Source organism: Apus apus, chromosome 1 (genome assembly GCF_020740795.1).
Source record: "Apus apus isolate bApuApu2 chromosome 1, bApuApu2.pri.cur, whole genome shotgun sequence".
NCBI lineage: Eukaryota > Metazoa > Chordata > Aves > Apodiformes > Apodidae > Apus > Apus apus.
Window position 1 is genome coordinate 194,760,817 of NC_067282.1, and position 72,089 is coordinate 194,832,905.

The following is a 72,089-nucleotide window of genomic DNA, read 5'->3' on the forward strand; positions in this document are numbered from 1 at the left end:
AAACAAAAAGAATGAACCATCCACAGAGCGCCACAGGTGTTTCATGTCCGCAAGATGTGCGATGGCACTGCATGATAGTCACATTATCAATTGTGATTTCCGTGCCACTAGCCATTATCTTGTGCTACGCCTTGATCAAGTGGTACATCAAGAAGAAGAAAGAGGAGTGAGTTGTTGATTTTCCCCGCACTGCTCCCTTATGTGGCTCTTTGTGGCCATGAAGCATTTCTCATCAGGCTGCTGTGGAGTGGCGAGTTAGTGGCTGGACAAAAGGCTCTGCTGAGGGTTCTGCTGCTGCCAGGTGTTTGGACTGGCCTCTTAATTCCTGGGCCCTCTTCTTGGAAGACAGCTCTGACTGTAGCCAGTGTTGGCTCCAACTGTCCCTGCTTGGGATAGCAGTCTACTCCTGGGCAGAAGTAGACCCCAGCAGCAACAGGTGTAGGCAAAGTAAGGTCAGGAAGAGAAAGAGCAGGGGATGAGATTGCCCTTAGAAAGCAAGATGGGTGCTAGCACCAGCTCCTGAGCAGTGAACCTGCCCAGGGGAATCCCCCTGCTCAGGGGTGCCATGAGGTGCAGGTGTGCACCTCGGCCAAGGAGTGCCAGCAGCTCAGCCTGTGGTGGTGAGCCTTGCCAGCCCTGGGCTGTGCTGTGGAGGACAGTCCCTGTGTTCCACCCACAGCTGAGGGCCTCAGAACCCTTCTCTCTCCACAGGTCTGTTGCTGCAGTTTCAGCATCTCAGCTGGGAACTAGTGGCCAATCCACGGACATGAAGAAATCGATGAGTCAAGCCCAAACCTTTGCGCGGTTTATGCCATAACAGCAGCCAACTGCCCTGCCTGAAATGCCATTGTGCCCACCCTCCCTGCTCCCTTCAGCCTATGGATTACCACAATGTTGGCAGGCACCCTGGAGACCTGGACCCAAATTCAGAAGCCAACTGTCTGGCCTGAAACACCATTGCAACCACCCTCCCTAGGATCCCCATGACCCCAGCACCCCCCCCAGCCTGTCCCTGGCCACCCTGCAGTGCCAGCAGAGCCAGCTTATTACTGCCCTGCCCCAGCAGAGCCAGTGCAGCAACCCCCAGCCCCAGGCCCAGTCCCAACTGAATCTGTCACCACCCCTCCCCCTCTCCCCACACACATTTGAGGCTGAGGGTGGCCCGGGCAGGGCAGGGCAGGGGTTGAGGTGTGCTAGCAGAGCCCCAACCCACAGCTCCAGGATGAGCCATGAAGAGGGACAGAACTGTGGCAGTGACTGGGTGGTACCAACAGCAGAACCCCACCAGGCACCAGCATGGGCTGAGCTCCACGTCTGGGCACAGCTGTGGATGCCCACAGCATCAGCAGGCAGGGCCAGGCACGTGTTTCCTGATTAAAGTTCCTTCAAATTTACTCTGTGTCAATATATTTAATTTAGAGCACAACAAAATTACAAGGGAATGATCTTCACAATCACACAAAACCAAACCAGCATTCACCCCTGGCAGTGACACTGGCTGACTGCAGTGCCTGCTGCAAACCAGCTTCTGCTTCCCATGCGCTCCTGCTGCTCCTGGTGTTCCACCTGCCCATCCCAGCTCAGTTCCAGTACACATATCCCTACAGCAGCCTCTGCCAGGCTTTAAACTGATGAGGCTTGGGGGGAGGGAGCCTCCCTCACACCGATCAATTTCAATGTGATGCCAGCACCAGTAATAGATACACAGAGCCTGTAGAAGGGGTGCACCTTAGCAGGAAAGCACATAGAGTGCAGCATAATAAAAACTCAGCCCCTCCATCTGGTCACTTACCTTCACTGGAGGCCCAGCTTAAATGCCTCTATGCAAATGCACACAGCATGGGGAATAAACAGGAGGAGTTAGAGATGCGTATGTGGGGCTGCAGGGCTATGATCTTATTTGCCTCACAGAGACCTGGTGGGATGGTTCCTATGATTTGAGTGTCAGAAAGGATGGATATAAACTCTTTAGGAAGGACAGGCAGGGAAGCTGAGGTGCCCTCTATGTCAAAGACCAGCTGGATTGCACGGAGCTCTCCCTGGGGATGAATGAGGAGCCAATTTAGAGTTTATAGGTTAAGATTAAAGGGAAGACAGGCACAGGTGACATTACAGTGGGGTTCTGCTGCAGGCTGCCTGACCAGGAGTATAGATGAGGCACTCTACACACAGATAGGAGCTGCTTTGCATTCACAAGCCATGGAACTCATGTGTGACTTCAACCATCCTGATGTCAGTTGGAGGGACAACACTCAAAGCACAAAATATCCAGGAGGATCCTAGAGTGCATGGATGACAACTTCCTTTTCCAAGTAATTGAGGAACCAACAAGGAGAGGTGCTATGCTGGCCCTTGTTCTCACCAACAAGGAAAGGCTGGTAAGGGATGCTAAGCTCAAGGGTAGCCTAGTTTGTAGTGACCATGAAATGGTCGAGCTCAAGATCCTTACAGCAGCAAGGAGAGCTCACAGTAAGCTTACTACCCTTGACTTCAGGGGGGCAGATTTCAGCCTCTTCAGGGATCTGCTTGAGAGCGTGTCCTGGGATAACATCCTGGAGGGAAGACGGGCCTATGAAAGCTGGCTGATATTTAAGGATCACCTTCTCCCGGCCCAAGAGCAATGCATCCCAACTAAGAGGAAATAATGTAAAAACTCCAGGAGGCCAGTGTGGATGAGCAAGCAGTTTTTAGAAGAGCTCAAACTTAAGAAGGAAGCATACAGGGGTTGGAAGCTAGGGCTGGTATCCTGGGAGGATTACAGAGAGGTTGTCTGAGCAGCTAGGGATCAAATAAGGAGAGCCAAAGCCCAGATGAAATTAAATCTCACCAGGGACGTAAAGAGCAATAAGGAAAGCTTCTATAGGTATGTTGGGGATAAAAGGACAACCAACTAAAATGTACGCCCTCTCCTGAAGGAAATGGGAGACCTAGATATGCCGGATATTGAGAAGGCTGAGGTCCTCAATGACTTTGCTTCATTCTTCTCTGGCAAGTGCTCCAGTCTCATCGCAAAGGCCACAGCAGGTGAAGGCAGGGACTATGAGAACAAAACACCCCTGATTGTAGGAGAAGAACAGGTTCATGACCACCTAAAGGACCTGAAGGTGTGCAAGTCTATGGGACCTGATGGAGTCAATCCATGGGTCCTGAGGGAGCTGGCAGATGCAGTTGCTAAGCCTCTGTCCATCCTATTTGAGAGGTCATGGCAGTCTGGTGAGGTTCTTGCCAATTGGAACATAGACCCTGTTTTTAAAAAGAGGAACATGGAAGACCCAGGGAAGTACAGGCCAGTCAGTCTCACCTCTGTGCCTGGTAGGATAGTGGAACAGATCCTACTGGAAAATCTGCTCAGGCACATGGAAAATAAGGGGTGATAGGTGACAACCAACATGGCTTCACTAAGGGCAAATCACGCCAAACCAATTTGGTAGCCTTCTATGACAGGGCTACAGAGATGGTTGATAGTGGCAGAGCAACAGACACCATCTACCTGGATTTGTGCAAGGCATTTGACACTGTCCCATATGACATCCTGGTCTCCAAACTGACATGACATGGATTTGACAGATGGACCATTCAGTAGATAAGTAATTGGCTGGATGGCCACACCCAGAGAATTGTGGTCAATGGTTCAGTGTGCAAGTGGAGGCTAGTGATGAGTGGTGTTCATCATGGGTCAGTATTGAGACCAGTGCTGTTTTAACGTCTTTGTTGAAGACATTGACAGTGGGATTGAGTGTATCCTCAGCAAGTCTGGTGACAATACCAAGCTGTGTGGAGTAGTTGACACCCTAGAGGGAAGGGATGCCATTCACAGGGACCTTGACAGGCTAGAGAGGTGGGCTAGTGCCAACCTCATGAAGTTCAACAAGGCCAAGTGCAAGGTCCTGCACCTGGGTCGGTGCAACCCCAGGCACAAATACAGGCTGGGGGGAGAATGGCTCGAGAGCAGTCCTGAGGAAAAGGATTGGGGGGGTGTGGGGAATGGCTCATCTTCTGTACCCCCATATAAGACTAAACAAAATGCCTTTCAAGCCAGCAAAACAAGAGTGGTGTCCTTTTGCTGATTTAGCCAAGGATGGACTAGGAACAGGCCCCCTGTTCTACCAGATAAATCTAAAACAAGAAGAGAGCGTAAGGGTTATGATAACTGGCAGCAAAAGGTTTAAGACTGCCTCTGAAAGAGTGCGTACCTGGCCAATGCTAGCTGCCTAATTTGAACAGTGATACCTAATTTGAACGGTGATCTCTGGTCTACAAAAAGAGGGCAAGTTTTGCAGACTGCTGCAGCTCTCTGCCTGGGGAACGCCGTCCAGGAGGGAACCCTGCTGCAGTACCAGAAGCGGCCTGGAACGCCAGCATCGCTTCCCGGAGAAGCCGAGGGGGGGGCCGCCTGCACCCGCTCTGCGGGGAGCCAGCCCCGCTTCCCGAGGGATCTCCGCTCGTCGGAGCCTGCCCGGCTCGAGCCTGCCCGAGCTTACCCGCGGCTAAACCGGGGCCGGAGCCTCGCCCGCTCGCCCGCCCTCCTGCCCGCCGGGACGCCGCTGGGTCGCCCCCAAGCCGGGAAGCCAGCCCCCCCGCGGACCTGCTGCCGAGCCCTGCCAGCAGGAAAAGAAGCCACATCTCAGAACGCACGCGCCACTGGAGGGTAAACAAAGCCACACACACATTCTCTGCCTTAAATTCCCTGCCGGGCTCAGCTCCTACCTTTTTACTCCATTGATTCAACACCTCTCCCTCGGAGTGTACATTTAATAAGGGCGTAATACTTTTGAACTTTTGTGTGTATCCCTAGCCTACCTCTCCTGAACTTTGGTCCCCCAGTTTGTGTTAACCTTTAATAAACCTGTTAATTCGTAAACTAAATATTGGTCTCAGTAACACTTCGTGGGCTTGGTGAGGGCGGTATTTCTAGTCTCTGCTCCAAGATTCTGTCCAGCAGCAACTGATCCTCTGTGCGAGGCAAGTACCTTTGTACCCATGGTCCCTTTAAAAAGCCCTCTCTGTAAGAGAGAAAAGGAGGAACATCATGGAAGCATCCTGGCCTCCGGTGGTCCGTTACCAACACTGTCAGACCATGACAGGGTGTCAGTAGATGAGAAGCTTGACATGAGCCACCAGTGTGCACTCATAGCCCAGAGGGCCAACTTCAGCCTGGGCTGCATCAGAAGTGTGGCCAGCAGGGCCAGGGAGGTGATTCTGCCCCTCTGCTGGTGAGACCACACCTGTAGTACTGTGTACAGCTCTGGAGCCCTCATCACAGGAAAGGCCTGGAGCTGTTGGAGAGGGTCCAGAGAAGGGCCACAAAGATGATCAAAGGGCTGGAGCACCTCTGCTACGAAGACAGGCTGAGAGAGTTGGGGCTGTTCAGCCTGAAGAAGAGAAGGGTCTGGGGGGACCTCATAGTGGCCTTCCAGTATTTGAACGGGGCCTACAGGAAAGCTGGGGAGGGGCTTTTCACCAGAGAGGGTAATGATAGGACAAATGGCAATGGTTTTAAACTGACAGGAGATTTAGGTTAGGCAACAGGAAGAAATTCTTCTCCACGAGGGTAGTAAGGCACTGGAATACGTTGCCCCGGGAGGTTCTGGAAGACCCCTCCCTGGGGGTGTTTAAGGCCAGGTTGGATGAGGCTTTGTGCAGCCTGGTCTAGTGTGAGGTGTCCCTGCTTATGGCAGGGAGGTTGGAACCTGATGATCTTTAAGGTCCTTTCCAACCTCAACCATTCTATGATTCTATGATTCTATGATTCTATGAATTGTTCACTACTAATCCTGTAGATATGAGAAAGAATACATATTTGTATGTATGTGTATGTTAAGAACGTCATCCAAGGGACTGGATATTCTGTTTCTGCTTCATCCAAGTTTCTGCTTCCATGTTCAGTCTTTGTGTACTAACAAAAGTGGCACCCTACATTTAGAGTTTATTGCAAAGAAATGAGTAATGTACACATTTACCACTGATTTCAGTGTTGCTAGACAGCAGCTAAAACACAGTAATGATATCTACGCCACCATGAAGTCTCTTTTATTTCATATTATTATTTATAGACTGAAGTAAGTGCAGATGGTTCTTTAAAACACAGTGAGCTTTAGGCTATAACTTGGATAGTTTGCTGTCTAGCATGAGCCTCAGCTAGGCATTAGACAAAAACATGACAGTAGGGGTAGACAGGTTTATGTATAATAATGGGGTGGGTTAACTAAGCTGAAGAGAGTTGAAACATAGAAAATTTATAGAAAAGATAGTTATATTTAACATGGAAAAAGTAAGATATGCCCCCAGAAAGGTCAACAAAGTATAACATTTTCCAACTAAGAAGAAACACAGAGGATATTTAAATAGTGGAAGTGAAGTTTGGCCAGCATCATAATGCTTGCTTTTGAAGAACACAGCAAAGGGTACAGTGTTATTAAAAACCACACTTATTTCTCAAATTCAATACAGGTTCATTCACCCAAACTACATGAAAAGGATTTAGTATTTGCAAGCTTGCACTTTTGCTTTGCCTTGAGGTAAATAAAAGCCCACTATGAGATACTCCATGCAGCAAGAGCATTATCTGAAGTTCAGTGCCATTCTTTAAATACCCATTATCAATTCAGTGGGATCAAGGGTATAAATAAGATCTTTATATCCTTTCTGTTGAAAAGTACCACCATTTGGACAAAACCTTGCTTTTATCTCTGTATCTTTCAGTTTATTGTCACACGATGTCTATATTTTATGAGATTTTAGTATATTGTATTTGGAAAGGTCTTTATTAATAAATGAGTATACTAAACAAAATTAAAGAAGGAATGATTAATCTGTCAGAGTCTTGACTTTTTGTTGTCACCCAGTGCTTGATTGCTTTATGGCTTCTTTATATGTTTTTGGCAATGAACTGATTCAATACTCCTTTCATAATGAACACATTTCCTATGATCAAGGACCTGTCATTTTACAATTATGGACTGATATGCAGAGATGATGCACTGGTTTGGCTAAGGAGTTTTGCAGTATCATGGCTCTGTAAAAAGATGTATCTCTACTTACTTATGTTGTTTTCCCCAGCAGCCTAGCCATACAAGAGTGCAAGAGGAGAAAATTAGCTTGGAAGAACAGAAAGATGGTTTGGAAACAAGGCTTTTAACCACTAATGAGAAGGCTGACTTATTATTTATCTTTGCTGTTGTTTAATAGTAAGGCAGGCTCCATGGAAGAGTTAAAGCTTAAATCTTTGCATATTTACTGTGTTAAGAGATTGAAGCATTTTAGAATAATTCTCTACCTAACTAGGCTCTGGAAAAAAGCTCTGATAAAAGAACAGCCTCAAGAGACTAAGTAGTATCAACTTCAGGACAATCATGTTAGCAACAGGCAGCAATTGACAACTTCAGTTATAAAAACATATTTTATTAAACATCACTTTTTTATTATTCAATATCATGTTGAATAAAATTTAATTTTCACTCTTCTCAGTCTTTTGTATACTTGTTCCACAGACAGACATCATACATTTCAGCAAAAGAAGTACTAACCAGAACTAGCTAACCTCAAAGCAGTAAAGACTGCAATAGAGGCCTTTTGTTTAATTATTTTTTTTTATTTAGCATTGAAAAAATGCTTCAATTCATCCCTGTAATTAATTTAATACATATTAAAAGCAGGAACCTATGGGCAGATATTGAAATCCTGTTTTTAACATAACTTATGATTCAGTTATTCACTACTAAAAGGTTTCTTTGTGAATATAAGAAAGCTTAAGACAGTTTAAAAAGATCAGAGTAAATAATATAATCTTGCTTTTAGTCACACAAAATCAAGATACTAATATTTGCAACACAAGTTTGTACAAACAAAACATTTACTAGCCTTACTTAAAAAAAGTTTCCTCATTGATGCATTTTTACATTATTGTCCATTACAGTACTTTGCACTATTTACTGGAAAACACTAGGAGTCAACTATTCTGAAAGAAGAGATACCATAAAAGGATAATTAATTTTAAATTATATTACAATTCCTGTAGGTCAATAATTAACTTTCTTAGACTTGTGCTGTAAGTGAAAGAGAGAATGCAAAGGAAGACCATAAATTATCCTTAAGATCAACAGATTTCTCTTCACCTACACTGAAAACAGAGAAAGCAAAGAAGCTTATGCTACAGCTACCCTGCAGCAGGTATATGCATATATAGGTGTGTATAGATATATATGGCTTTTTAGTGTACTTAATTTTTATATATACTTTATATTTTATATATATACATATATCTGTTTGTAAAGCCTTTGGCTTTTACAGTATAAATTAATTATACTGAAATGCCACTAGTCCATGTATTTTATAAGACCTTGTTACCATTGGGACACCTGTTACCATTGGGAGAAGGGAGAACAGACACTGCTGCAATGTGGCGTTTATAGATGCAAGTGTATTTTTCATATATATTGTGGACATCTTTCTGTGAAACTACAGGTCTGGGGTAAGAAAGAGCAAATACGCTTTAGTATAAAGTACTAAGTAGCATTTTTTGCAGTAGAAAATGCAGGAAGAAAAGTAGAGGAGGCAGCACGCTAGCAGTGAGCTAAATATTTGGATTAGTGACTTCTGGAATTCAATTATATAACTAAATTGGTATATAGCTATTTTAGAGGCATAGTAAAATATTTCTAAATAAAAATACATGTATTTCATCTAGATCAATAACATATATGCTCACTAATCTGTAGTTTCATTTACATTATACTGCAGATATTTTTTGCAAACAGGTGTGTCAAAGTTTGAAGACCTTTCAGATCTCTTGTTTCAGCCTTTTCCAATCTTCCTATTGGTATTTTGTTTTCAGACTACAAAGAAATATTTCTAAATATGAACATTATTAATTAGAAAATTGATCAATGTGCTGAAAAGGAAAAATTCTTCCTCTGTCTTTTTTTCTTCAACTTATGTTATTCTCATTTTGCACAATGTTGAACATTTCTGTGTTGGCTGATCATGACCCATCTGCATTATGTAACTGTCAAAAGCCTGTCTTGGCCTTGGATCATGTTGAAAGCAACTATTGTACAGAGGGTCACTTGCCATTTTTATGTAATTGTCCAGAGAATGTCCTAGTTCACATTTAAATGACTATGATACAAAATTTCTTCCAGCATTCAATCAGGTTTTTGTTTTGCTCTGAATAGATCCCATTAAAAAGCAGAAATGTATGAATAAAGAGATACCCCACTGCCTGCTTCAACCCACCAGGAGCTGTAATGTGCTTGTGAATAAACAATATATACACATATATAAAGAGGAAGTTAAAATGAAAAAAATTTGGTGTGAAAAATAACATATATATTTGGATAGACTAGACTGGTGCAGCCAAGTCAGTACTGTAGCACCTATTCCTGAGAACACTGCTGTGTTTGTATGATACCTTTATTGTTTCTTGTCCCTGAAATCTGGGTTGTTTGCTGTCTTATTATGGCATTAAATAGGGCATGACAAGCTATGAACATTCATTACTGTTTTGTAGTGTGGACACTGGTAGAGCGTGTCCGGGTCACACAGACACTTACACACTGTGCTGAGGAGCCAGTTCTGCAATGTAGGCAAAGTACTGCAGTATACCCAACCTTATAAGCCCTCCTTGAAAAAAGAGATTTTCCTTGCATTTCTCTGTTAGCTCAGAAATTGCCATGCCCCTGATCACTGCACAGTGGGGGCATTCCCTGTGTAAAACCAACTCTCTGTCAGTGCTGGACACAGTGTCCCTTGTCTCTGTAATCTCCATGGTCAAGTCATGTATTCTCATCACATGTTCACCCATGACAACTGGAAAGTGCTATCTGTTCTCTTCCCAGATCTCGTTGCCATATTAGCAGTTACGTATACTATCCCCTTTAGATATCAGATGAGAGATTGCAGAATCAGACTACAAAGATATTTTTTTAATGCCAACACCAGCTTCTCTTTTCTGACAGTTGCCAAGAGCTAAAACTTCAGTACGTAAGAATCAAAATTCAGCAGCCAAATTCAGTAAAAGTCTTGATAAACCTGTAGATAGACCTGTACTACATACTTACATGCCCATACTCCTTTTCCAGTGGCTTTTACGTGATTTTTAATCAGCTACATAAACTGGGCTTTGAACTCTAACTGTAAGGCCTAGCAGCCTTTAGGCTAGCAATGAGCTACAAAGGAGTTCAAAGGATATGAAAGTTGCCAGCTCCCTCCACAACATTTTGCAATGAATTAAGAGGTTTCTTTTATTCAAATCATGCAATTCTGCATCACAGCTACCTGAGGCAAGTCACACAGCTTTAGTTTAACAAAGTGACAATCAAGCAGTTTTGAGAAGCACCTTTTCTTGTGGGAACTTTTGCAAGATCATATTAAAGCAATTTGTAATCTCTATTTAGAAGTGATCTGTGACAGTTCATCCTAAGTTATTTTGTCATCGGTATGCTGTCATCAAGGAAGTCTAAAAAATGGCTTATCTAGTTTGATTTTCCACCTATCACTGGCCATTGAATTATGTGCATGTCATTTGATATAGAAGGTTTCACTGGTCTCCTTAGTGCATTGCCTGGCATAAGGTGACTGCTGGGAATCCACCTCTTGGTCCCACTGAACCACAGATGTACAATGTCTACTGAAGAGACTGTCCAAGCCACTGTAAGACACAGCACAGCCACCTCCTTCTGTTGCTCCTCACTTTCCTCATCCTTTTTATTAGAGAATTTTCCCCAGGCATTTATATGATGACTTACACATTGACTGTAGACTTTCAACTTCTTTTTTGGGTGTGCCCACACTAGCTCTGTAAATAATATTTCAATATTGGTCTCATTAAAACTTAGAGAAGAGGTAAAATTGCCTCTTCATACACCTTTTATTTGTTTAGCTATATAAACATATTTCCCCTCCCCCCCAGACTCCAGCATTACAATCATTCTAGGTCACTCCTTAACTGCCTTAGCCTCAACATTACTTAGTATTTTGCTAGCCAGTGTGATCTGTGTGAATTCTATCAGATGTGGCATGATAATTCATGAAAAGAAATCAAGCACAGTGTTGAACAAAACAGATTCCTGTTTTCTGCAGAACCTTCTACAAACACTGTCCACTGGTGAAAAACTGGACATAGTATTTACATAAGTGTCACAAATGGTAATAATACTTATCCACATATAAACAGAAAATTGTATGTACATTTAAAAATATTGCCAGCTCACTTATTCTTAATATCTCTGAGGTCTGAATCATGAATAAAGCATATTATTTCATATTCAATCTGAATGTCATGGAACACTTAGTCTAAAACCTTGCAGGATTTCATAAAAGAAAATTAATTATTTATTTTTTAAAAAAATAAATTCAGTAAAAATGTTGAGTGGAATAGATTTTATTTCTATCTTTTAATGTATAAGGAAGTGAATTGTATACATGTTTTCTGCTACCTTGACTCAGGCTGACCAGCCTACTGTAGCAGGAAAAAACAAGGACTGTAAAGGGACTTAGTCTTTAGTCCTTAGTCTCTTAGTCTTAGAATTTATGAATTTTCGGGGATTTTTATCTTGTGATTTTGGTTTTGGTTGTTTTATGTTGTTTTGGTTTGGCTTTGGTGCTTGGTTTTTTTGGTTGTTGCTTTTTGTTTGTGTTTGTTTTATTTGTTGATTTGTTTGTGTTTGTTTTGTTTTGTTTTCATTTTGGTTGTTTGGCTTTTTGGTTTGGGTTTTGGTTGTTTGTATGTTTTTTAAATGCAGTTTATGTATTCTGAACTGTTTTGCTCACTACCTGGTTTCATTCTAAAACACAATTCTGGGGAACAATTGCCCATTGCTGGCAGGCCTGCTCTGACATGAGAGCTTCAGGGCTCAGGACTATTGCGTGCCTCAGGAACTGGAAACTTGTGAACTGCAGCTATTCATTGACAAGATAACTCTTATCCATCAGGAAAGAAGCTGCTAATAACTGCAGTGATTTCTCTGCTGACAAGATTGGGTGAGCAGTGAACCCCGCAAGAATTACAGAAATTTATTTTTTTTTTAGTTGGAAGGAACCTTAAAGATCATTGAGTTCCAACTCCCCTGCATGGGCAGGGACACCTCCCACTAGAACAGGCTGCAAGCCCCTGTAAAAAGACCCTCTCCAGCTTTCCTCTAGGCCCCCTACAGGAGCCTTATCTTCTTCAGACTGAACAACCCCACCTCCCTCACCCTGTCCTCATAAGAGCAGTGCTCCAGCCTTCGGATCATTTTCGTGGCCCTTCTCTGGACACATTCCAACAGGTCCACATCTTTCTTGTGCTGGAGGCACCAGAGCTGGATGCAGTATGCTAGGTGAGGTCTCACCAGGGCAGAGTAGAAGGGCAGAATCACCTCTCTCGATCTGCTGGCCACACTTCTTTTGATACAGCCCAGGATGGGGTTAACTTTCTGGGCTTCAACTGCACATTGGTGGCTCATGCCCATCTTTTGATCCACTAGTACCCCTAGGTCCTTTCCACAGGGTTGCTCTCAAGCAAGGCTCTGAGTTTCTTGTGATAAGCAGCTCGGTGAGCCCATCTGCCCAAGTGCCTGTCCATTGTCTGCCTGCCTTGCCACACCCATGGAAGTGCAGCTCTTGAGTCACACCATAAAGCACACTACCACGATGGCAGTTAAACTTTTGACACGTCTTCCTTTTTTTTCAAGGCTTTCTATCCTGCAGACAATGAGCCATTCCATGTGCTAACTCTGTACCTGCTTGTACCTGCATTCATGATCAGCTCCTGATTACTGTATCTGTATTGTATTACTTTGCTTCAGCTGGAGCTCACCGGTCCTGCGGACTTCACAGCTTGCCTCTGACTACTGTCACCCTAGATGCAATATTTTCCTTTCTTTACAGTACCCTCGATCTTCTTCTGATCATAATTCTTGTTTACAACTTCATCCTACTGATTTAGAGTATAATTTGACCCCTGACTCCCTTCTCTCTCAATCCATTTTCATCTTTTTAACCAGTGAGGTATCTTGTAGATCACTTTGCACTGCTGACCTGGATTGCCTGACCTTGCACTGACTTTCTTTTAAAGTTCTAATCATTAGGGCAATGGTCATTCTGCACACAGCACTAGCATTCTGCAGTAACAAACAGTACTTGGCCTTTCCTGTTTAAATTCCTGATAGATCTTTCTCATCTAAAAACATTTCCTGTTTTTGTTCCTTTAGACAGTTTTATCAATACATAGTTTTCTTAATCTGGGTTCCTCAAATTCTTGCAGCAAAGGCTCACAACTCAGTTTTATAGCTCTGCTTCAGTTAGGGAAATACCAGGATCTTCCAAATGCCTCTCATCAGAGAGGCTGAAAAGAGCATCTACTCTCCTGGGAATAAAGCCCAGATATACTAGCCAAAACTCAACATGATGGAATAAACTGCATAGAATAGTTTGCCAGACTACTCAGACAGGTGATCTGGTGACAGATGAGGAAGCATTTTTTTTTCCATACTGGAGAGGAGAAGAAATATTTTTGTTAAGCAAGATTTTTACTTCTGGATTCCTTAACTGCTTTCTTCAACAATGTGGAACCCAAAGTTTCATCCGAGGTATCAATGACAGCATTCTTCTTTCCTTACACTGAATCTAGGATTTAGTATTAATAATGAAAGTATTTAGCTAATATAGTTATTTCTATTGCTAACCATAACATTTTTAAGAGAAAATATTACTGAAAATATTTTATAATTATTTTACAAATACATTTTATGCATCTTTCAGTATTATATTTTTTATTAAAAAGCATTGTAGGTTTTACTTGATTTTATTCTGTTAATACTACTGATTATGCAAATTTTATTCATGAAAAAAATCTTCTGTCAGAATCCTCTGCTGTGTGATTTTTTTTTTAATTATTTTTTTTGTGAGAGTTAGAATGCTTCAAGGCAAAACTTCACTTTCAAATGGAAGATTATATTCAAAATGTAATTAATTATACCAGGTACCATTAGACATAATGCATGATTCAGCGAAACACAATAATAGTATTCAATTCACAATGAAAATTAAAAATTAATAACTTTGCAACCATTGATTTTCTGTATTCTGCACAAATATTGAGAAAAATTATCTAGTCTACAAGCTTTAAGGACACTGAACATGTAAACAAACAAGAGAATGAATTACATTACCCAGGCAACTTGGACTAATTTGGTATTTATGTAAAAGTGAAGAAAATGCCAAGACAAACGAAGGAGCATGGAAGTATAACCAGCTATTGCCTGGGTTAATTTGTTCCTGTTCGGAAGATGAAGAAAAGAGCATTAAAACCCACTATATCCTGTAATAAGGCTAGTATCTGGGCTAATATCTGTTTTACTCTGAGCAATTATTCGTTTCATATAAATCAACAAAATACAACCCATCTTGCCACCACACTAAAGAATATCCTGCATATTATCTGCAGTTCTGTGATGACAGGAAGTGTTCTGCATTTTTTTAGGCAATTTAAGGAGAAATATAAACAAGAAAATTACTCAGTCCACAGAAACACAAAATTTTGAATGGAGATGGAAATTAACTTGGACATTTCCATTTTAAGGCCTCAACTATAGTTGAGGACAAAGTATAGCTTTCCTGTCAAATCGTTTAAAATTGTATTCTGGACAAAAAGTTATAATTACTTTTACCCAGTAAAACCAAAGTTTTTGCAACACAGTGTCAGTATAAACTGTCTAACTACTTCATACTGAATTTTGTAAGATGCTGAGCCCTCTGACTGGGGATCAGGAATGCATGGAAACACATGTATCACTTGAGCAGTTCCAAAAGAGAAATTCTGGCTTTACTGAAGTACAGTAATCACAGGATCACAGAATCTTAGGTGTTGGAAGGGACCTCGAAAGATCATCTAGTCCAACCCCCCTGCCAGAGCAGGATCACCCAGAGCACATCACACAGGAACGTGTCCAGGTGGGTTTTGAATTTCTCCAACGAAGGAGACTCCACAACCTCTCTGGGCAGCCTGTTCCAGTGCTCTGTCACTCTCACAGTAAAGTTTTTTCTGATGTTTATGTGGAACCTCCTATGCTCCAGTTTGCACCCATTGCCCCTTGTCCTACCACTGGATGTCACTGAAAAAACGGTAATGGTAAAGTAATACTAATGGTAACATTTCTGTTGACTTCTGTGTAGCCAGGATTTGGACCATGAACTTTGTTGCTGTTAATAAACTGCTTAAAACTAAAATTTGTTAGTAGAGGTGGTATCTTTTATTTAGATCAACTGGTGTAGCTAAGGAAAAAAAGAGAAGCTTTAGGGCATACAAGCCCCACTTCAGAGCAACACAGTTCAAAGCCAAGTACAAGCCAAGACTAAAAGCACACATAGATGTAAATGTAACTCTGGATTGAATCTGAGACCTTGTATGACTGAGATTGATATACTTTGTCACCAAAATGGCTGCTGGATTTGTAGTATAACTAGGAACTAAAGCCTTATATTAATACATTATAGAATCTATTTATCACAGTAATGTTCATATACAATTTTCAAATGCAGTAAAAAGACTATTCAAGCTACCTACTCACACAAGCTGTCTTTCAGAGTGAGTGTGAAGACACTGGATATGACAGTAAAAAAGTTGTTATATTTTCTTCTTGTTAGTTTGTGCTTATGTGAGAGAATGGAAAATTCCTGCTGTAATTTTCCTGAATACCTCATTTAGTATTACATTTTACATAGTTATTTCACTTATTATACTTTTATGGATCTTGAATAAAGATGTTTATCTTAAATTAGTTTATAAAGACATCAAAGTATGATGACCTAGTATCATAAAAGTAAACATTATACTGATAGGTATTTTGCATAAACATTAATGTTTGCTTCCTAAAATTTAAGATTGACACAGTCATTACAAAAAAGATTTAATAAAGCTTTACACAAATAGAATGACAGCCACTCTATAATTTTTGCTGACGTCACAACTACACATGAATATACATATTCATGTTTATAATTTTTACTAAAATGTAATGACAGGTAGAAACATAACACTTACTGGTTCACGGTGCTGTTTCACACTCACTGTGAAAGACTGTCAGTTCCTCTATACTCACTAGGGAAAAAAGCATAATATAACTGCCCAGGTAACAACACGAAGAGGCATACATTTCATAATACTCTATGTTTACCTGATTTTTTGTGGTTAATTTTGTGTGCAATTCATTTCCTCACAAGTATACTAAAGTTCTGAAGTTCTGCAGGATTTTGTGCTGGCCTCTTAGCACTGCAGAAACAAATTAGTATCTCTTTCCCTCTTAATGAATATAATCTTTATTAATAACATGTTCAATTTTTCAATGAGTTCTTCTTTTGTTTGGTGATACTACTTAGTCCATACATGACGAGTTAATTTGCAGCTCTGGATTAGAACGGACAGCAGATTAAGTAGCTTCTTCTGCCATAACTATTCAGGGTTAAATTTAAAAAAGATAATATTTTAAAAACATGCAGACTGAAGAAAGAAATCCACCTTACTGAACATTAGCTCACATCATCACATCACATCATCATTATTAAAGAGGAAGTGGTCAGAGACCTACTACACCACTTAGACACACACAAGTCTATGGAACCGGATGGGTTACATCCAAGGGTGCTGAAAGAGTTGGCAGATGTGATGGCCAAGCCACTTTCCATTATTTACCTGAAGTCCTGGCTAACTGGGGAGGTCCCAATGGACTGGAGGGTAGCAAATGTAAAACCCATCTATAAGAAAGGCAGAAAGGAGGATCCAGGAAACTATAGACCTGTCAGTCTGACCTCAGTACCAGGGAAGATCATGGAGCAGATCATCTTGAGTGTAATTAGAAGACATATAGAGGACAACCAGGGGATCAGGCCCAGTCAGCATGGATTTATGAAAGGCAGGTCCTGCCTGATGAACCTGATCTCTTTTTATTAACCTGATGACCTGACTATTGGACAAGGGAAAGGCTGTGGATATTGTCTATATGGACCACCAAAAAGCATTTTAAACTGTTCCCCATAGAACTCTTGTAAAAAACGGGCTGCTCATGGCCTGGATGAGCACATGATCTGTTGGATCAAGCACTGGCTGGACAGTTGGGCCCAAAGAGTGGTGGTCAATGGAATCAAATCCAGCTGGGGCCAGTCACAAGTGGTGTTCCTCAGGGCTCAGGATTGGGACTGTTTCTGTTTAACATCTTTATTGACAATCTTGATAAGGATATAGAGTGTATTATCAGTAAGTTTGCAGATGACACCAAGCTAGGAAGGAGTGTTGATCTGCATGAGGATAGGGAGGCTCTACAGAGAGACTTGGATAGATTGGATCACTGGGCTAATGTTAATGGTCTGGGCTTCAACAATGCCAAGTGCCGGGTCCTGCACTTGGGCCACAACAACCCCAGGCAATGCTACAGGCTTGGGGAAGTGTGGCTGGAAAGTGGCTGGCAGAAAAGGACCTGGGGGTTATAATTGACAAGTGGCTGAATGTGAGCCAGCAGTGTGCCCAGGTTGCCAAGAAAGCCAATGGCATCCTGGCTTGTATTGGAAATAGTGTGACCAGCAGAAGTAGAGAGGTGATTGTCCCCCTGTACTCAGCACTGGTGAGGCCACGCCTGGAGTATTGTGTCCAGTTTTGGGCACCTCAATTCAAGAGAGATATTGAGGTGCTGGAGCAAGTACAGAGGAGGGCAGTGAAGCTGGTGAAGGGCCTAGAGAATAAATCTTATGAAATATGCTTGAAGGAGCTGGGAATGTTTAGTTTGAGGAAGAGGAGGCTGAGGGGAGACCTCATCAGTCTCTACAACTACCTGAAAGAGAGGTTGGTGTTGGTCTCTTTTCACAGGTAATTAGCAACAGAGCAAGAGGGAATGGCTTCAAGCTGCAACAGGGTAGGTTTAGACTGGACATTAGGGGAAAGGCTGTGGATGTTGTCTATCTGGACCTCCAAAAAGTGTTTGACACGGTTCCCCATAGAACTCTCATAAAAAAACTGGCTGCTCATGGCCTGGATGAGCTTCAAGCTGCAACAGGATAGATTTAGACTGGACATTAGGAAAAATGTATTCACAGAAAGAGTGATTAGACACTGGAATAGGCTGCCCAGGGAGGTGGTTGAGTCACCATCCCTGGTTGTGTTTAAGGGCTCTTTGGATGTGGTGTTGGTGGATGTGGTTTAGGGGAGAACTTTGTAGAGTAGGGATGATGGTTGGACTTGGTGATCCCAAGGGTCTTTTTCAACCTGAATAGTTCTATGATTCTATGATTCCTGGCCCTTTCATATTCTAGCAGAGGATTTATCTATTGTGTTTCAAACATTGAAATTATCAACTTGGAGACTCACACAACTTGCTGGAAACCTGATCTTTTGGAAAGGTTAACTTAATATGAAAAAAATATCAAATTCTTCTCTGCCTCATTGCTGACTCTTCTAGCAAAATACATGCAGTCCGCCTTCAAGCAGCTTTGGTTTACACTGTGAGTACACAAAGCTGATTCTCTTCCCTTAAGTCATGGTCTTAATTAAAATTAACAGGATACTCACTGTGTATTTTAGGGCAGCAGTGAATATTCAATTGTGCATGGCACTCACTGGCCTACATTGCATACATCTCCTCTGCCTCCCAACAGCAACATCCTCACACAATATAGACCTTGGCATTTCCTTGGAATCTCCCAAGGAGCTGGCAATAATAACTTGCATTCATATTATTAAGCTCTGTTGGTGTTAGTGTGCTACCGAGTTATAGTTTAATCAATTCAGTATTGTTTACCTGGGGTGTTGGGAAATTTTAAAATTGACCTTGTGTTGTGGTTGCAAGAAAAATTTCATTTTGCATTAAACATACAAAATCTCTTAGTCAGAAAGGCCATTCACGGAGTGTGTTACATGTGACATTTGAAGTCTGCCCTGTCATTAGCGAAACTGCTGAACAGGGACATTATCATAGCTAATTAACATCTAAAGTGTTCTCTATCAATTAATCATACTCATGTGAGAGGAGAGACAGCCTTGTATGTGTATGCAGCACAATGCAGAGGTCCTTGAAGGTGGACTGCATCTATTTTGCCTGAAGTCTCAGGAATGGGACAGAGGAGCATTTGACATTTAATTCATACAGTGGATTTGTATTTGCCAATTAACTTTGATGTCTTATTTACCTTTTGTTCATTAAATTTCAAATAGCGTAACACAGCTTCTTGCTGTTGGTAATGATTTACATATGGTGCCACATGGGACCAGGGCATCACATGGGAGACCCCTAGTTAATCTGGAAAAAAACAGGCATCACAAGCACTGAAAAAAAGTCAAGAGGCTGGCCAAAGGCAAAACTGCAATATACACACTTAAAAAGCAAAGCAGTAGTATGGCAGAAGATACTTGCACTGAATCTTCATAACGTTTTGTTTTCTTAGTACAAAAATAAAGAAATTAGATAAAATTTTATTTTAGCTTAGGCATTGAGTTATAATTATGCATATAGTTACATGCTTTATTCAGAAACCATTTTACCTTGGTCTATTCACTTTTCCAAAGATAGAAACTGAAATTCTTTCCCCCCACTCTCCTCTATTTCTTTCATAACAATTGTATTTGATTTCTTGAAGTGAGTTTTTGTACTGTCTAATTAAAGACAAGAGCAAGTAAGGTGGCTGAATCAGACAATTTAAATTAAAATCAGCAAAATAGAAAGGTGAAGGCTGAACATTATCCGCACAACACACTGTATATTCCACACCAAACATGAGAAAATTTGTCTATTAAGCCAACACAATAACAGCTAAAGATAATCTTAGATAAATGTGAGCTAAAGAGGTGATAGGGACTCAAAAGGAGGTCATACCAAACAGCTATTTGTTCTTAAAGCAAAAAACAAAATTTATTGACATAACCCTCTCTTAGAAACATGGCCACAAAAGACAGAGCTTCTGAGCAATTTCCCAGCTTGTCAGATGAAGGAAGAAGCTGTGTAATTCTAACTGTAGGGCTGAAATACACTATCTCACATAACTATACTGCTGTGAAGCAACTCTGACCAATGTTTAGAGCAAATATATTCCTGACATTTTGAAATAAAATTGATAGAATGCCTACCACCCAAACCCAGACTATAATTCACTATTTAACTACGTGTATTTTACTACACAGTAGAATATTTTAGATCATAAGAAAATATTTTAAGAGACCAGAAGTGAACCTCTGCCACTATGTACAGATCTATACTAGCTCTCAATGAAGATTCAGGCCTCCACTGCTCTACAGCTTAACACCATGCAAGACACGATTTGTTGTAAAGCATGGTACTGACAAACTTTGTTCTGAATATTGGCCACAATAACCAGGACAATCATTTGTCAGCCTTCTTGTGCACTGTAAAAAGGCATGCACTATTCCATGATCCTGACAGCTTCTATTAATGTGAAGTAACTCTAGAGTATGATCATTTATCACCTGGACAATTACTCTGTAAGTAGAACTGAACAACTGATATTGGTGAATGCAGCTGAAAAGATCTTTCATGATTTTAAAGGAGATTGTATAAGAAAATAGTATCTGTGAATCATATATAACCTGTAATGCATTTCTTTTGCTCCTGTAAAATCAAAATTAAATTAAAAATTGCCTGCAAATTTCAATGCAAGTCCATACATGTCAGAGAGAACATATGTAAGCAGGTCCCCAGGAGTAGCCCTGTTTTAGTAACATTATCCATGTACAAAAAGGGACACCTTATCCTCAGGATTTTAATAGGAAAAAGGTAGCAGAAAAGTCCCTAATTATGAAATAAAGTGATTTAAAGATAAATAAGACTAAAAAGGATTAAATCTGTTTATATTTAAGACTAGCTAAGTCTTTGAAAAAGATTCTATACCTTTCTGTTTTCCTGTTCCAGGGTAATGAAAAGATCTCAAGCCCATTTATCCCTTTATACCTATCTGTGTAGTGACTGTTACAAGGGCCAGATGGGCAGAGACAGACACTCTTAGTGGAAAGTATACAAATGTGTGCACTAGGCACATGACTAAATGAGACAAAATCCATGCCAAATTGGAGTGTCCTACTTGTAGTATCTCTATCCTTATAAAGTGTACCTCTTTCATTATCACAAATTTCCATTGACCATAATCTCTGCTTACTACTTCATTATCCCTTAATCTGCACACTTTCATTTGCCAATACTCGAACCACATTTTTTATCTCAGAAATAATTCTTTATTCTTTCTTTCCAAACAGAAAACTATCCCTAAGCTTATTAATTTTCCTCTCCCATCACTCCATTTTGTTTTCTGAGCAAAAACTGATGGAGATCTCTGAGCGGCCTCCATCACTACCTCTGCTACTTTGGCACAAGAGATGACAGGAAACCTAAAACAAGATTAAGTTCCTATATGTGAGCTGAACTATTTTGTAAACACTCTTACCCGATGGGACCAGTATGGAAGTCTGCACAAGAGGACACAAAAGGGAGTGAGTGCATAAGGGAAGCACTCAAGAAGGCCAAGGATTGGTGGCAGAGAAGCAAGTCACACATCTCAGCTGCCCAGCCACTCTCCATAGCGGTAGCATCACCAAGATGGCCAAACATTTCAGAGGTCTTACGAAGTCTTAAAGAGTTAATATTGTTTAGAATGTCTCCAAGAAAACGTAGTTTGCTAGGGTTTAGTGCATCCTTATGAATCAGAAAATGTAGTAACTAAGCTGCAGTTTAATTGAGCATTACCTACTTAATTTTACATCATTAAATATGATTTATTCAGTGTCCGCATTCAAAGACCCCTGTAAAGAAGAAAATCCAATGTTTCTAGTAAAAATTGAACATTGGATACACTTTTCTATCAGGAGAATTACAGGAAAATTATAATTTACAAGTACAGTAATAGCTGAGTCTGACCACATCTATACTCTAATGCTAAAACGCCTCCAGTACTGTAAAATCCTGCTCTTTTTTATCTCCTTCTGGGGCAGACATTCGTGGGATCCTATGGAAAGGAAAAATCCTAAGGACTCTGGATAAAATGAACCTTCATTTAACAGATTCGCCTTGTAGACTCCCGTTTTATGACATGTTTTGACCAAAATTTTCCCCGAGACTCACAAAGTTTTATCTAATGTGCAGACAGTTTCATCCAAGAAAATCTGCTAAATCTACTTTGTTTCAAACTGACTGTGCTCACAAGCTGGGGGGTTGGGAGTGGATACAAAGTCATGCAGAAGCTCAGCTGACCCCGCTCTCAGCAGGAGGTTAGACCGGATGATCTCCTGATGACCCTTACAACCCGATTATTTTAACGTGATCCTATTAAAAGGTAATAGGATCTTTCTTTCGTAATCCAAAGAGCTCAAGATGTGCATGATGGTGAAATAGTTGGAGACACTGCAGGTAGTTTTCTTAGGGGTTTTATATTAAAGAACAAAACAAGCAAGCAACAAAACAACCCATCGATAGGCTGTGGAGACAGGCCTACACTGGAGCTCTGAGAAAGTACACGAGGCACGCGAAGAGAAAGGTCACTGAGCGCTTTTGTGCCGTGGGGTGGGATCGTTTCATTCTACTTTCTTTTTGTGAGGGAAAAGTGCTGCTGGCTGGTGAGTGTCAGGAGTAGAAAGCCCCCCTGCTGCCCCCGACCCGCTCCTGACGAGACGTGCCCTGGAGCCCAAATGCACCCAGCGCCGGAGGGGCTGGACCCCGAGGCCCTTCGACGGATCAGGGCAGCGAAAGGAGGGAAGAGAGCCCAGGGCAAGCGGGGACACCGCTCGCCGATGGCGACCGAGGCGGAGCTCAGGCGGGGCCGTGGCTGAGGAGAGCGGGCTCCTCCGCCGGCTCCTGCTCCCCGTCACGCCTCGGGCAACCTCCACCTCTGGAACCGCCTCTGCGGGCGTTGGTACAGCCCTGCCCGGCGGGAATGGAACCGCCCGCCCGGAACCGTTTAAATTCGAGCCCTCAACCGTTTCCCCCGCATCACTGGCAGGTGTCGTGGCCGCGCTGTGGCGTCACACCGACGCGGCATGAGGCGAGGGATGCTGCCTTCCCGCTCCCGCGCCTGTTTCTCCCCTCATTCCTGCCTCGGTTCCCCCAAGCCCAACGCTTCGCTCCTTCACCCCCCTCCCCTCCCGCAACGGTTCGCGGATGCCGTGCGCACGCGCAGCCGCGCCCGCGCTCGCCCCCTCCCCCGCCCCCTCCGCGCCGCCGTGTGGGCGGTGCGCGCGACCGAGCGCCTCCGGCAGGGGCGGGGGCGGTGCGGCGGGAGCGCGCGGGCCGCGGCGGCGGGAGCACCAGCCCCTCGGCCAACGGCGACGGGCCCTAGAGCGTGCCTCGGGCCTCCCGCAGCAGCTCCTCTGCCTTCTCCCTCTCCGCGTTCCCCTGGGGACAGCTTCAGACAAGCCTGCTCCCCCGCCCTGTTCTTCTCGTGCTTGCGTGTGAGGTAAACTCGGCGTGTGGTGCCTACGCTGCCGTTGCGTTTCAGGTGAGGGAGGGGGGGGAAGAGAAAGAGAGCGGGGAGGCACTCACTCCCCCTCCCTCCTCAGCGCCTCGCCGGCGGCCCCGGGCGCGAAACCCTGCCGCTGCTTCGCGTCTCTTCTCCCGGCGAAGTGAAACGGCCCCCTTCCCAAAATGGGCTGCACGCTGAGCGCCGAGGACAAGGCAGCGGTGGAGAGGAGCAAGATGATCGACAGGAACCTGCGGGAGGATGGCGAGAAGGCGGCCAGGGAAGTTAAGCTGCTCCTCTTAGGTAAGGGCTCCCGTGAAATCATCCCCCCCCTCCCCCCAAAGCCCTGAGGTGCCCACTCGCCTCCCACCCCGACGTGAGGGTCCCTGTGTAGGCGAGGGCGGGGCGGGTCCCCGCCGGGCCGGCTTGCAGCTCTTGTGGCACCCGAGCGTGGCTGAGGAGAGGGCCCCGCGTCTCAGCTCGGGGGGCGGCGGGATGCTCTGGCTTCGGATGAGGCGGCGGAGGGAACGCCGCTTTACGGTAGCGGGTATGTGAACACGGCCTCCCAAAGTTCTGGGGGTAATGGCGGGGCACGGCAGCCCGGTAACGCAGGTGGGCGCCTCGGGTTTTTTTCGGGGTTTAGCGGCAGGGCCGTTCTGCGAGAACAGCACGGAGCAGTTTGTCCGGGCCTTGGGTCCCACGTGAAGGGGATAACATCTCACGCTTCTGCCGCGGGTTCTGTGTACCTCTGATCAGAGGAAGGAAGTGCTAGGTTGGAGGATGTTTGGTTTCAATGTTTCTTGTAGAGCCGAGCATCTCTTAAGCTGTTGCCGTAAGAATAAAGAGTAGAAAGCATCAAAAGAACACAAGGGGTTTTGTATTGTTTTATTTTTGTAGAAGTTGCTGAAGTTGCTGGAATCTTACAACGGGAAGTACAGCCTTGATGGAGGCTCTAGATGTATATAATGCAGGGACTTTCAAAATGTACTATCATGTGTTCTTGAGTTTTGCTCACAAGTAGCTTTTTTGTATATTTTAAGTTATATGCCTGTGATTAAAGTTAAGTAAAATAAGATTGGTTTTAAAAATGGCTATACACGAAAAAAGGAGATGAGGATTTTAATTTAGAATAGACTAAAACTACTGTACAACTTGTGGACAACAGAATGCTGCAAGATTTGCATTGTAATAGTGTTGTAGGGAGTTTTGTAGTTTATGCCATGTAGCTGAACCAGACTGGACCCTTCTGATCCGAAGTTAACTTGAGTTCCAGCTTTCTCTGTGCTGTGCTCTCTCCTTCCAGAGATGCAGTTTCAGGCAAACTTTTTAAACAACTACCCGATTTCTGACTTCCCCTCGACGCTGATTTTGCTAGATTGCTCATCTACAGGGCTCTGTTTGCTTCAAAGATTGTATTAGACCTCTTAAATAGCATCCTTTCTTTTGCTGAGTTATAAGATAGCTCCAGAAAGGTACAGGAAACTGAAGCACTTCGATGTTTAGATGAAGAGATTAAACAAACCTAATATGGGAAAAACAAATGTCCTAAAATGTCTTTATAGATTTATAAATTTAAAATTTTGCTTGTCTTTTTGATTTGTTTTCCAGGAAGTGTTAGGCTTTTGGTAGTTAATGTGCCTAGTCCTGCAATCCTTTGGAATCCTCAGATGATTGCATGGAAAGGTTATCCTGTACGTGATCAGTAGCAATACTGCAACAGAATGTTACCTTCTGTTTTGAAGGTGGCAAAGCAATGGTTTATATGTATTCTTATGTGGCATTTAAAATGATTTTTCATTATTTTGCTGTTCTCAATGGAGCTTTTAGTACATGTAGTTTGGTATTCGTCTTCAAATCTTGTATCATATGCTGTGGTTATGGATAAAGTCCACATCTATAGAAAGCTGCCTTTCATTTGAGAATGAATTTTGTCAAGGTTTAAAGTTGTTTCATGCTCTTTACATATAAAGGCCTATGTTATGAGTTTTTATTTTTAAATTTTATAAATTCTGTGTTTCTAATACAGAAAAGCTTTTGAGGAATTTCTGCTGGAATCTCGTGAAATCTTACGATAGTGACTGCTCGAATACATGTGTTTTCTCATAGTGTTCTAAGCTGTAGCTCAGTTGGTTTAATATTTCCTCCTCCCCTATTAAAAAGAGGTGTGAAAACTAACATGCTGACTTCTTGTTGCGACTGGTATTTAAATCATTATTTAAAGAAAATTACTTAAATATTTACTGAACTCTTTTGTATATACAACCAGGGATATATTTGTCTTATGTCGCATGTCTTGGAATGAAGTTTTTCTGTTACTTTTCCTTGCAACTGTGTCAGATGTCTTAAATGCTTTATCTGATGGTAAAACTATTTAAAGTTACTTCCACTAGAGTCACTTTCTTCTCACTGCTCACTTTCGCAATTGCTTTTTCAGCCCATATGGCATATTTTATCATCTACTTGGTTGTACTCCTACATCTATTGATGGGCTTGTTCTGTTAAAAGATGCTGAAATAAGATGGAACGTACAAACTGCAGTCTGCTGCCAGGAATATACAATATGTGAGAGGCATCTAAGATACCTTGCTTATGTAGAAAAGGAGCATGTAGCTGTTTACCTATTGACCCAATAAGACAGATTCATTTCAGCATCTATAAAAACTGCATTTTTGTGTGATTAATAGGGAATTCTACTGAAGTTTGAGCTATAATGCTCAACTGAGGGAAGATGTGTTTATAAAATCAGTCTATTGCTAGCCTTTAAGTTTAATTTATTCCATTATATGCTTTTTAAAAAGATTTTTCTAAAACAGGAAATAGCAGTGATTTAATAAAAAGAGGTAGATGTGACATTGCTGTACTTAAGCCATGACTATGTGAACAATGTCACTGACTGAGGTTAGATTTATATTTTGTTATCCTGTCTCTAGGAGGAAGCAGATGTTTAAGCTGTGCAAAATGCTATTGGCCTGGATTATCTAATGTCTTTCACCATATCTGTAACTTGGTGCATAATTTTGTGGAAATTGGACTGCAGGTCATGCATTATGTCTTGGAATAAATATACTGAATCCTGAACATTTTCCACCTATAATGGTATTTTAACTTTGTAATTCTGTGCACTTTAATGTGCTATCCCAACAGCAGGAGAACCTTTCCTGGAAAACTTCTGAGACCCATCCTCATTATTAGAAGTAAGCTGAATTTGAGCATATAGTTTGTAAACCAAATGGAAAATGCTTGTTTACACATGGATTTTATTTTTTAAAATCATAGCTTCTTTAATTTAAAATTATTTTCAATCAAAGTATGACAAAAATACTTAAATTTCAGGGGAACCTGAGAAAAAGTATAAGTGCAGTCTAGTATATTATCCAACACTAAAAATTTAACATGCAAAAGTACTTTAAGCACTTGAATGTCTGTGTCAGGTTGACAGTTCCTAAACTTGTTTCCTAGTTGTTTAAAGTAATATTTATCTTACTTTATTTTTTAGTTGTTATTTCTTACAGATAAGCTCCTATACTTAGTTTGAGACAGATTCTTGAAAAGCAATATGCATTTTAGCTGGCTTCCAAGCAGAGAAAGCATTAGACCCTAGTTGTTTTTGCTTTCCATGGTTCCTCATCGTAACTTTTGGTGTTCAACAAATAAAAATTCTGGTGATGTTTGCAGAATGAATGTAATTTTATTCATGTTAGGAGGTAGTGTTTTTGTGTGACCTATCTGTCTGCTGCATTAGTACACATGATACATATCAGGTGTGGATTTGCAAGTACATTTCTGTTGAATTAGCTAAAGCACATTAGACTGAATTTATGCCAACTGCAGGAGAACAGGCAGTGCCTCATCTAGTAGAAAGCCTTCTGGTATGAGGATAACTCATCAGGTTTTATGAATACATTCAAACTGGCAACATTAGTTTATAGGATTAGCACTTTGTTTTGTGGATTATCACATTCTTCACCTAATATAGTAAATTCAGTGTTCAGGTTCTTGTATCTGTTGCCTTTTGCATTCAAGATACTGTCTTAAACCTTTTTTAGGAGTGGATTCTTGATTCCTGGAGGTCAGAGACCACATATTTGACAAATGCAATTATGTGTCCTTTTTATGGAATCACGTTTGTAGGTTTAAGTACAATTTATATCTTTATACTCATGACCAGCAAAGCCACTTTTCCATTCCTGAACAGATACTTGTGATTTGTCTTGGAACATTTGCATAGTGTATTCTTAAATATACCATTTGTTGTTTTTTTTTTTTTTTTTACTTAGGACAGAGTACTGCTCTTAATCTTTTTCATTGCATTTTTTCCTGTTCCTTAAGGCAGTAAATAGAACAATTCTATTCAGTTGTTCTTAATCTTCACATCTCCAGTATTTTTTTCTGACTGCCTTTCTTTTGTTAGAGACATGCATCTTTCTATCTGTTATTTACTGACTCCCACTGCATACTCATCTTCTCAACAGCATGATCTTCATAGTCCTTGGCAATACCTGTCTTCCTCCAGACCTGGCTGCACATTGGCCAAAAAAAACCAAAAACATATATGCTGTTTGTGCCATTACTTCTCTTGCCTTTCTTCCAGAGTATTATCTTTCTCCTCTCTTAGAGACCAAAAAGACTTCAGAAATCTGAACTCATGGGAGCTCTCGAAAAAGCCTTATTCTCACAAACAAGTATTGTACATTTCAAGATGTCAGCATGATTAAAAGTTATGCCAGCCTAGTCTAAAACTTTTCTGACAAAATATTTCCTTGTCTCAACTTCAGAGACAACTATCTATAGAAATGTATGAAGGTAATCTCTTATTTAAAAGCTGTTTTATGATACCTGAAATAAGTGTTCAATAAACATTAAAGGTTTAGTCTCTTGGGGTTTTTTGGCTTGTAGGTCTTGTCTGTTGGCTTCCCCTACCCCCCAGCCCCGTAAAATATACAGGGTAGCTCCTTGCATAGCTGTGTTGGTACAATTTGAACTCAGGCTTTGAGAGTTAGGATGTAATGATTTATATAATCGTATCACCGAAGTGGATTGTTCTTTTGCTGCCACATTTTACCTGTTGCTTGTTTTGGTCCTCTAAGAAGGAAGAATTGAGTAGTTGGCACATCCTAAATTCCAGCTAAATATTTTGAAAGCAAACTGTGAATCTGGCCTCACAGGGCATGAAATTTTGAAGTCAGTTTTGCGGCTGAGTTTGTATGTGTGCAGTGTTTCCTGTAAAATGCTGTTTAGCAAATTTCAAGGTAGAAAACTGGAAGTAGAAAAGATATATTTATAGTGTTCTGTTAAGTGTGAGGTTTGTTTGTTTTTTTTTGTCATGGAAACGCTGAAATGAAGATCTGAGCTGACTTGATAATTAGCTATTAAAAGATTGTGTTTTTTTAAGATGGGCACAGGAGAATCTGTGTTGATGAACACTTGCTCTTCTGAGGTGGACTCTTAGTAATTGTTCAGCTTTACTGATATCAGCTGTTCTATTTATTACCTTTGTTTGCGCAGTGTCCTTCTGTTATCTCAGGCTTTGTGCAAATTACTGTTTTGTTATTCTGTAAATGGAACTTAGTTGGCTTTACTTGAGAGATTCTGAATCCAAAAAGAAGTATTTAAGTTGGAAAGGTGTACAGAGAGCAGCTGGAAAAACCACACACTTCGATTTTGTGAGAGCAAGAAGTTTTGAGTCCACTATTCAGAAAAATAGAGTTTTTGAAGTAGCTCAACCTACTGACATTTGTGAGCGTAAGGATAACTAAGATACTGAAATTTATTAGACTATTAAGACAAAAGTGTCTGAGATACGTCAGTGTACTAGAAATGTATGATTTTGCAATAAAAAATTTGAACTGATCTCTTCTTAATGCTAAACATAATTTGTTCTCCTTGTCCATTGGCTAGGAGCAGAAAAGACAAAATAAGATTTCTTAATGAGAATTGGGATGGGAAATGAGGGGATTGTATGATAACATAGATTATCCATTTTTGTGACTGCTTATAGCCCTTATCACTGTTTAGCTCTAAGAAGTGTTGGAGTTTGGGATCTGGAAGATGTTTCCCATTATCATGGCTTTTCCCTTGGAGTTTGGAAAGCTGTGGAGCCGGCTTCAAAGTCTCTGAAATTATCTACAGCTTGAATATATAACAGGAGGTAAAGTGTCCTGTATCTATTTATCCAGTCCCAACAAAATGGCCTAAAAAATTGCCTAGTGTCACAGACAACCATATGCATTACTCCTTGATTTGAAAGTGTGTTATCTGTTCAGGTCAAATTTTGATTACTGGTTTACTTTTGGTTAAATTCATAGCTAGTACCTTCCTTAAAAAACGTACGTTCATGTAACTTTAAAAAATTTCTCTTGAAAAATCTCTCAAGATCTCAGCTGATGGGGGAAATTGACATAAAGCATTTAAGAATAATTATTTAAATAAGAGACTTGTTATTGAACACATGACAAATAAATTGGTTTCCTTTCCTGGCTTTGGCAATTGAAGGGTCATTGAAGTTCTGAATAACACAATTTATTATGCCTGTTTAGGTATCAACTTAATAAATCAAGTAGCAATGTTGACATATATCTGTATTTTTACATGGATGCTGTGTGTGTTTAGAGTTGCATATAAATGGCAATATTATGTGTACCTATATAAAGTGGTGTTGAAATCAGAAAATGCTTTTCATAGAGTTACTTATTTAAAGGAATAAACATCATTCAAATATGCAGTGTTTCATTTTATGAAATAAAATACCTCATTACTTTTTCATATATACATTTTAGAAGTGTTGTATTGCATTTGAAGTATGTAATATACTTAGCAAAGGTACTTGATTACATCTTTAGTGAAAGATAACAGTATCTAGGCAACCAGAATGAACAGGAAGTCTTTGTTACCCATCTCGATTGTAAGGATGTTCTGAATCTGTTTTTTTTTTAAATTTCCAGTAAACTCGAGGTTCTTGCCTACTTTATTAATCTGTATTGGACTGCTGGAAATAAGCAGTGCATGTTGTCTGATAAGCAGTTGAGCCATTTTAGAAGCTCTGTGTTGCTAAAAAGGAGAGTACTCTTACAGCATCTGGTTGAATGGATTTGCCCACTCCATTGCACTTTTAAAAGCTTAATTTAGTTTTGTGCTGCTTTAGTAGTAAAATTGGTTGTCCTATTTGGACTTAGCTTGCTGCTGGAGTGATCAGTTTAAATGGTATTTCATAATGGTCTGGTGAGAACCTGAATAAAAGCACAATGAGGAACATAGATACATGCCTATGCATATGGTTACTGGAAACACATAGCAGCTGGTAGAGAAGAAAAATGGGTGCAGAGTAGGATCCTTTCAATTTCTACATTTCTGTGTCACAGTCAAGTATAGAATAGGATTAGGAATTATGTGAAATTGTGTTCACCTGTGAGGTTCAGTTGGTAGACATGTTAAACTCTATTCAAAATTCACTTTTATTAAAATCTCATTACTGGAATAGGAGAGGACGGTCTTTCTCAAGAAGTGTGTTGATTAGGACACTTAACCAGAAAATGGTGGCAGGAGTTTGCTTTTGTTCCAAGTCTAGGGTGTCTTAGTCCTATCTTTCCTTGTGCTATTCTAACTTGGAGGTTGTAGGCTTGACTAGGAAGAGTCCTACCGAGGGCTGTGTGAAGAATGCAAGATCATAGTGGACGAGAAGTTTAACTGCCAGCTCAGTGTTTAAACAGTAGAGAGGAGAATGGAGGTATCAATTTCCAATTAAAACAGTAAAGTTATACTAATATTATAAAAAGAATACAGTGAGAATGAAATAGTGGAATGGGATTAGAACTTTTTCTGACTGGAGAGAAATGTCTTGCAATAACAAAACCGGGAATAAATGAGACAATTGTCTTGAGTACTTACAGAATTTAGTTAATTAAATCTTACTTTGAATGCTGGTTGATTTCAGGCTTGACCAGTGACGTCCTGTACAAAGGTGGACTGGAAAAAGCTATTTCTCATTTTAGTGTTGTCTACATTCTTGTTGCATTAAATATTTGTTAAAGCGTTTTGGAAGTGGATTTCTCAGCTGTATGCAGATTCAGTTCCTGATCCCTAATAGATCCGGTAAACTCTTAACAAAACCATTACATGCGTCCTTAAAGCCCTTAAATACATTGACGAGGATTCCTTGTAATACGCTTTAGTGCCTCAGTGTTCGCTAGCAAAGGCTGTCATTTAATTCCTGGATGAGAGACTACTTAGGTTATTGTCTCTGTCTTCTGTTCTGGAATATAGGACCTTTTGAGGTTAGTTTAGATTCAGCTTTGACAATGTACTTGTTTGAGGCCTAGCAAGATAGTATTTATCTGGGTATCTGTCTTCCTCCTTGCTTTGGACTTGTTGAGCGCAACTGCCTATTTGAATAGGTTGAAATTTTTATATACTTCAAAGCTTTCTTAGTTTAATTTGAGACAGTTAAATATGAAGTGTTTAAACAACAACAACAAAAAGCCAGATTTAAAAAAAGGCACAAATAATAATCTGCTTGTAGGTAGCTTTGTCTGGAAAGTGCATGTAATAAAAGGACATGGTTGACTGTTATGACATGAATTTTCTTTCCTGGTCCAAGTACAAATAAGGGTTCTGAAAATGCTTGCTTTTGGAAAAGATCAGTCCAGCTAGGTCTTTTAACATTGCAGTCTGTGACACTTTAATTTCTTACAGTTTTTTGATGGAGATGGAGACCATTTTGTAGTGAATTTAGGTCAACTGTCAATATTCTTATTTTTGTGGGTCTTAGTCTTTAAGCTACAAGATGAGAAACGCTTAAGTTAGGCATGGATGAAGAGTGAGAATTTTTGTGAAGTAAAGTTATTGCAGTACTTTTGCAAGAATTACCTAACTTTTAATATAACTGCATTTGCCCTGGTCTAAATTTTGACAGTACCCATTTATCTCATTTGTAAATAGTGCCTTGGTGTTACATGACAAAGGGAGCTTTGAATAAAATCAGTAGAGATTTCCTTGAGATCTTTTTTCCTTTTTTGATAGGAATGCATACACTTTGCTTTCTGATTTTCCCAACTCTTTGTACATAGTACATAGTAACTACATAGTAACCTGAGATAGCAGGGTCAGTAAGATCTGTCACAACTGTAGGTAATACAATAATACTGTTGTTCTGAATTGCAAGTGTAGCCTGATAGGAAAATATGCTGTGAATTCCAAATTATTTTGTTGTCTCTGCCAGAATAACCTACATAAAGTATGACTCAGTTGCAAAGGGGATTTTTTTTGCAAATTATATTTTATTGTGATTAATGATAGTCTGCTTAGTAGTAGAAGTTTTCTCTGGTGTCTCAGTTACTGAATCTACCATATTTTTATATTTGTAATTCGTATTTATAGCTCAGTAAACAGTAAAATGCCATGAAGGTCATCCACACTGTCAAGAAAAACATCAGTGCACTCTGGATTTCTAGAGATAAATATATTAGATATGTGTTTGGAGGTCTGAATGCTGTAGTCTTGTTAGAAATTGGTAGTAACTGTCTTGGTAAACATAAGAACAAAGGAAGTGGTTCTTTATGCTGGATAAGTCAGCATTTATCTTGTGTAGTGTGGTCATACACAATATCCACTCAAACTTGAATCATATTATTTTATACCATAATTTCAAATGATGTAGTGATTGTTTCTGAGCATACTACTATGTGTGGAAGAAGATAGCCACTTTTTCTTAACTGTTTTAAGTAACCAATCAAAATCTTATTTTACTTTTGAAGGGAATATTAGTTGCTTGTTATTGATGAAATTCCATTAGAAACACTAACAATTTTCTGGACTTCGCATTTTGAGGAGATTCCAAAATCTTTTAGAGGATAGCAGTGTGGAGGCTGTCCTTTGATACATTTAAATAGACAGCCAATATTCCTACCAAGCTGCTGTCAACATCGATGTGTTAAGCCTGGAGCCACATTTTAGCTGCTGGTGCTGTAGCATGTAGCTGTCAAGCAGCAAGCATGATTACTCTGTGGTTTGCATCTCTAAATGTGCATTTAATTTCTGACATAAGAGTTTTATTTCCAAACCTTGAAGTGTCAGCTTGTCACAGTCGTGTTGGGAGTGACACCTGACACAAAAAAACTGTCTATATCTTGATCAAAGAAAATGTGTCAGATTTTAAAGTACAATGGCAGTGTCCCTCTCTAAGGCAGTGACACTTTTTCAGAGATCTCTTGTATGTTCTCAACAGATATGTCTTTTAAAAGTAGATTCAATGCCAAGATACCATCTTTCCTTTTGAATGTTTCAGAATTTCTAAAATATGACATTTGGGACTGACCTGTTGCTCTCCTTTATAGTAAGACAAGGTGTCCACAATATGGTTATAATATAGATGATGCACATAGCAATAACAGTATTCCTACTATATAGCAGTAGCTGTACAGCCAGTAATTTGAAACAGCTGAGGAATATAAGAACAGTTTTGAAGAGCTAGATATAATTTGTGTTCAAAGGTGCATGCATTCAAGTGCGTTGTACGTAAAATTGCACAGAACAAAAATTCAACTAAGGTGTTTGCTTATCACTTGCATGAAATTCTTAGCAAAAATTTCTCAAAACCTTTGTCACAAAAAAAAATATTAAGCACTCATTTAAAATTTGAAATAGCTGGAAACTCAATTCATACTTCTAAAGATAAAGATCGGAATTAAAGTTACCATAAGGTTTGCAAAATGGTGTGTTCTGCCTGTTTCACCATAAGCCTTATTTCTTAGAATTCTTGAGTTCTAAAGGCCATACATATAACCTGAATATAAACCCACAATTTTCTTTGTTGTTTCATACTAAAATAATTAATACAGTCTTTATCATTTGCTTAGGACTTTACTGTACTAATACCCTAAGTATTTAAGAAGCTTAAAGCGCTTTAGTGGAGGTCTAGACCTGAATAAACACACAGGATGCTAATGTGAGTTAATATGCAATTGCTTCTTGAGGTAACGTTTTATATTAATGGTTTTCTTAAATGAAGTTTTGTGTAAAATATATTGACTATTTTGTGTACTGTTGATTTTGAACATCTACTCAGAGCAATACTGAAGACCTAGGAAAGAACTAATTAGTTGTAAATAAATCTTGTTTTGTTAAGGAGTTTACAAAAGTGATAGTGACTTACAGGTTTAAATGATATTTCCTCTGTAGAAGTAAGCCAGTATGCAGCTACTGGAACCTTGAGAACTATCTCCCATCTTTTGTCCTGAGTCAGTGTCATTATAGAATCTGTCACTCCAGTGGTTTCAACTAGTGCTGTAATCTGGGATTCACACACTATCACTACATGGCTAAATTACTGAAATATTTTTTTCCAGATGTTATTCACACAACTTCTTTCTTAACTCATTCAAAGTTTCCTGGCACATTAATCCAGTAGCTATGGAAATTCTGAATCTAGTGCTGTCTTATAAGTAGTGAGTACTATCAACCTTTGGTTGACTATATGAAGGCAGTTGAGAAGGGGCAAAGGAACGTGAACTCTGTCACTGGCAGCAGCCACCCCAGAATTAGAAGAATGAAAGATGGTGGCAGATAAGAAGCTTAACTGCTGGGTGGCTTTAAAAAGGGCGAGTGGGGACAGAAGACAAAAAAAAAAAAATTGCCAGGAGTTAGAGCAGTTTGGGTGCTGGTATCAGAGAATGTTTCATTTAGTGGTCAACCTGTCAAGTGGATGTGTAGCAACAAGTTTCCACTGTGGGTTTCTTGTACTAGCGTTGATATATTTTGAATATAGGCACAATGATTAGCAGCTTGAATTCTAATTTAAGTCTCATGTCTGGTAATATGTCATAAGGTGGTACATTTAAGAGATTATACTTCCAAGCTGTCTGCTTGCCATGTGCTTTTGTAAGAGATTACTGACCCCATACAGAAGCAGGAGAATTGTGGGGAGAGGACTTAACAGTGGGTGAATGCTACAATTTACAAGTCAGTGTGTTTTCTTTTCAGTTTTGCCTGTGTCTATGTCTAAGTTTACCTGGTTCAAGTCTCCTGTTTTATGGTCTTAAAAGCATCCATTGAAAATTTGATATTAATTACTCATGTCCATATTTGAACTCTCTTCTGGCAACATCCAAGACTACTCTACTTGATTGTGGGTTTTGTTCTTTTGTCCAACTTGCTGATTCAAAGCCAGCTATGTTCTACTCATCAGGTTTTATCTAACTCTTCTCTTAATCTAGGCTGTTGTTTTTTTGTTGTTGATTTGTATTTTTTTCCTCCGAAATTTAATCTACATTTTGTTTCTGTGTTAATTTTGCAAGGAGTATAGTTACTGGGAACTGTACTTGACTGTTGGTTCCTCCAAAGAGAGATATTATGAACTTGAAGGTTACATTACTTATTGTTTAGATACTTGATTAGGTTCCTCAGTAAGCAATTAGCAAAGAATTCACAAGTTATAAATGTTACTATTAAGATCTCAACACTTACAAACAGTTTCTGTGCTTAGGTGCATAAAACATTTATTCCAGAAATTTGTAGTTCTGGAATGCTTGCTATGTAGGCTGTGTGTGGGATAATAAATCATGAGACACTGAATAGTTTAAAGTAACAGTTTTGTTGACCTGTAATTTTAAATCAAATTATAGAATACTTCAATTCTTTTTAAACATGGACCTGCTCCATTTGGAAAGCAAAGGAATATTGAATCTGTTTAAAATTATGTTTATTACAATTTCGTAGTTATGAGTCATAGGAATCAAAGAATGATTCAGGTTGGAAAAGACCCTTAAGATCATTGAGTCTGACCAAGTCTGCCTTTTAAATATTTTTTACTAAGTTCTAATGTGACTGACCAAATAGCAGCTTGCAGAATCAAATACTGCTTTAGCTGTTTGTTAAATTTGTTTGAGCTTTGCTAGCCCTACTAAGTTCCTTCCAAGGTTGATTTGTTAAACAGGTTTTTGATTTTTTTTTTGCTTGTCTTTTGAAGACACTTCAAACATGACAATGCTTTGATTTGTGTTTTTCTCTGTTTCACAAGTTGAAAGTTGGCTTTGAAGAAAAATTATTATACAGATTTAGTCTCTCCTACTCATATGAGCTTCCGATTAACTGTGCTGTGGATGGTGCAGCAGGGTTAGTTATAGGCCTCGGTTTATGTGATAGGTATGAATTTACTGAGTGCTTTCATAATTCATGCTGGATGGAGGTAAATGCTTTGGTTAGCATGAATACTAGCTGTGGAAGTAATGTCATGTGAAGGTAGAGCCTGATTATAATCTGGAGTGTCTTCTGCTTTAATGTTTAGTATAGCAGAGACTGTGGAGAAAAACATGACTCTGCTGTTTTCTGTGTTAAAATGTGCTGATTAAGTTACGAATAGGAACTGAGCCAGTAAGACTGTTCAAATTATTGGCAGTAGTGAAGCGGAAATCAAGTATCTCACTTGAGAAGTTGGCAATAAATAGCATCCTTTACTAGATGATTGGGAAACATACAATCAAGTCTGTCTAAATTTGGGTAGGGTTTGGTTTTAACTGTACAGCTAGCTCTGACATTTTATATGCAGCTGTCACATGAAATACTTAATACAACTTGCTCCTATCTAAAAGTCACTAAACAAGAGTTAGTTCTCATTTTGCTGTACAGACAATTTTGTCACACTGAGATAAAGGAAGACATTTTTAAAATGCATCCATCGGAAAACCTGGCTGAACTCTGTATTCAGGAGTGTGAAACCAGTGAATCTCCTTTGAGTATGGGGAAGTAGGATGTAATTTTCTTGCATACTTCACAAAGATTATTAGGCAAGCTGCAGATGTTTTGGCATGCAGTTAAAAAAATGCCCCAAGCAAACAAAATGGTTTCTATTTTTCATTAAATGGGAATGCATCTTCCAGAAACTCTCTCAGATACTCTGTAATAATTTACTTACTTTTTTCCTATGTGTTATGCATGTTTGTGGTTATGCTACTGAGAAGGCTTTTATGAGAATTCTAGGTATTTGGTACCCATGAGTTTTAACACCATGGAGAGACATGCATATCTGTCTCAGGAAAAACTGAGTAGTAGGTGTGTTATGAAATAGTTACTTTGATACTGTGACTAGCCCTGATACTGACCTTCTTGGTTAGTCAAATGTGTCCATTTTAAAATGGAGAGAGCACTTCAAGAGGTAATGTAAATTAAATGTTGTAATCTTTCTTATCTCCACGATTGCTGTTGAATACAGTGGCATATACTTTCTTCAAATTGGTTGAATAAAGATGTCAAACCAAAGCAAATTATAGTAATTTCATTATTAAAACTAATCTTTAAACTTTTGTCACAAATTTGTGTTCATATACATAATTAGGTATTTACAGATTAAGCGTCAGTTTGGTTTATAAATGCTTCAAGTGTCATAGTAACAAATGACTTCTGTACAAATGTCTGTTTTTCTGTTTTTATTAATATACTGGTATTGAACTCCCATAGCAGCTGAGAGTCTGAGAACTATTGCTACTTGAAAAGAAACTTGCAGGTTTATAAAAAAAAAATTGTTTTACTTGGCCATTAGCTGAAGATGGCATTAAGCAATCTTAGATTGATGTTGACAGGCCTAGTCTATTCCTTAGCTACCAAATTCTGCAGCACACTAGCTCCTGTTGGTGCTAACACTCATTCTACTGTGTGTTGGCGGAAAGGAAGTCTAGCCACAGCAGTAGCAGTGCTGGGGAGGTGGTGGGACAACATTTGGCAGCCAGTCTTAAATTGGCTTGAGCATGTCATGGAGCTGATTTGGTTTAACTGGAGAAATCACAGAATCACAGAAGGTTAGGGGTTGGAAGGGACCTTGAAAGATCATCTAGTCTAACCTCCCTGCCAGAGCAGGATCTCCTAGAGTAGGTTACACAGGACTGTATCCAGGTGCGTTTTGAATGTCTCCAGAGAAGGAGACTCCACAACCACTCTGGGCAGCCTGTTCCAGTGTTCTCTTACCCTCACAGTGAAAAAGGTTTTCCTCATGTTTACATGGAACCTCCTGTGCTCCAGCTTGTACCTGTTGCTCCTTGTCATATCATTGGACATCACTGAGAAGAGCATATATCCCAAAGGCATCAGTATACGTTACTCCAAGTATAGAAATACTCTGTTTCACTGGCACCAAATAATATTTTAAGTTGGAAGAATCTTCTAGAGGTCATCTAGCTCAACCTGTGGCTCAAAGCCAGGCTTACTTCAAAATAGATGCAGTTGCTTAGAACCGTGTCCAGTTGAATCTTGAACATCTCCAATGCTGAGTTTTTATTTCCACTCTGTGCAACTGATTCCAGTAGCTTCACCTTTTCCCATGGGGATAAGTCCTCTGACCCCCCTTATGTCTCTGAAACTGCCTGTGCTGCAGCTTCTTGATTGCCTCACATATTTCTGTTGTGCACTTCTCAAAAGTTTTCTTCCATCTTAAGCTGTACGTCCTAAGTGGGTTTTATGGAGCAAATGGCAATTAGACACTCCCCCGCATCACACACCACTGCCCCACACCCCTTCTCCACCCCACACACCCTTGGTAGTTTTTTCCAGGATTAAAAAATCCAGTTCCTTGTAGCTTTTCCATGTACACCAGCCCCCTAATGAACTAAGTGACCTTCTACTGTTTTTTGTCTAGTTTATCAGTATCTCATTTACTGGGTGCTGAGCCAGGGGACAGTGCTCGAATACAGCATTATGAATGCTGACTGCTGGGGAATAACAACTTCTTTTTGAGTTGTTGGCTGCATTTTTGCCAGTGCAGCAGTGGTAGCTGTTGGACTGAGTCAACCCCTGAACACCCGCACAGCTGCTTGATCACTCTTCTCTCCCTTGGGATGAGGGGAAAATCTTTTATCATCCCTTGAAGTATTTAACTCAACAACTTCTTAGGGCAGCCTGTTCCAATGCTGTATAACCCTTTTGGTGAAGAAATTTTTCCAAATAACCAACCTAAAGCTCCCCTAGAACAATTTGAGCCCATTTCCTCTTGTTCTATCAGTTATTACTTGGGATAAGAGACCAGCCCCTGCCTAACCTCCTTTCGGGTAGTTGTAGAGAGCAGTGAGTTCTCCCCTCAGCCTCATTTCTCCAGGCTAATCAACCCTGGTTCCCTCAGCCGCTCCTCTTAAGACCTGTGTTCTAGACCCTTCACCGTAACCACCCTTCCAAAGTTTATGACAAAAATCAAAACAAACACCATACCCGTATATGCCTACCTTTCTTCCTTCTTTCCCCAAACTTACTCCTGAGCATAGTATCACGTGGTATGGCATATGCTTTTGATCAACTTGAGTCACTTGTCCTAGCTGTGTCTCTTTTCAGCCTCTTGCCCACTTACAGTGTACTTGCTAGGGGTGGACACAGGGTGGAAAGATAAAAAGCCTTGATGCTGTGGATGCATTTTTCAGCAATAACAAAAACACTGGTGTGTTATCAACACTGGTTTAGCCATAAATTCAAAGCATAGCACCATATAGGCTGCTGTGAGGAAAATTAACTCCATCCTAGCCACACCCAGTACAGCAACCTGGGGTGTGGTTGACCTTCATTGCCAAAAAGGCCAGCTGTTGACTCTTCAGGTTGTTAATCCTCGTAGTTGTTTTCTGTAAGGTTTAGTCCTGCATGTTTTAAGGCTTATTCTGTGCCACTTGCAGGACTTCACATTTTTGTCTGTTCACTGTCATGAGATTACTGTCAGCTCAATCCTCTAGCTTGTTGAGGACTCTCTGAATAGCACCAGAATAGACCAATACTGGCCTCCCAGGCTGATGTCACCTGCAGAATTGAAGTGGGTGCATTCCACTCTCGTGTCAGGTCATTCCTGAAGATGTTAAACTGTATTAGCCCAGCATCATCTCCTGAATATTGTTTCTTCCAACTGGCTTCCAGTTACATTTTAACTGTTGACCACAAGCCTGAAAGTCTAGCTGTCTAGGCAAATTTTCAGACACCTTGAAGTTGATATTTATCTGTTTTGGTACAAAAATGCTATGGAAGGTACTTAGAGTAAAAATAAATGACATTTGTGGGTGGTGTTCATCCCCAAAACTAGCTGTTTCCTCATGCAAAGTTATCAAGTTTAGGCAGAGTTTGCACTTTGTAAATCCACGTAGGCAATTCCCAGTCCATTTCTTTTTGTTCATGTTCCTGGAAATAACTACAGTTAGCGGTATAGTTAGTCTGAAGATCAGGGTGAAGCTGACTGTCACATAATGCCTCAGATTCCCCTTTGTGGACTTCTTTTGAAGAGGAGTAAATACAGCCTTTATCAGGGGCTTTCTGGAGTCACAGTGATCTGTAAAGAGTTTTATTTGGTTGTATTGGATTAAGACAACTTCTGATCCATTTGCATTAGAAATACCTGCAGACTGTGAAGATTATCCTCACTTGTGCAAAACCATATTGAGAAGGAGGAAATGCAAGAGTGAGAACTCAGCACAAGTCACAGCCAGACTGTTAGTGTACTGTTTGAAGGGTTTAAATCCCAGCTCTATGAGTTCCATAAACTTTTCAGAGAAAGCAGCACACTAAAGAAAGTGGAGATAAAGTAAACTACGGTTTTTGAGACAGCTTTTTGCTGCTTTTTTTGTGCTTTCCCATCTGCTGACAGACATACTAATTGTTTTGTAAGCTTTGTATTTTAACATAGCATATTTGGTTGTTGGTTGTTTTTTTTTCTCTAATTTAAGTATGGAGAATGGTATCGGCATGTCTAGCAAGCCTTGAGCAATCTGTTCCAACAAGAGTAGTTGGACTGTGTTGGTGTATTCTTGCAAGGGCCAAAAGATGGTTGTAAGGACTAGAACCATGAAGAGTTTGAGGATGTTAATTTGCAACACTGAAGACCATTAATACAGTGTGAAGAACGTATAGAGAAGGGTTTTGGTTAGGTGTTGATTAAAAAGGCAGTTAGAGGAATTGAGCTTCAGACCCATTTGACGTTGAACGACTGATCCTGTGTTTGCTTTAGAAACACCAGCAGACTATATAAAGATTATGGTCACTTCTGTAAAATCAAAAGCAGAGACTTCTTAGAGCTGAATGATTTTGTTCTTAAAATGTGTCAATTTTGAATCTTCCAGCTTGAGACATTTACATTTTGATATTACAAATTAATTTGTAATAAATATACTTTTAACTATTGAAGATTTTTACATTGATTTATGTATTTTCAAAGACTGATAAAAGTCTAATGGATTATCACACTTATTTTTCAGGAGCTGGTGAATCAGGAAAAAGCACAATTGTCAAACAAATGAAGTAAGTATGTTGAAATACTAAAATAGATAATTTTTTTTTATTTGAATAGAGAATTTTATTTTTTTTTTTCCTTCCATAGGATTATCCATGAAGCTGGTTATTCCGAAGAAGAATGTAAACAGTACAAAGCTGTTGTCTACAGTAACACCATTCAGTCCATTATTGCTATCATTAGAGCAATGGGGAGGTTGAAGATAGACTTTGGTGATACAACCAGGGCTGTGAGTATTGAAGTACATATTCAGATATACAGCTGAAATATCTATTAATTTTCAATTTTTGACCATTACTATTTCCTGAAAAAAAATTAAAAAATTCATTGGATATCCAGAAAACTTTTATGTAGGATACAAAGTTTGACTGAAAACTAAAGGCCACTGGTCTCTACATGACAGGATGACTTACAGAGCAGTCAGCACTAGGTTGATTCATGACAACTATTGGTTTAGAAAAAAAAAGTCAGATTCCATCTAAATTTGGAGAACTAAACATCTGACTCTTACTGAGTTTTTAAAAAACATGCAACTATGCAGTCATGTCTCTTTATTTGTATAGACTTGTGGGTGGTTCTGTAAGTCATTTAAATTAGACATCTTCATGTTCCTTAAAAATCACAACTTAAAAGGTAGGGATCCAGCTACTGTCTGTACTTCTCAATTAAGATTAGGCACAGTGATGCCTAAACCATTTCCAGCCTCTGAACTTAATCTTGTTTCATACTCTTTTCTAACATGGAAGACTTGATTTTACCTGAAGCAGAGACGTGGGCGTAGCCCTGCTGCTGGTATCCCATTTTTTAATGATACTGTATGGATTAAGGATTTTTCCCAAGAAAAGAGGTACCTTTTTCTAAGCTTTTCTACACCTTTCCCATTTCATTTCATCTAATGTCCTGCATACAAACTTCTGATAGGTCTATTTTCCATTCCACCTGTTGAAGCCAGTCTGCAGAATTGATTCTTTTGGGTTATTGTTCCTTGAGTCCTAACACTACACTCTTGCCTGTGGTGACCCTAATTACATCCCCGTCTGGTCAGGAAGTTAAAGGCTCTGAATCATTCTGGCAAATGCTTAGCTTAAGTGTTTTTGTTTGTCCTCTGGTTACAGGAATCCACTCTTTGCTGCAGTGCTGAAATTAATCATCAAAGTTGATAGTCTGAATAGCATTGAAACTTGGATATGTGTTGGATATGTGTTCCTTTATTTTCTTTCCATAGAAATCAATGTCAGAATATGGAATGCTCACCAATACAGTCTTTGAAGCAGGAGCTAGCCACGCTATGACTTTCTTGAAGGAAATATGGATATTTTATTTTTTTTTGCTGTTCATATACTGAAATAAGTATGTAAGGTAGAGCGATATTCTGTCATAATTGGTTTGTTTCTGTCATGTTAAGGTTTAATAGTTTGGGAGGAGGGTCATGAAAAATAAGAAATTATATGTAAATTCTTTATTCATGACAAAGTCTTGTCTTCAAGGTGTTATTAATTGCTTAAAAAGGAATTTACAAATATTAAGGAGTATATCTTCAGTGACCTTGTGAAATGTGTTATGTATGGTTGTCACAAGAAAGGCAAACATTCATGAGGTTACCTAAAGCGGGTCATAAAGTTGTATCTGAAGCCTAAATCTAATTGGCAGTTGTTAATTATTAGTTAGTTTTCATTTTGTTCTTTCATAGTAATTTTTTTAATGTACATACATAAATGCTACCTGAAACCTCTCAAATAGTAAACAGAACTAGTAAAAGTTTAATTTTCATTTGTTATTCCTCTCTGTTTATTTGTTCTCATGTTAGCTGTTGTCTTCCCTTAAGACCAGCATTTTCCAGGGTAGCAGCAGTATCTTGTTGCATGTTCAGTATATGTGCAGTGGAGTGCTCTGAAAAGTCTAACAGTTAATGCTGGAAGAGCCAGATGGTAGACTCCTGTTACTAAATACACAGTAAGAGAAAATGGAGGACAAGTAAATTTAGGAGTTAGCCAATAAAATGACTAAGGTGATTTCGAGGGACATTTTATATATTATATCAATTTGAAGTCATCTGAATTTTTTATGACTTCAGAAAAATGATGAGGCAAACTTCTGTCAGGGATAATCTTAAAATAGCTGACCATCCTTTTGCACTTAGGCATGTCTTGGTGGTCCAAATTCTTTTTTCAGAGCAGCACTGCTATGAAAAATCTGTACTAGTTTTTTGCCAATTGTAAAGTCAGAAATGGAAAAAGGAATTCAGAGCTTGTGTTATACATCAGTCTCACTTTAAAAAAATAAATACACGGTTGCTCCTCAGGTATTACAGTATAGCCTTTTTTATTCTATTTCCTTGCATTTTTTTGGCAAAAAATAAAACTCAAAATTGTAACTGATGAAAACTGTTACATTCAGACACTTTCTTAAATTTCTGAGATTAATTTCTGAGGGTTTTACTCTAAATGGGTTAAGTTTGTTTGGAAAATCATATACTTTTACTTATGTCATAAGGCTAATGGTAAAGCAGTCAGTTGAAGATTTTCCTTTTTAAAGCAATTGAATCAAGGGAGCACAGATTACACCAGCATCTTCCGTCATGGTCAATCTTCCTTTGTCCTACAGGACATTTCAGAGAAACTATGTTTTGAGAGATGTATAGTGAATGTGTTTTAAAGAATGGATCTTTAGTACTCTGGTTTTTTAGGTATTTATTAGTGCAATCCATTGAGTTTTTATTAGTTGTCCACAGTTTCTCCTGTGCGTGTACAGTAATCAGTATTCTGTTAATTTGTTTTACAGATGTTAATTTTTAGATTTGAAACTCCTCTAGCTTTCAAGAGTCTTTGAACTACATATCAGATACTTGTTCATATGTGTATCTACATGTGTATATGTACATGTGCATAGATACATAAATCTCTTCAAGTTTGACTTGAGTTGACCTGCCTGCAAGCTTTTGTTTTCAAGCTGTAAATATTCAGTATTAGTCAAACCATCTGTAAACAATTTCTCCGTTACCTGTCATAATATTTGATTATTTAAGTCTACAGTGGACGATATCTTTAGAACACTTTCAGTACTTTCTCTGCTTATCCTGAAAGTTGTTTGTGTTTTTCCCACCTTATTGTTTGAACAGCAAAGATGCTAGAACCTGTTTTTTTCTACCTTTTTGCATCTGCATCTTCACTTACTGTTTAGTGAGAATAACTTTATATGTTGCTTTTTAAAATCCTCTTCTTTCTTAAAATATTTTAAGTTCCCAGCTGATGTGCCTAAGTCTCTTTTCTCCTTTCTCCTTTCCAGTATCATCTGTTCTCTTCTAATTATTGGACAAACATTGCACACTGTGGGTAGTAGTTGCAAGCCACAAGTATGCTGATTTGTCTGGCTGACATACCTTGGCATTAGATCACATACAACTAATAACTAAGGTCAAGAGCTACCCACAGGAGAGTACTAATGAGGATCTCTTTCCTCTGCCTGGCTGTTATCTTCTTTTTCCAATGCCTTACAGATCTAACATTTCTAAGTTTCTTTCCTCAGTCAGAATTGGATGAAGGTAGCCAACTGGTCAAGTTCTGTTGGAGACTGTTGGATTGACATCCTGTACTCCAGTAGCTTCAGTCTCAAAGGCAGTCAATGTATATAGTCTTAAAATCCACCATTTGCTGTCTTAAAAATCTTGATGTTTACTTCATATTGCATTACCAAGAATATTTCATCGCTGTAGAATAATTAAGGTAACAACTGATTTGTCTTGAAAGAATTGAAGAAGGATTTTTCTATTTCCTGATGCACAATTTGGGAAGAAATGGTAATTTGTCACTTTCAAACAAAGGTGTGTTTTGAACTTTAAGTGATTAATTTGTTTTCTTCAGTCATTCAACATAGATCTGCATTTCTAGGCAGGTTCTAGGTTCTAGTAGGCATTGTAACCATTCTACTTGAGCACAAAATATGCTACTGTTTGTAAAGATTAGTTCAAATTATGTATATAAACAGATCAGAATAAATTTTATCATCTAATGAGGAATTTGGTTTACTAGTCTTGTTGAAAAATGTGGGCATTAATATCCTATGCAGACCATCAAAATCAATTGTTTTCCTTCACATTTTTTTCTATAGTTACACTCATTTACTAGGTTAAGAAACTCACTTGCTGAATATAGTTTTTAGGTGATAGTACTTCTGTTGTATTTCTCAATGTTTGTCTGTCCACTCTGTTTACATCCTAAAGGATGACGCTCGTCAATTATTTGTGTTAGCTGGAGCAGCAGAAGAAGGATTTATGACTGCAGAGCTGGCTGGAGTCATCAAGAGACTGTGGAAAGACAGTGGAGTTCAAGCTTGTTTCAACAGATCTAGAGAATACCAGCTTAACGACTCTGCTGCCTAGTAAGTGCTATATGACAAGATGTTCTTTGTCTTGTAAGTAGTAGCTAAAGAAATAAAAGGGAAGCCTCATCTTTTGTGAAATTCTTCTCCCATGTAGATGGAAAATTTAGAAGTATCCAGACAAATATATTGTCTACTTGGGTCAAAATGCTCCAACTAGACTTCAAGGTTGGAAAGAAAGAGCTGTGATATAATTCTGAATTTGAGTCATGTTCTGACCAGTGTTTTAATCATCTTGAGGATGACAAAAATTGCTTCAAGGTGCTTTAATAGCATTTTTATTACAAAAACATGTCTCAAGTACCTGTTCAGTATCTGAACACATCCAGGAAACTTGTGTCTGTATTATCAAGGGTACTGCTTTCATGCTCATTGTAGAGTTTCTCCTATGATTCAGCATTGCTGCATTTTCTTCATTTATTGACTGTCTCTGTTAGAAATGTGTTGAGAAAAGGTGACAACCAGAATGTATCTTCTATGCTAGGGTACTTCATTAGAAAAATAAAATAGTATGGGATCAAGGGTTTGAGATATAAGATGTGATGGCAGCAAGTAATGCTAAGTCAGTCAAGGAAGAGAGTCCGTCAAGGGAGAGGTAAGATGGTAAACAATGGCATAGCAGTGGTACTGGCCTTACAGGGCAATTTTTTTAAGCTTTATCATTCAGAATTAATTTATAGTGTTTGAAGTGTTTTTTTACTTAAAGTCTTTCTGTTCTTTAGAATAACTACATAAACAAACATGCAGTTGTGGTAACTGAGAAGAGTATGTTTGGAGTGTGTATATATATATGGGCATGCTGAATGAATATATATGTGATCAAGTTGTATTGAAAAAACACCAATACTTCCAGTATGATTATATGCTAGAAGTTGGCAAATTCTGGTTAGAATGAAAGAAGAACATAATGCCTTCCCTATTTACTATGGTAAGGCACAACTTAGATTTGTGTGGTTTTTAGAAACGTATGGCTTCTTGGCCTGCATTACTAGAATTTTGGTAATGAAAGTATACTACTGTTAAAAATGTGTGCAATTGGAAATTCTCAATAGAAAGTTACTTTTTACCTATTACGCATTTTCTTAAACACATTAATTTGGGCCAAAACACTGGGTTGTTCTTTTCATACCTATTATCAAATCCAGAGTACTTTGGAGCCTTGGTTACAGTTCAAAGTAACTTGTAGTTCAGTAGGTTGCAAAGATACTACTGTTTTAGTTAGTGCAGATAACGTGGAACCACATTTGTATTTTGGGATTTCAGAAGAGGAATTGTACAACTTTTCTTTCTTCTAGGATGAAATATCTTTGTGTCTATAAAGCTTATTTCAAAATAACTTGGAAAATTGAGGGAAATTCTGTGTCTTTTATATTAGAGAAAGCTATTAATAAAAGTCAAGCACAATATAATGAATGGACCTAGAACCTCTATAATTCTTTGTATTTATCTCGTTACTATTTTATGAATAACTGAAAGCAGTATTTATTTTTACCTTCAGTTATTTGAATGACTTGGACAGAATAGCACAAACCAGCTATATTCCAACCCAACAGGATGTTCTCAGAACTAGAGTGAAAACTACAGGAATAGTGGAAACTCACTTTACTTTCAAAGATCTTCATTTTAAGTATGTATATAATTCTGCATCTTCATCTGTCGGTTACAGTTTCTGTAAAGATCTAGAAAATGGTCTTTGAAGTATTTAATTTAACACATTTGTCTAACTACAACTTTGACTTACTCTCCCCTCCCCTTTTTTCTGAGAGGAAAAAAAAATTCCTCATGCTTGGCTCAATTTTTTAAAGAAATGTGGTAGTCACTGGAACTCCTGTGATAAGTCAAAATCAATATGCTGATATTAAGTAATAAATGCTTTGGTTTTATTGGAAGCTTTTTGTAAAGATGTTTAAATGTAAACTACATCTCAAAATAATGCCATTTTCTGCCATGTTGAATAGCTGTTCTATCAGATTCTTGCCTTTAAATTCATTTTGAGAGAAGGAGGCTTATAAATGTTTGCTGGTGTTGAATGAAAGAGTAAATCCATTTTTCTGAAGAACTGAATTCAAATATATATTGTACTTTAAGGTAGTACTTTAGTGATAAGAGGGTGTTACTTTTGTTTCCTGTAGATTTACAACATTTACAAAATAATGTTAATACTCTGAACATTTTATGTTCAAAGACACTCATGATGAAAGCCTAGGGTAGTATAAATGTACTATTCTACCTCTTACTGATCAGGAAGAATGAGAAAAGTCAGTAAAACATTGTACCTGCATTTACATTGTGCAGAGATTAGTCTCAGCAAATATTTGGTTAGTATCTTCATGGAATATTTTTTTTAAAATGTAAATGCACAGCAAGAAATTTAACTGGATGCTTCAGGACCTTCCCTACCATGAAATACTTTTTGTTACCTTGTTTTAGAGTTTAATTATTCAAAAATCATATTTATCCGTAAAATAATAGCTGGCAAATGGGAATCAATCTCCTGCAAACCTAAGGAGGGTAGTCTTAGCCAAGCCTCAAGAGAAGTCTTCAGTGTTCTGAGGAGCTATTTTCTCACTTGTTTTCTAATGTTTCTTGCTCAATTCCCTATTGTAGATGGGTTTAAATTCTTCTACAATCTCCATGAGTTGGTATGCAGGTAGCTACTTCCAGTCTGTGGTAGGATATTAACTAACACACTGAGAGAAGTAGTATGTGACAAATTTGCATTGTTTTGGAGCTGCAAGTCATCACAAGTATTTGAAACAACAGACTTCTTTTTTGGTGATAGGAAAGACGTGGGAAAAGTCTGTGTTCTTACTCTTTGAGAATATACTATAATGACTGTGTCACTTAATTTCAGGATACCTGTTAATCTGCTTTTTTTCTGGTTGCTATTGTCTGTGTTGGGTCCTTTCCTACCCAGCCTGTGAGTCACAGTTCATTATTCGTTATATCAGGATGCTGTTAGTCTGGCTTGCAAAATGTTTGAAATTCCTAGTGATGTCTAATGCAATTTGTGTCTTTCAGAGTGACTGTAGCCCATAATAGTTAGTAAATGGCCATTTAAAGCATTTAGATATCAAAGAACAGCAAATCCATTCAGATTGTGCCAATTTGCTGATTCTTTGCTGGAATGTGGTCTTTTCCTATTGCTCTATTTCTGCTAAGGTAAAAATTGAAAAGAAGCAAGACTCATCTTTATAGCTTAGCTTCCCCAATTAATTTTCAAAAAGTATGTTTATTACCAGGAAACTTATTATTCTTATTATGATCATTCATGTTATTTTGTCTTAAGTTTGAAAATCGTTTTAGTGCCTCTTTAAAAAAAATACCACATTTAAACATGGACAGTTGAAAAATAGATAAAGTTGTAATTTGGTTTAGGAGAGAGAGAAGCTGAAACTCAGCAGGATTCAGAGATCCCAGATTAAATTTGAAAAACTGAAAATTCCATTTTATATATTTATATTCAGAATACTTAAACAGCAGTAATTAAGTCAGTGTTATTTGTACCCAGGTTCCTTAATATTGCATTATTTCCAAGTATGAAAACAGACACCATTTCACTCTTAAAGAATCTTACATTGTTGATCAAGACTCTTTATTATTTGAGACTTTTTATTAATTTGGGGTAACGGTTGAGTAATATTTTCATCTAGTTTACATTTAGCAAAGCTAAGTGTATTATTAATTTTTATTGATTACTTTTAACTTCTTAATGGGAAATAGTGTTCTAAATAATCAATTTTGTTTAACTTTCTTCTCATATTTTGCAAAATGCTGTGTAGGAAGACTTTTAAGGCTTTATTAAAATTGTCTTTTTTAAAAACCGAGATATTAAATAGTAATAAATGTTGCTGTTTTTTCTGCCTTTTTAAACATTTTGTAATCAGACTTAGCTGATTTCAGATTTTATTGGTTAACATTCAAAAATCTAGAAATCCCAGAGTTCATCCCCTCCTTTGCACTTTTGTTTTGCAGAATGTTTGATGTTGGAGGCCAAAGATCAGAGCGGAAGAAGTGGATTCATTGTTTTGAGGGTGTTACAGCAATTATTTTTTGTGTGGCATTAAGTGATTATGACTTGGTCTTGGCTGAAGATGAGGAAATGGCAAGTACCTTAGTTGAAGAGGAGAACAGTGGTTGGAAAGAAACTTAAGTTTGAAAGGAAAACTATATTGACATCTTTTAGAGTATTACTGCTTTATAAGATGACCGGGATTTGGGTGTAAGGTCTCAGAGAAATGCTTTCAGGTTTCAAGTATTTTCTTATATTCTAAGAAGGAATATTATGAGACAAGTGTTCTTTTCAGCTACACTCTTTAATGTTTTAAAGGATGCCTCAATTAATGAGGATAGATTATCAGCAATACACATTTTATTCTCTTTATGGATGCTAGAAGTATGTAAGAAATTGCTTGACTTGTCTATCTCTGCTTTATTGTTTGTTTTCTTTTCCTTTCCTTTTTCAATATTCAAGTTTTGCTTATTTCTAAATTTATAGCTCTGATCTCCTTCCTTCATTGCAGAAATTTTTCTCTTCCTTCTCCCTTCCAACCCCTTCCGCTTTCTCTTCTTTCAAAGTGTGATTCATCCTATATTAGTATGCACAGAGTTCATGCTTTTTACTATTTCAGTGGTCTAAAGGAATGCTTATCTACTGTGTGTGAACCATTAACAAATTTCTGTGCTCTTCCTCATGTTCTGCAACTTCTTATAAAATATAGTTTGGGGAGGAAAGAAACACTAAAAAAAACCTTTCAAATCAATTGTAGTCACAGAAGGTCATAGCTAGTATCCTGCTACTTAAATGTCTGGAGATTGGCCAAAGTATTTACATGTTGGATAATTTATCTACAAAGTTAAAAATTAGGGTAAGAGGAAAAAAATGTGCTCACTTCATTCTCTACTTCTATACATTTTTTTTCTTATGCAAGAGTCTCAGCTAGATGAAAAATTTTAGTTTTCAATTTCCAGAAAATCTAATTAGACAAATTCAGGTAACTGCAACTCCTGTAAAATATCTGTTCTGCAAAATGTCAAAACACAACAAAAAAATATAAAATATTAAACACCTTAAATCTTGAAATGAGAAAAAAAAATAGTAGTTGCTTAAAGCCTACCTGTGAAATGTGTTCTTAGTAGTGGTCTTGGCCTCTCTGTATTTCTATGTGGCAAAATGTGGTTCTGTATGCTAGAAACTTAGCTTCATAGCTTACCTGGTTCATTTGCAATTAATCAACAGTGTGTATCCTGTTTTTCCTACTGAAGCCTGATGAAATACAACAAGGTGGTTTTTTTTCCAATTACAGAATCGAATGCATGAAAGCATGAAATTGTTTGACAGTATCTGCAACAATAAATGGTTCACAGACACTTCTATTATTCTCTTCCTGAACAAGAAAGATCTTTTTGAAGAAAAAGTTAAAAGGAGTCCTCTCACTATTTGCTACCCTGAATATGCAGGTATTGGAGGGGGGCACAGATGTTGGGTAATTTTTTATTAAATTATCTCATTTTTGTGGCACAAATAGGAGGAGTTCAATAACTCTAGGTATCTAAAACATTTAAATTAAATAAAGATGGGAGTTTGTTTTTATGGTTCACATATAAAATAGCACTAAGTCAGATTCATCTTTTAACCAGGTGAAATAATGGTGGCCCACTAATAGCATTTATGTGTTATTGCTTCAACTCCTTTCAGCCTACTTTTTTTAGCCCTTTTTTCTCATGTACTCGTATTTTTGTACTTAGATGTAATTTTTTTCACTGGTAGGAATCCGTGAGGATACTGGAGAGTTTATGGGAATGGAGTGTGTATATACATGTTAGAAGTAGGTGGTTTATTTGGGAAATATGTAACGAAAGAGGATTATTTCATTTAACGAGTCGTAGCCTTTTTATGTATCTTTTTCATTGTAACTTTGGACTATTCTATTGTACAGAAAATAGCATGTTAGAGGTAAAAAGCTTATGAGAAATATGTAGTCAAATGTTAATTGAGTTTGGGAAAAACCCAAACATTTTAAAAACATAAATATTCAAAGTAGGTAACTTGAGTCATTCCTTGCTTGTTCTGTCTGCCACTTTAGTAAATAAAGACTCTTCCTGCAGCTGGAATTGAGTCTTTAGTTTTGATTCTTAAAAATGTGTCCAAAAGGTATACTTCAAGGATTATTTATGGTGTCTTAAAGCAATGACTGTGGAATTATTCTTCAGGTTTAGGCTAACTATTTCCAAGGAACCACTTCCTTCAAAGAAACATTTCAAGTTCTTTCTCAGTTTTGAAACCTGCTTACTGAGCAATTTTCTCCTTCTAGGATCAAACACTTATGAAGAAGCAGCTGCTTATATTCAATGTCAGTTTGAAGATCTGAACAAGAGAAAAGACACAAAGGAAATCTACACTCACTTCACGTGTGCCACAGACACAAAAAATGTGCAGTTTGTTTTTGATGCTGTAACTGATGTCATTATTAAAAATAACCTTAAAGACTGTGGCCTATTCTGAGAACAGACAAAAGGTTGTTAAGTGGTAAATTACAAACAGGACTTAGGCAGTTGGAATATGCCCAGTTGGAATATGCCCATGCTGTGTAAAACGTGCGTAGATAGACTTAATTCTCTTCTATTTCTAGGTTTGGAGAACGACTTTGCACAATTCTAATCTGATTCTTTTCAAGGTGAAGGAAGTACAAACCACATTGTGCTGAATGATAGATCAGTACTGTACTTGCCTGTTTTAACAGCTTTATTTATGTTTGTCTTGTAAATTTAAGTAATTAGGTAACACTGAGATGTCAGTTGATTGTATGTAAACTTAAAATTGTAGTAATGTATTTGTATAAACGTTGAATGGAATATTTTAGTAACTTGATGTCCTCTAATATTTCCATGTTTTATGAAGATACTCTTAGAGGAGACAGACACTTTTTGCCTTTGGATTATTTAAACATCTTGTAAAATTAAATTTTGTTTTCATCTTAAGGATGCATGCTGCCTTATTCTTTACTTTTGTTGGTAATACTGTATATGGTGTTAGTTTTTTGATATTTAAACAGCCTCATATACCTGCTCAGACCTAAAGAAACAAAACCAATAACACTTGTTTTTTGCCTTAAGTTTTGAAAAAAAAAAAACTTTTTATAAATGTAAGAGAAATGCAAAGATTTTTTTAAAATTTAAATGAAATCCACAGTTATGAATTCTGGGCTTGCAGTCTTTCCAGTGCAAGTGTGGCAACATAAAAACTGAATTTTAAGGTTCAACTACCATTGAAGCTGGTAGAAATGCAAGAAGGAAGTTGTTAAAACCATTCATAAAAGTGAAGTTTGAAACTGTGGTCTTTACTTGGCAGAGTGAATGGCAAAGTTACCTTTGGGGGTTTTTTATAGGCCATTCAGAAAGGCTGGACTTCAGAGTAATATTTTTTTTTCTGCTTACTTAAGAACTGAAATCATCTTCTCCTGAAACCTTTTGCTATTTTCTGGTAATAAAACTAGTTTGATAATTTAATAACTATAGAAATATCAAGTTCTCCCACAAGACATAGCACAGTGGCTTCACAGATTAAAGCAATTTCCTGTTGCATATAAAAAGAATCTGACATATTTTGGATAGGGTGTTTTAGTGACTCGCAAGTACTGATTCTTTAACTTCCTCTTTAATTATAATTTAAGTCTCGCAGTTTCTTTAAATAATAAGTTGAAGAATAATATTATTTTCTTCTGGTTATACTTTCATTACATGATTTGCTACCTTAGGTACATATCATCCATTGCCTTATGGGTAGTGCCAAAACTGATTTTTTTTATACAGACTTTAATAAGAAGAAGCTTCTATTTGTAGGTAAGTTCATGGATGGTTGTCTGTCATCTAGAAAATACAAACATACCAGACTTGGAAATACAATTTTCTATAATTGTTAAAATATTTCAGGCAGCTACAGTACACCATAAGTTCTTTGAGAAGTAAATAAGTCTTTGATCCTGTTGCTATTTTTCTGTATTATCTTAGCATTTATGTTCTTAGAAATATTAAACCACAATATATGTCATTGTTCTGTTATTTAATTTTTGATTGTGTATGTGTTTAATTTAGTACTTGGATAGCTTGAGTAGAACTTACCTGCCCGTCTCATTTTTTAATACTTCCTTTGTTAGGTACAGATTTGCTAAATGCATTTCAAATGAAAGATTAGAAAGGAGATAACTTATTACTGGAGGTTGTTAAATATGTTCATATATTATGAGTTCTTTCAGCATTTATGGTAAGCAATCTGTATATCCTGGACTGCTTTTAATTGTGCTTTATGGTTCTGGATACATAACTGATTTTGAAACTCATTGAACTACTTTGTGGAAAATGTATTTTCACCTGCATTCAAGTTGTTTTTTGTACTTAATGTAAAACAGAAATTGGGATTAATCAGATTACATAAATAAATCTAAATTTTGTGCCTTGCTTGAAAGAAATGTTTTTCGTTACATGTGCTGATGGAAATCTTTTTGCTTCCATCCAGTGGAGATAACTGGGTAGTAAGAATGAGAAGATAGAAAGTCAAGAGTAAATTCAAAAACCTTATGCAAGAAGCAATAAAATGAAGATTAGCATAAAGTGATAATTATTGATTAATTCTTAAATATTTTTCCTTTACTATTGTTTCTAATGCCTTTAATGGAAGAACTTTGGAAATGTTACAACTGGTGTTTCCTGAATTACTTACATCTTAACTTAGAAGAAAATTGTGAAATACTTTTCCTTGCTAGTCCAAGCTGATAAACTTGTCTTTTCTGACTTGGTGAGTGGACAGCAGGTATGTTTCCTTATAGATGCTTTGTACTGGTTGATCAATTTTTGTCTTGAGATAAAAGCTGTCAGCCTGGGCCATTGCTCTAGGACAAGCTACCAGATGATTTACATGCAGTAGTGGGAGCCACACACATAGTATTCACTGCATTTGTAATAAAGTTCTTCTCAATGTCTGTTCTGTCAGGAGGCTACTTCTCAGTCTGAGAGCACTGCAGCAAATGGAGAAAATCCTGCAGGTCTGCTACTGCAAAGGGCAGTCTTGTCCCTCAGCAGTCTGACTATCCACGCTCTTCCGCTTCTGTGTTACTCACATTTCTTCGTGCAGAGTATCCAGGCAAACTGCTTTTTCTAGCCTAGCACAAGGAAGCTCCCTCTACTATCTTACCTATTCTTCCAGATTATTTTAAATACTCTAAGTTAGGTGTATGTAGGGAATTTTAACCTTACAGAGACTTCTCCAGCCCCTGTGGTCTTGTGATTGTATTGTCTGTCACTGAAGTCTCTCAGCACAATATAACCATCATTGAACGTGTAGTTACTTTTAAGTGGCTTAACTGTGTGTAAGTGTGGTTTGGAACATTTTATGTTTGTCTTCATGATACTTATCTGTTGGATTTGGAGGAAGCTTGATGTTAAATATAGTAACTTCTTAGTAACTAAAATAGGGTACCAGATCATAACATGGGGACAGTGTAGCATTTACTGAATTGCAGTTTCTGTTTCCATGTATGCAATTAGCAGCTTCATTATTTAAATTCTACATAAAACCTTGGGGAGCAAAAGAGATCAGTCTGCAGCATTCTGAACAGCATGATGGCTCGAATGTGTTTAGAACTGGGAAAAATGAAAAGTTAAGTTTCTGTTTTAAATCAAGCAAAAGGAAACCCTACCAAGATACTGCCTATTCTATTGTGTGGTTGTGTCTTGAAGTTGTTTATTTCCTATTAACATAACTAATATCCTGTGAGTCACAAAGTAATGCTAGGGTTGTAAGCATCAAATCCTTGACTACTTCATTTTGAAAAAAAGTGTAAAAGTTGCAACAAAATGCTAAAAACAGCTTATCCTCGACTAATTCATAACTTGTGAGAGAATGTACTCACAGACTGTGGAATGTGTATGTAAAAATGGTTGTATTATGCATGCATTTATCAAGCTTTTTATCCACAGCATATTTTGGAACTGTGTTTTTCAAGTTGGTTACGTTTCCAGACAAGGTATTTCTGGTTGGTTTGCTCTGCTCTGCACATGGTTTCTTTTTTGTGGTAGTGGGAAGGCTTTATGATTGATCTCTGCTGTGTCAGGTAATAGAGTTATCAAGCAGTTTTATTTTAGTAATAATTTGCTTGGACTAAAGCATCATTCAGGTTATTGTGCAGTCAATGGGCTGAGAACCATATGAGACAATGTAATTCTATGCCATACTCCCTTCTGGATTTTAGGAAGGGAAAGAACTGAGCTCATGCTGTAGTGCAATGCCTCAATTCTGAAAGGAATTTCAGAGTAGCTTTTACAGAAGAAGGATGTATGTATGCAAGGATGTACTGGTTGGAATGTGTTATCTGAAATTTGGTTCTTGTTTTTTAAGTGTAATGGAGCAAAAGATGTTTAAGACCAAATCTGTTGTCAGCAGAAGTCACTGCAGCTTCCCAGAACTAGTTGTTCTAATTTCTTAATTCTCCCTCTTTTTCTGTCTTTCCACTAATACAGAAGCTTGGGAGAAGGTGGTGTCACTGTGCTTTCCCAGTCACAGGTTGTGCTATTGTGTAGACATCTAAGGAATGCATACCTTAAGTACTACAGAAGGTGCTCATCTTTAATCTCTTTTGCAGATAAGGAAGACATCTCTGTATGTAATGTAAGATGTTTAATTATTATGGTAATGTAACAATATGCACGCTGATTCAAGAATAAATAACTGTAAAACTGCATCTGTTTATATTGAAAAGCTTGAGGAAAAGTCTGGGAAAGTAGGAACTTGAGCAGGTGAAGATTTTCAGTTACGTAGCTTGTAGTTTTCAGAGCGATAATAGTTTGACCAGAAGTCTTTGCAGTATGACCCATAGCACATCTCAGTTATCTCTTACAAATAAGTGTCCTCATTTCTGCAAAATCCAAATGCACTTTTGAGACCACAGTACAAATAGCTGAGTGGAAGAGACATTTAAAATAGATACAAAGATACTTGCAGAAGAGCTTGGCTATTTGTCAAACGAAAGTAACAGCTATCTAACTAAAATACACAAATAATCCATCAATTTTGCACACAAGCTCAATGGTGTAACATTTTACTTCAGGAACCATAATGTCTGACTGAAAAAATACACTGGTGTATAGTCACAAATATTTTACTTTTTTGTTCCTGTATAATGATTCTCTTACAATGTGATATAAAACTCCACAGAATCTATTCTAAAAATCCTGTGAAACTAAGTCATCCTTTTACATAGTTTTGATTGAAAAAGGCTAGTACTTGTCCTGTATGCCAGGATTTTTTTGGCCAATAAAACAAAGATGCAGCTATTGCTGTTTTGATTTGATGAATCACAAACTTAAAATACTTTGTCTAACTTTGATTGAGAGCTTTGTTATTAAAAGAAAGATCATTTTCCACTGAGAATAGTGTTAATTTTCACTTGGTGTAAATTGCCCAAGCTTATATCTTTTTTAATATGAGTTATTGGTAGCTTTATTAAAATATACAAAACCCAGAAGTTATCATCTGCATGATTTTGAATATAAAACTAAACACCAACAACCAGAAAAAGCATATCCAAATTATATTTGGTGGTTTTCGTGTAGCAAACATTTGAACATGTGTTCTTGGTCTGTGTATTATGTCTTAAGACAGCAAGGATAAGTTAATCTTTGTAATATTTTTAATCTTTAACAAAAATATGGTTTTAATCCTTCGTACTTCTAGAAATGTTATTGTAAAAAAAAGTCTAATTAGATTCTGCACATGGAGACTTGAGTACGTTTAAAAAATTCTGAAGTTGTTACTTAGTGATTCTGCCAATATTTTTCATAGCCAAGTTACTTTGGTTGTCTTAAATGTTGTTTGCCATGTTTTACTACTTATAACTTATTTCTTTATAAAATTACCAGTCTTTGGCATTCTGACTCTATTCAAGGGATGGAAGAAAGCCAGAAATTATAGCATCTACTGAGACAAAAAGCTTTTTCAAGATGTTTGTAGTCAGTCAAGCATTTGAGACTGATGTTCCGGGACAGCTTTAACGAGAATACTCCGTAATGAACTTCACAGCTGTGTCCAATATTTGAAGAAAGCAACACTGGGAGAGTCATGTGTTATAAAGTTGGTTTTTGTATGTTTTTATTGTCTGGATCTCCAATTATGAGAAGATAGTGAGGTATGTGCAGTTGTTCAGCTGTTCACCCCTTTCCCAGGTAAGGCTGTTAGATGTCTGCATATTAAAAGCCCAGGCAGCCAGATCTTACAAATACTGAGGAAGAGGGTTGGGCCCCTTTCTATGCTGTAATCTAACGTTCACAGTGTTTCTAAAAATCTGAAAAGATCCCAAGGCTCGTAAATGAATTTTATGGTGTTTTTAATATTAAAATGCAGAGATAGGGACAATTTATTTCATTTTTTCCTTAGCAAATCTGTAAAAGGAAGATTAATGGAGCACTTAAAGTGCTCTGTGTGAGCCTTGCTGAGACCAGTACTGAATAGAATGCTCCCATAGGCTGAAAGAGGCAGAGTGAAGAATTTGTGTCTTCTATGGCATTACAGCAAAGAAATGGTAGTACTACCTGGTAGTTCTAATGTTTTAATCCAGTACATTGACAGTTGACTTCCTTGACAAAGAGGAAAGAAATAATACAACAGTATCAATGTTGTAGGACCCCAAACTTCAGAGCACAAGTGTTACAGTCTTTTGAAACTAAACTGTGATGACTGCTCTAAAAGGGTTGTTTACATGAATTGGCTTTCAGTGGAAGCTTAAAAAGGAGTTACCTGTTTCATCACTCTCAATAAGACTTCGGAAAGCAATCAACAGTTCTAGAAATGGGGTAATTTGGCTCACTTGAATGTTCATAATCTCAAGTAAGTTGAACAGGTTTGTCAGGTGTTTGCCTATCAGTTGGCATGTGGTGATAATTGTGTTTTAGACTTTGATGTATGCAATGTGGTTTGGTTTATTTAAAACAATGTAACTTATGCATCTAATAGGTAAGAAAGACATGATGGCTAAAGAAATAATTTGCAAAATTTTCATTATGCATATTGGGTAACTAAGGCTTACATTCTTCCAATAACACTTACGGACCTTATTGCATCATGTCAGCATTTTGGAAGCTTGTTTGTGAAGTACATCTGTGCCAGGTTTTTGGATACACCGCTTCTCATTGTCATACTACATACAGAACGGAGGGAATGGTGATACAGTATTTTCTGTAATCTAGTGTCAAGGCTAATCAGCTGGCAAATGGGATGTTGAGGTTCAAATTCAGTCTGATTTTTGAAATTAATTTGGCCTGCTCAAGTCTGAGAAGAGTGCCCTGATAAGTGGGCTAGTAAATACGCTGAAGTGGTTATTTTTACCTTGTCTTGTTAAACTGATTTCTCTTCAGATAAAATCGACTTCTCATTTCCGGAAGGGTGAGAATCTGTATGTATCAATTACCATTCCTAGCAATTCATTCTTTTGCAACAAATGTGTGTATCTGTATGAAGTAAAATAAATTTAACAGAAGGTCTCAGAGTTTGACCTTTACTTAGATCCTTGCTCTGAACCAAAGCAGGAGCTGAACTCATTTGCATGTATCCTGAAGGTGTGACTGTTTAGCCAGTTTTATTATCTTGTTTGAGACTAGAGCCATGTCCCTCCTCTTTGTCTTTGAATGGTAACAAAATCATCCTTTCACACCTTTTTTCCGGGTATCTTCTTTCTAATAGTTTACAATATCTAATTGAATTTTAAATTAATTTATCAATTGTTTTGGAACTACCAGGAAACAGGAAAAACTTAGAGCTCACATAAGACTGAGCTAGCCAACCTTTAGCTGTTATTTTGGTTTCTTTGTTGAGATGGATGGATGCAGCCTGATGAGACTTTCTGTACAATGTGTGTTTTTTTTAGTCCTTCATTCATTCTTACAGTTCTTTCCTGCATCAGTTTCCATTTATTGTTGTGTATCTTGAATTGCAAAGCTATTTATAAGTGAAAAGAGTTTAAAAGTGGAAACTTTTTTTTTTTTTTAAATCCTTTTGGTAGGATGTGTAAGGAAAAAAAACATGAAATTAGTGTTTTACCAAAAAAATACCAGTTTGAATCATCTCAGCAAGCTTCAAAATTTTCCAGTGTCAAAGCTTAAATATTGCTTGAGAGGTTTGTAGATTACTAATCATGTAATACATTTTTATTAAATGCAGACTGAAAGACAGAAAACTACATTATCAAAACCCCTTTTCTGCCTCCATGTTGTTTCTGGCCAGGCCAAAATAATTACTGGCTGACTTAATCATTATGTTATTAGACCAGGGAAAGACAGACAAAATCAGAATACCGTGTTCATTCTGGCCAAATTAGGTGGCGTGTTGAGGAAACCAGAATTCTGGTCTAGAACCATTAGTCTTTGACTGCTGTGTTCAGAAAGAGATTCCTAGGAAGGGCATTTTCTTCCTTGCTTTAACTCTCTTAAACTCCTTATGGGATGTTCATGTTCTTAAGTGGGCAGTGGTCCAGAATGCTTAGTTTTGTGGCCTTGGCAGTTTGTAATGCTTTGAAAAAAACTTCCTACTGTCTTTGTTGCAAATTATTCTATTAAAGCTGTCTGTTTTCCAGAGCTATGACCTTGTGCAATATATGGAAAATGCCTCAACCATATTTTTACAGCTCTGTTCTTACTGCCCTATTATGCACTTAAATATTTCCTGGGTTGAATTTAGAGAAGGGTTTTTTTTAAACTTGTGAGGGTTTTTTTCTTATTTGTTGCTCTCTTTTCCATCCCCTGTAGCACTACAGCTGTGCTAAAGATACTGATGAAAAAAACACACACAGGTACTTACAGTCTTGGTGATACAATGATTATGAAGAACCACAATGCTTAAATGTTTCCTCCAAAGTTTAGAAATGTCATGCGTGTTTTCTTATTCTGCTTTGGGACTCCACTTGAAGGTTTGAGTGATTTTCCATATTACTTTTTAGGGTAGGCTGCCTGAAGTCTCTTCTGTAGCCTGACTTGCCCCATCAGCTCATGAAACAGACTTTGGTAGAAGCTGAAAAGTTTACACTTCATGGAAGGTTTTTGGGGTTTTTTCCCTTCTGGTTATTTATCTACAATAAACGCAGTTGCCAAGTAATGCGTTGATTTTGGAGGGGAGGGGTTTAGTAGCAGAGGGAGGTAATAGGAAAGGCAGTGAGTAGATCTTGGGGAAGAGGAAGCAGCTGGGGATGCCAATGGCTGTGGAATTGTTATAGCTGGAAAATAAGACCTTAATATCTCTGTTGTGAATGCTATTTTTAATGTTCTGGAGAGGAAGCAGATGGAAAGAGACTCAGATTTGCATAACATAGAAAGACAAAGAATTAAGACCTTTTAAAGCAATAAATAATACTAATGGGTTGATCTCTCTTCTGTATCTCTTCTGTAAGAGTCTCTATATGATGATCATACGGATATACACACAGTCTCTGGCTGTCTTCCATGCAACTCCTGAACTCCATGCTGCATGTATGATCAAAGGAGTATCTGAGGATTGGTTGTTTATGACTGAGGTGGAATGATGAGTCATTATGTTGTTTTTAAGGCCTTCCATGGTCTTGGCACCCTCAAAGGCAGTGAGCTCATGCAATTATAGAATATGGGATACTTAGGATTTCCCAAATCCAAAGACAAAATATCCCAAAACCTTCTGAAATGTGGCAAGACATTCAGTAAGTAGGGGTTCTAGCTAAACAAGCTCAAAATTGCCTTGCTAATTATAACTGAGATCTATGAGGTGTTACAATTTTTACAGCTGAGTTTACCAAATCACAGGGTTTTGAGATCTTTTCATCTTCTGTTTACTGAGAAAACAGAGATGATCTAGCAGACAGGTAAAGACAACCAGTAGACAGCTCTTGTACCTATTGATGATTTTTTATCTGAGTGCACAGACAGTTCCATTAACAGCTCAGGCAAAGTGTCACAAGCTGTTAAGAAAATAGCTGAATAACATGCAGATTTTGTCTGTGCTACCTTGGTTTGCTATATATTATACTCGATGGTCTCTTTGGGCTGCAATGTGTAACTGTAAGGGAGGTGAGGATAAAATGAGGAAATAGCCTTCTAAGCCCTCTTTAACACATCTGGAGTTGAAAGTACAAAAAATAATGTTCAAATAATTAAATTAATCATAATGAACAAGTTCAGTGGCATTCAATCTCAAAACCCAGGCATACAGGGATACCTTTGTTCTCCAATAAACAACTTTAAAGCCTAATGTTAAGCCCACTGATGTTATTCAGGAGACTTGAATTGACTTTTGTATGCTTTGGTTTTAACACTTCATAAACAGAGCAATTCAGAGATGATGAATCTCTTTTCTTTCAGGAAAATAAACACAGAAGTCACTTATGTAACGTTTGCATATGTGACCAGGGACTTAAATATTTCTCATTATTTTATTTCCTTCAGGAAATAGAGAGTAATAGACACTGAACAGACAAAGCTATTACAAGAATCATTCCCTTGGCCTTTAAGCTCAATCATCAGCAGATTTGGAAATGTGTTATAAGTGACCTTTGAAAAACATGAGCTACTATCAGAATACGCAATTTTTAAGACATAGCTCAATATTATAGGAAAGATGGAAATTACATCAGTAGCCAAGAGACACATTTTCCATTTAAAGCTTAACATTTTAGGAAAGCAAATTGTCTATTTCCAGTGTAGACAGATTTTTATGGCTAGACTGACTGGTAAATTCTTGCTGTTGTATTTCATTCTGCCTATATGAAGCAAGCATAATCAGTTTTTTCAACTCCTTTTCATCTTTGGGGTAGCATAAAGCAAATAGGGTATGTTAATGAATCTGGACTTACAGTTTAAAAAACAAAAGTAAATACTCTAGGCAAACATTTACCATACCTGGAAATCAGCAATAGAGACATAAAACAACTTCTAAAGTTAACATCTTTTTCTTTTTGGAACTGATCACTTGTTTTTTTTCAAACCTAGATTTGCAGCTGCTTATGACTGTGGGTGAGGAGAAAAAAAGCAAATACCAAATGGTCTTTATAGTGTTCTAGATCAAATTTTCACTAAAACTGTTACACTTTTACCAATTTTTGCATTTCAGGCTTTTGTGAATGCCTTCTTTCTACTTCCTCTAATCAATACTCTATTTCACAGCAACAACAAACGTGGCAGAAGCAAAATGACAAAACTGCACCAGTGAGTGCAACAAAAGAAATGGTAGGTGCTTTTTAAAATTTTTCTTTAATCTGCTGCAATTCTTTGCTATAGACTTCCTTTCTGCTTTGAGAACTCCACACTCCTGTGGAACATCTGCTTTAAAAATCCTTCAGAGCAACAGTGTGAAATATGGAGCTGCTCACCTTGCTGGAGGTTAGAGAAATGGCACTGAAGGTGAGTGGGAGAATTACAAGCAACAAAGGTTATCTTGCAGATCTAACCATACTATTCCTCTTCATGTTCCTGGGACAACACAGTCTCTTGCAAAAAGCCAAGCCATCTCCATAATGTGGGTGATGTTACAGAGGAAATAATTTTTGCCCTTGTCCTCTTGTGGAAGGGAGAGTCTAGTGGACTAAGGGCTGGAATCCAACCCCCTCTGCCTTTCTGAGCTTTTTGTTATGTAGACAGTGTCCAACAAATAGTGCTGTTGTATTAGGAGAGCATGCTGCCTGTGGCCCTCCTGGGTGGCCCCACTGGCATGTCAGAGCTCTGGGAAGCTGAAGACGGATGTTGCCTGGAGCGTGGTAAGGTGCTTTGAAAGCACCCCAGGACCTTGGGGCTGCACTTCCCCAGTCTTTTGGGATTTAACATAATGGAGAGTCTTTTTTTCTGACACTGTCAGCAGTTCTCACAGATGATTATCCACAGGCAACCCCCTTGTTGTTATGATTATTATGAATTACAGAAGCCTAGTGTGGCTGAATAACAGCACAGGCAGCAGTAAAGTAATCAGGAACAAACACTGAGAAGTCTCTTGGCACTGCGCATTTGTTTGGCACTGTAATATCAGTTACAGGCTGCCCATAGAAAGTTTGGAGTAGGAAGTTTAGAGTTTCCCACCTAGGAAGGCTGAAAGGAAAAAATCATTCTGTGATACTAATGTACAAGTGGCCAATAGTGAAGGCTAGTGAGTTGTTAGAACTTTCTTAGGTTTAAGCCAATTTGGTCTTAGAAACACTATTTAAATGTTGTCATGATTCTGACAGCTTGCTCCCAGGAAGTTGAATATACAGCGGTGCAGAATTACTGCTATATATTGTAACAAGGAATTAAAATTACAAATTCAAACTTTATACTCATCATTGTGGATCTTTTAAATACATAGCCAAGTTGCTCAGCCAGGGAATTTGGTCTGGTTACATTAAATGTGTATTTATTGGGTCCTGTAAGCTGGACATTTGGCTGGCAATCTAATCGCATTGAGTCTTGCAGCACAATATTGTCTATGTGTGTGAAAACGCAGTGAAACAAAAGCAGTGGAGAGGGTATGTCACTAAGTCACGAGTAAATGGTTGAAAATAATACAGTCTATAGTGGGCTTTATGACCCTTTGTTCCTTGCCTGCCAGAAATCCTTGGCACATGATTTTCTTGGTTTTGCTGTATCAAAGCTGGATCTGGAGCAGTTTAAACACACCACACTGAAATGTATTTTACAAGATCATTTGTAATATTGCCTTACTGCCCTTTTTCAGGAGGAGGAACACTAGACCTCTTCCTGGCTTTTTGAAAGACTGCTGCAAAATACGAGCAACTCTTCATACCTAAAATCTATTTGTGAATTGCAGACTATTTTTCAGGTAAAAAAATAACAGCCTGCTTCAAAGGCATGGAGGAGTTAATATGTTAAAGCATATAGAGAGATTCTGACATAATGAATTAGTCAGAAACCAAAATACTGGGTAGTTTTGCAAAATAACAATGCCTGAAGAAGTTGGGTGAGGCAGAGTAGAAACTGGCCTTTCACAGATCCACATGCAGCCAATGGAGCAGCTCAGCTAAAGAAGCTACCCTTTTCAGCTCAGCTGTGGAAATAACCGTGTGTGTGGCCAGTCAAGGGTAAATGCAAAGTCAGCTTTCAAGGTGGTTTCAGTTAATATGGTTTACTTTACAATGGCATGAGAGAAGCACAGAGTCATCTTACCTGGCTGTGCAGATGAGCGGTGATACACTGACATCCCATTATTATAATATTTGCTCTGGTAATACATGCTGCAGCTTTCTTAAAAACCTACTTGAAATTTCTCAATTTAACTGAAAATTAATAAATAAATATATGAATTGGATATGTGAACATCTACTCAGTGTACTACGAAAGGATTTTTTAAAACACCTTCAACATTTTTCCTTCTTTTAATCCAAATTTCTAAATGTTAATGCACAAAAAGTTTGTTAGCTTTAAGAGTCTTTGGGGAGTCCTCTCTCTCCTGGGGTATTTATGATTTAGCATGCAATTTTATACAAAAGTGTTCTTGAAGCATTTTGAAAGCTTCCCTGAGAATTATTTCTGGCCTTCTGGTATTTTATTAAGCATCTTATTTTGCAATTGAAATATTTTTAGCATGAATTTAGCACATCTGATTTACAAAATCATGGAGAGCCTCTCTTGAAACAGATGGAAAAATGTGATAAACAGCTGAAGGGGAGGTTGAAAATAAAATGGACAAGTTACAAGTGATGTTCTGTGTTGGACCCCCTGCTGTTAACTTCATCTCCTCTGCACTCAGACTCTTTCTGTGATGAAGATTTGAAGCCTTTTTTGTTTTTTTCCCTTTCTTAGAGAGGGGGTGGGGACTGAGGAGGGGAGGGAACATCCTTTGGGATTTACGTTGCAGGAAATAATTTTCAGCAGTGGAACGCAGAAAAAAAAATCTCTTCTGACTTGATTATTTCATAATTTGACATTACTGTAAGTTTATTCCATCCTCCTCTAAAATATTAATTTCTTTTGCCATAGTCCTGGCAGCATGATTCTACGTGTAACTATCTTTGTTTTTTCCTCTACTTACAGCTGCTTTTAATGACAATAATTTTCTGAAATAGACTCACTGAATTTGTCCATTAGACAAAAGTAGCATTATAGATTTTTTTTTTTTTTCTCTGCACTGAAAACACAAATCCAGGGGTGAATCATCTCATTAAGAAACTGTCCAGCCTCTCTTCCCAATCCACTGTGAGGTCTTGCCTGTACACCAGGGTATCAGCATGTTTGTTGGGGTTTTTTTGTGGTTTTTTTAAAAATTATTATTATTATTTTCCCCCTGAAAGGAAGCATTTCTGCTTGCTCTGTGTGTTTGCTTCCTCAGCATCTGTGTTGTGAGGACAGATGTGCGTGTCACAGCCCTGCCTGGGCTCTGGGAAGTGGGGCTGTGCATGGCCCGGGCATGTGTACGTGCCACAGTTTGATCTATTACACAGTCCTTGAGCAAACCCTTGGGCTGGGGTACCAGGCTCTGCCCATCGAACGGGCAACACTGCAAAGGTCAGGGAGATTCATGCTTCAGTCTTCCCAAAAGGTGCTTTAGGATTCGAATTTCAGGCCAGTAATTTGCTTCTTTTGTTTTTTCCTCCCACTGAAGTAAATTAAAACAGGATCAGTACCGACAGCAATAATTATTTCCCAGTGATGGAAATGGGCACAGTGGAAAAGTGGTCTTGCAACAAAGATTGTAGTCTATGAAGAAGCCAGGATTTTTGGTTGCTGAGGTTCTGCTTTAGTCCTCAGACCCCCCCAAAGGCCAGGACTATCTGTCATGCTCTGTCACTGCAGACAGCTGGTGCACAGCAGGAGCCAGCTTTGTTGCTGTAAGCTTTTGTGTTGCTTTAAGATTTTTATAATTAAATATGAAGCAGCAGTTAACTATAATACAAACTCGACAGGATGTTTCCTCAGTAAATCAGCCCAGTTCCATCAGCTTAATTTACAGTAGTTCCCCTCTGGTGTGCTGGGATCCTTAATAGTCATGCTGGCCTATATTTTTTCACTGCTCTTTTACATCAGTGTGTGTGTAATCTCCTTGTGCTGAGTCTGTAGAACTTCTTCAAGGTTATGGTACATCTTGTTGTATGTGTTCAAAGTAATATTGGTCCTGTTCTTGTTGTTTCTTGGTGTTGTGGTAATCCTAATTCTAATAATAACAATAATAAAAGTTCCAGGGTAAATTTTAAGTTGGAGAGGCATGATGTAGTGATTGAAACCTGTTGGGTTGAGCTCTGCTGGGGAGCTGTGAGTTAGGAGGTAGCCTGTTGTGATCTTTCAGTCCTTCAGATGAGGCTGTAGACTGATTTGCTTCATACAGCAGTAAAGATTCTGCAACATTTGTTGAATTAAATTTAGGTTAGACATAAGGAAGAAATTATTTAGTGTGAGTGTGGTAAGACACTGGAACAGGTTGCTCAGGGAAGCTGTGGAAGCCCCATCTCTGGAAGTGTTCAAGGACAGGTTGGATGGGGCTCTGAGAAACCTGATCTAGTGGGAGGTGTCCCTGCCCATGCAGGGGGTTTGGAACTGTATGTTCTTTAAGGTTCCTTCCAACCCAAACCATTGTAGGATTCTATGCTTGGCTGAAATTTGCCCTAAAAATTCCTTCTGCTGTTCTCCTCTACTTCAAAAGTATTTTCACTTTACTGAAGGTATGTAAATCCATATCCAAGAAACAGCTGTGAAACAAAATGGAGTGATATTTGTTACAGTGGATGTGTCAGGCATTTCTGCCAGCTTAATCACAGAATTTAGCATCTTAAATGAAATTATGGTGTCACTGGAGCTGAGTTTCCATAAATCTGATGTTTGTCAGATGATAGCATTTTCCAAAGTGAGCAGATACACTTCTCCAGGTTCTTTTAACATGCACACATATATAATATTTTAACCAAATGAAGGATTAAATGTTTCCTAAGGATTTTCAGATTTAGTTGACTTTGCTGTTTGTTGTTTTGTGTTGTTGTTTGGTTTTTTTTAATAATCTTTATCAGGGAGGTTTGTAGCAAGAGGCATTTGGTCTGTTATAAATTTATTGATGAGTTATAATACTGGTTTTATGATTATTTTTTTTTATGTATCAGAAAGTGTAAGACTGTTGTCTGTTTATATATTTAGACCGTATTTGATCAACCCATGCTATGCTGCTGTTCTTACTGTGGTAAAGCAGACAGAGGTTTCAGCAACACAGTGAAAATCTCTCTCCAAGGCTCCCCCTCTCTCCTTAGCATCTCTTACCCACGTTGCATTATTCAGCCACTGACAGGAAAAGACCTAAGTTATGTTCAGGAATTTGTCACCAGGCCAGTATCATTCCTGCTGTCATCAGACTTATAGCAGATGTTAATTAACATGCAGTGTTTTCTATATTCCCCTGACTAGGGACACATAGTTGCACAGAGCATGTCTCATATGGTTTTAACTTCATTCACAAGGCGAATGATGGAGCCAACATTTCAGCTGGGTACAATGGCAAGGGTGTTGGGTAGTTTTTATCAGTAGCTGTGTCCATGACTGAGATCAGTGTCATGGCTTTCTAATTGCTGAACACTTTGGTCAAGATCCGTCACTCTTCTTGCTGACACCAGAGCATTCTTCCCTTCCTCTGCCTGGAAATGGCAGAGCATCCCCTGACCACCAGAGCCATGTTCCTGTCATCTGCTTGGGCTGTAAGGAAGATAAGCCAGTACAGCATTATTCTGCTGATGTGATAGAGTGGTTATCTTATAACTGACTTCAATGTCTTTCGCTGTAAATTCTCAACATGCTGTCTTTATGCAGGAGCATTTTATAAGGTTGAACAAGTGGGAATGAAGTTGAAGATCCATAAGCTTGTCCAACCAGGATATGGGGCAGATAGATACTAGAGAAGAGTCTCCCACACAGTGAAAGGATTTGAACTTTTGAATTCAATTTTAATGGATCAAAGCATCCTCTCTTTGTCTAATTTTCGCTATTATCTGCAGCTTTTTTGGAAGATAAACAGGGATGTTGAAGCACTTAAATGCTTTTAACTTATTTTTGTTGAATGAGAACTACCAGTGAGCTTGATATTTCTCGGACACCATCCTGTACATTCTCCCTCAGCAACAGGGCAATGAAAGTAAGTAGCTGCTACCTTAAACCTCCACCCCAGTTTCCTCTGGGGGCAAGACACTTAGCACTTGGTTTTCATTATTTCTTCTTTGATAAATCTTTGTTTTTCTTCCTAATAAACCTGAAGTACTGGATGCTTTCACTTCATTGAGATGAGTGGAGGAATGGGCATTTGAATCATAGCCTGGTTTCAATTTGAAAGGAAACTGTAATGAAACTATAAAAACGAGGACTGCTGTGTGTGTAATCAACATGAGCCATTTTGCTTTGTTACGAAAGCCTGCTTATGTAATTTTGATTTTTCTGAATGGAAAGGCTGACATTCTCATGACATGGTGCCTGGTGGCCTTTATGTTACTTTACTGAGCAATTACGGCAAGGCTGCTTTTCAGCTCCCCAGATTATATAGCTTCCCATATTATTCTCAGGGTGATTCAGATTCTTTGTTCATGTAAAACATAGTACTAAAAATACAGAAACGTAAAGGATTCATCCTGCCTTAGCTCCTGATTAAGCAAGGTGGCTGGTGGATGTAGCTATGATTGGTTTTGACATGTTGAACTGTTTAATTTTTATAAGATTTTTGGTCAGTTGCTTCCTGCTGAATTTTGGGAGTTTTGTGTATGACATGTTGCCTCTAAACAATAATTGTGTAAATTTAAATCATGTATTTGTTTTTCACTATGGAAAAAAAAAAACAGCCATGTTTAAGCTTAGATCAGATACAAATTAGAAACTTCATGATAGCCTTTAGAAGAAAGAATTATTGAAGAAATGTCTGAATGCATATCAAAAGAGGAGATAGATTTTTAGATTACAGCAGCCTTCCTGCAAACTGCAGATGTGTTTTTCCTTCAGATGTTCTGTAATTGAAAGGTGTATAATTTCAGAGGATGTCACAGTTGTCATGGTGATTGCATTAATATTGCATGGGCATAAAGCATACAATAACATCATGTCAGTTCCTCCTGCCCTAAGGCTTCCACAAGTTACTACTTTTTTTTCCTTTAAAATGGTGTTAATTTTTCTCTGTGAACACTCCTATTACAAATATCAGCTAAACTATCTTTTTAATTATTCACTCTTAATTTGCATTGATAAGTTGCCACTCTATTTACTGTAAGAAGGGACTTCTGTACACCTAAATGTGTGTTTAGTTGCATTGCTCAACAAATGCTGGAAGGAAGGAGGAATTAAGTATATGGTAAAAGCCACAATTTAAAATTAGGATATGATTATTCTCCCTTCTATCTGCTACATTTATGTCTCTTCCCCTCATATTTTGGTTGTTTTTCTGTCTCAGGTTGGAACTGGCCTCTTTTTGAGTCAGTGGAACTAGATGATCTTACAGTCCCTTCCAATCCAAATAATTCTGTGAAACCTCCACGTTATCTCTAAGGATGCATGAGAATGGCCACAGGATAACAAAAGTAATAAGAACCAGAAAACCAAAGAAATTTCCAGTGGTTCAGCCTGTGTTGCTATTGCCCATGTTTTGCTATCTCTGCCAGAGCTGAGGTAAGTTGAAGTTTGTGGGATAGGAAAGGTCATGGAGGTACATTGCTCCCCCTTTCTCTTCAGTTGACATCAGTGGGCTTTACTAAAACTTGTCAGATGCAAGACGTGTTACCATTTCTGCTTCCTGCATATTGGTCTCATCAAAAGTGGAAAATATTGTGTTAACTCAAAGGGCTGATCCCAGAACCAGGTGTCTCTCTTGTGCACACCTGCACTGCCTGTGCTGGGATGAATCCGGTCTTGTGAAGTATTGATAAAAACCGTTTTGAAATGGCAGCTGCTGCAGCATTCAGCTCCCTACTTGTCAAGCCCTGTTTGTCTGAGTCTTTAACCTGCTCTTCTGCCTGCACTAGCTGTCTTTGATTTGGATGTTCTTTTTAGGACTTCAGAGCCCTAAATAAAGCATGTGTTTGTTAAGTGGCTCAGGCAGATTAGTTTCTCTCCTGTTACCAATGGGTTGCTACTGTGGCACCTCCACTGGCTGTGGCAGTGCCAGTGGAGCAAAGGGAGAGACACCGTCTTTTAAAATACATTTACACTTTATAAAGGGGCAGTGCATTGTCTACACTCCTTCACAGAAAAAGTCCCTTGACCAAATTTCATGCCTGTGCCGTGGCCAGGCTGATATACTCAGCATCTCAGAGGGCTTTGTTAGATGTGTCTCTCCAATATTCATAAATAAAAGGCTATTTTTCAACATTTAGCATGCTGTGTCCACCTAGGATATGTTGCATAAGCTTGTTTTAATCATCTTATGCCCTAGTTGCTTTCCTCACAGCTTTAACCCGGCTGGTAAGGAAGCAAGTGTCCCTGACTGGCTGTCGCCTTTCAAAGTTTGCATTCTTGAACTGGTCTCTTTCCTCTCACTTTGCTGTCCTTCAGGCTCTGTTTGCCCTCAGTTCACTGACAAGTTAGCAGCTGCCTGCTTGTGGTAGTCCTATAGCACATTTCATCCCTATGTTTCAGTACAGGCAGGTCTTGCCTGGAGTTTGGCATAGACCTAAGTCTCTGTTGGATAGAGCCATAAATACTTCAGTGAGAGCTACAGGTGTAATGCCCGAGATAATGAATAATGGGAAATTGTAATAAATTAATTCATGAGAGCCTTATAATTAGCACTTTTAGGGGGATGGCATTTTTCCTGAAACTATTTGGAGCACTAAACCCAAAGCACAGCACTAGAGACCTAGGAGGGCCCATCAGCAAAGCTGTCACACACATTAAATCAGGAGCAGAAAGCCTTTGCACAGCAGGCAACTTAGTCTTTAAGCACATGCACTAGCTGTGCTCCAGATCACTTACTCAGGATTAAAATTAAACTTTGCAGCCTTCTTTTTAAGCATCTGATATATTTCAACTACTTTTCTCTTCTGTTCTCTTTCTACTTAAAGTAAATCAGGTTTATTTTTCAGAGCTAGCTTATGATTTGCAGTTAATGGGAAGGTGGAGCTGG

At 38.4% G+C, this 72,089-nt stretch overlaps 1 protein-coding gene across 1 annotated transcript; it reads left to right on the forward strand.

The window, feature by feature from the left end:
* Nucleotides 1-23,253: 23,253 nt before the first annotated feature.
* On the forward strand, nt 23,254-54,487 carry GNAI1 (G protein subunit alpha i1). Its single transcript, XM_051608229.1, has 9 exons — nt 23,254-23,415; nt 23,519-23,721; nt 41,616-41,658; nt 41,738-41,879; nt 45,870-46,027; nt 47,526-47,654; nt 50,003-50,132; nt 51,334-51,487; nt 52,342-54,487. The coding sequence occupies exons 2-9, from the start codon at nt 23,604-23,606 to the stop codon at nt 52,530-52,532; spliced, it is 1,065 nt and encodes a 354-aa protein (XP_051464189.1). The 5' UTR covers nt 23,254-23,415; nt 23,519-23,603; the 3' UTR covers nt 52,533-54,487.
* Nucleotides 54,488-72,089: the final 17,602 nt, after the last annotated feature.

Excerpts from the sequence above, each read along its gene's own strand:
- GNAI1 (XM_051608229.1), top strand. The coding sequence starts at position 23,604 with ATGGGCTGCACGCTGAGCGCCGAGGACAAGGCAGCGGTGGAGAGGAGC. Across the intron at positions 23,722-41,615 it reads AGTTAAGCTGCTCCTCTTAG|GAGCTGGTGAATCAGGAAAA; the intron begins GTAAGGGCTCCC and ends CTTATTTTTCAG. Across the intron at positions 46,028-47,525 it reads CTTAACGACTCTGCTGCCTA|TTATTTGAATGACTTGGACA; the intron begins GTAAGTGCTATA and ends TTTTACCTTCAG.